Consider the following 62,955-nt stretch of genomic DNA (forward strand, 5'->3'; position numbering starts at 1 on the left):
GTAGGACCCAAACCAATGGGCTGAAGTTACAAGAAAGGGGATTCCGACACAACATCAGGATGAACATTCTGACAGTAAGAGCTGTTTGATAGTGGAATGGACTCCCTTGAAAGGTGGTGGGGTCTCATTCATTGGAGGTTTTAAAGCAGATGTTGGATGGCTATCTGCCATGGATGCTTGAGTTGATATTCCTGCATTGCATGGGGTTGTACTAGATGAGCATCAGGATCTCTTCCAACTCAGCAATCCTATGATTCTATATTTAACCTTGTCAGTTTACTGAACCCAGTTCTACGTGGTGAAATTTCTTTTGGAAACCTGGACCCAATTTCTGCAGAGCTCTCGGAAGGCAAACACATTTGGTTGAATCCAAAGGCTCTGTTCCACACGCAGAAGGAGAGCTTTGCTCACTGAAAGATCCCTTTTGCTCTTAGAAGACTTTTTCTGTGAACTGAAATGCCTTCTATCCACTGAACGGACAGATTCTGATTATAGCACTTAAAAGAAAACAGAGGTTGCAAACTAACTTTATTCCATTTTATTTTAAAAACTCATTGTTTCACATAATGTATAGTTACTATAAAATCAGTTTAATGCGAATAACTGCCCAATAAAAAAAAAAACCCCTACCAAGAATATATTTTTTCCAGGGATAACACAGGCATTGTTCACAAATGTATTTACCTAGGAAATGCATATTATATGGATAATCTTATTTCCAAGAATAAGACGGTATAATTTGAAACAAAACAAATAGCTTGGCTCAAAAACAATCCCCTTTAATAAAAGGCTTGCAAAGGGCTTTATCTTCTACAATATTATGAACAGAAACCTCATGTAAACAAAGTTATTTAAATAACTATTAAAGATGCATTGTACATTAAATACTGCAAGCAAACCGTATAGTATTCTGGTCATTACTGTATGTAGCAAAACTGACTATTAATGAAGTGCTATACATCAAAAGTAGAAAATCCAGACTGGGTATTTGAAGATCTCATCCTCAAAATGAGCGCTTATGCTTCATCACCAGCAATGTACTTTTGTTTACTGGTGTTAGAAAATGCCATCAAATATTCCAAGGTAAAGCTTAATTTCGTCATCATCAGAAAGCTGTTGCCTAGTAAAAAGAAAGCACCCAAGAAACATTTCGGTTTACTATACCAAACCTTGTAAGATCAGATTATTTTATCTGCTGCACAATATATAGTGCTATTAAACCAAACTGTTGTGTTAGAATACAATTATTTGCATAGAAAGCTCAGGAAAGTTACTTGCAATCTTATGACCTTTCTGAAATATCTATCTAGATACAATTATGCAGACCAAGCTCGGGCAGTACAGTACCTTCACAAATCATTTTCATTACCTGCGGTCAGCCTCTTCTGTCATTTTCTTCTTACTGATAAGAAAGTCCTCCTTTCCAGTAACTTGGCAAGAACCTGAGGTTGTAGTCAACCGTACAGGTTTCGGTTTTTGTGAGAGGTTATATTCTTCTCGAAAGCCCAACTGTAATGCAAAAATCACAAGAAGAAATGTGGATTTCAAAGCAAGTGGCCCTATCATTCCAAAAGTGTAATTTACACAAGGAATATCACCTACATTTATTGTCCTATTGTGGGCACTCTTCAGAATGCCAGGTTAAAGAATTTACAAGCACAGTTTTTAAGACTATATAAGATTAGGTTTAAGTAACAATGTGTTTGTGCTAGCAAACAAGTGATACCAAGCAACTATCATTAGTCTGTTGGAAGCATGATAAACTGATTTGGAATATTGCTCTGTACAAACATGGGTCAAAGCCAGGGTGGTCTGAGATGTTTTGCTACTCTAGAAAAAACATTTTGAGCAGACACACACAAAATATGCATGTCAACATACATACAATGAGCAGATAATTAGAAAGCAAGATGATCAGATATCTACTTTCACTTACAATATTTTTATTGCCATATTCAGCAAGTGGTTTCACACTTGATGGTGGAGTTAATGACGGAGAGGTGGATTTTGGCAGGCAGATATCAGGTTTCTCCTTAAATATGGAAAAACTAAAAAAGAAAAAGAACCCAAAGCAAAATTAAATGTTTGGAAATGAAACCAGAAAACGAGAGTTTATAGAGTTTAAAAGTGTGCCAAGACACTGGTAAAATGAGTCATGCCATTCTTTTAGGGCACTTTTATTTTTAGCATAGAAAATATGCATATTCTGGGCAGATGTAGAAAACATAGACATTCTTTTTATATTTACCCATATTTAGGACATTTCTGCAAAGAGCTTATTTACAAGAGCCCCAGATCACCGAGAAGATACAGCTTTCATGGACTACAACAGCATGTGCTGGTCCTCAGCTCAGCCGAAATAGATAAATGTAAGACCACTGTTGACTGGGCAACCTACATGGTAGGTTCCATGTGTTGCCCTGTAAAAGTACCTCTCATGTCTCTCTGGACACTTGCATGCTGAATCTTTCTCTAAAGCACAGAACTAGCTGTACAGAAATGTTCCACACCCACACGCCCTTTCCATAGCAATTATCCTCTACAACAGGGGTGGCTAACCTGTGGCCAACCCCTTCAGGTGTTGCTAGAAGCCCAGCCACCATGGCCATTGGTCAAGGATGGTGGGAGCTGTAGCCCAGCAACATCTGGAAGGCCACAGGTTAGCCACCCCAGATATAGAATGGTGTCCGTGCTCTAGGAATGTTTGGTTCTGAAAGGTGCTTTCCTCTCATATTCACATATTCTGGGCTTAGGTATCAAATCTCAATGACCAGCAGTCCCCTTAAGTGACTGTGGGAACTGGCACTCACTGGGCCTACTTGAGGTGTTTTAAATACTCTCACTCATATGCCAGGCTGCTGGCAAAGGGCTTGAACAGAAAGCCCTCCCAGATGGGAGCAATCAAGTTTCCTGAGCCCAGGCCTTGTAAGATCAGTCCAGAACATCAGGTGGAGTTGGCAAAAGATTGGCCTGAGGAGTATCTTTGGTTAGGCAGCTGTACAGAAGGGCGCAAATCGAGACAGAAGCAGAGTATCCAAAACCAGTACCAGTCCTACCCAGCACATCATTGCTCCACTAAGGGCAAGCCTCGCACTGTTAAGTGCCCTCCAGTAGAGTCCATTTCAAATGAAGGCATGCAGGCAAATGAGAAGCCTTGAGAAGCTGGCACACCAATGCAGAACAGGATTCAGATTCCTCTCTGAATCGCTGATTTTAATTGCAGTCTAAGGATCAAGAGCCCAGAAACATGTCTTTGTCCTCAGGGAGGTCAGCAAATTGTTCCCCTTTGGGCTGTGTTTGGAGTGAAGACTGCTGGTGTTCTCTTCATTGAAGACACTTCGGTTTAACAGCATAATATACTGCTATTTAAAAGCATTCCCATCATTGAACTCCGCACATTGCAGAGTCCATTTCCGTCTCTCCAGAATCAGGTAGATTTAAACAAGGCAGACCCGCCTGTTAGGATCTGGGCTTTTCCAAATCTTAAAAGGCTTTACCCTGTTAGGACTTTTTACTAGGAGCAAGAAGGAGTAAAAAAATGTATTGACCAGACCTATGTATTTGAGAAAATAGAAGAAACATACTATACAGACACAGCTACATTTCATAAGAAACTATTGCACAGCATCACTTTGCAAAGTTTTCCGAATCAATAAAAATGTGCTTCCTCATTATTCAGGGTTTTCCATTTTAGTGCCCTTAATCCAAAATTCTTGTAACAGTTTGCAGGCAATGATAAATATATTAGGATTGGCTCTGCCACTGCACCCGGATGGCGCCAACCTGCCTCCCTTAGCCAGGTAAGCAATGCCACTTGGCCCTGCCAGCTGCTACTGGATTGTGTGTATGCACTATTGGCACCGGCTTACACATACCTTTTTAAAAGTGCACCAGGAGATTTGCTTTGTGCGGTTTGGTTCCGGGTGTTCTGGAAGCATGTATTTATAGATCCCAGATGAGAAGATTCTAAAACATAAAAACAACCCAAAACAACTTTCAAGTGGAAAGCAAACATAAGTGAAGCACGATCTTAAGCTTTTACTACTCCAAACAAAAGCAAATTAATCAGATATGCAAAGCTGCTTCTCCAGTTATATTATGCAAACAAAATGGGACCAATTTCCCGTGGATTTTTATCTAAAAATTCAAGAGATGAAAAGAGGAAGCATTACCAGCAACTGGCAAAGCAACGCCAAACCCCATATACAGGAGTCCGACCACCACTCCACTGAAATAACACTCGTGGATATCTCAATGAGCGATCGACCACTGATGCTTCTTGCAGAGGCCAGCATCAAGTCCTGAAATGGACCTAAATCAAGAGGGGAGCTTGGATCCACTGGGTTCAGAGAAACCCTTGAGCCAGCCCTCCCCTTGCCATCAATCTGGAGCTAGCAAAACTAAATTTCTTTCCTATTGGAACAAATAGATGAGTGTCAAAAACTGTGCAGGGAAGAAATGTAAGTCTGCTCCCCATCATCTCCTACCCTGGCTGGCATAAGCCAACAGAGCTTTGGAAGTAGCATCAATTTACCACTCCCCCATCCATTTATTATAGTGTCATACAGACTAAGAACTACAGCTTAAGTTCTGGCATTCATCTTGAATATCACGAGCAAATTATGGTACCTTTCAAAAGCTATGTTCTGCACTTTTCTTTCTCTCCCCCCCAACAAAAGCCAGTTGGCACCCCTTTGTATCTTTTGTATAGTATGGGTGGGCTTGGATACTCCCCCCCCCCCGATGCCAATGATATGAATTCTACGCCTGCAGTGATAACGGTTATTTTATACATAACTGTATGTTACATGCAGCTGCTTTACCTGAAGTCTTAGTTTTCTCCATATCAGTACAAAATGTGCTGGCGTCCACAAGGCTACTGTCATCGTAATCGCCCCAAATCTCATCTAACTCAAAGTTTACACTGAAAGGTTCTGAAAACAAAGAGCTGCTTTTATCTGCATCAGTCAAGTTATTATTTATTGAAGATTCTTTGAAATTTTCATGTGAAGGCATTGTCCAACAGCTCTTTTCATTCCAACTTGCAGGTTGCTTGCTTACAAGGAAACCTATAATTGAGCATAATAAAAATACAGGTGAAAGAGTAAAATGATTTCTCACAAAGGGTTAAAAAAAAGCTAGAGAATTTGTTAAATTTATACAAGAAGGCATGTGTCAACACTATTTTAGGGAATAGGTACACAGCAATAGGAATGTTTTTTAGGTCTGAGCTGCTTAATCCCATACTCATTATAAAATATATTCAAACTGCATTTGGATTACACAGGCTGCAAAAATTATTGCCAACTACTGATCCCAAAAATTCAAAACCATAAGGATGATCAAGAGACTGACTTTGAAATCAAGAGAGTTCTAGCATAATCAAATATATCATTTAGTCTCAGAATTCTACAAAAGCAAGAATGAGCTAGGAACCAATTGACAACCAGGACAAAGATATCCCAATATTACCTAAATGTCACCCATCGAAAAGAAAAAGCTACAAGGAAATCTCAAGCTGTCAGAAAATGAAAAGCGAAACAAAACAGAGAAGTTTCAGCCAAAGGTAAGACATTTAAGTCACATTGATTGCAACTGAAATAATTTCTTCATTGGAAACCTCTGGTATTTTAAAACGCTTAACTTTCATTGGATTGAATCCTAGAATCCATTTACAACTTACCAGCCTCTTTGGAACCATCAGATTCCAGTGGTAAACTTTCCTGGAGAACAGGGTCATTCCTTTCTTCCAGCAATGGGGACCCTGAATGTTGTACATACCTTTATAAAAGCAGGCAAAATCACAGGAAAGGAGTAAATTAAATCTTATTTATATAGAAAATATACATTGTGATTGTTGATATCAAAATGAACAAGTAAACTGGGTGACAGACTATTTTTATGGCAGTACAGTACCTTGGCAATCTTGGAAGCAAAGATTTAGGAGTATAAGCAAATTGTTTAAGATCCACATTTTGAGATTTATTTGGCATCTGCATCTAAAATACAGGGAGAGATCATTACAATGGACATATATGATAGCATGGGTTTGGTTTATGTATGTACAAATAAACCTAGAAAATGAATACTTCTGACACCTTGTCAGGAATAGGAAAGTCATATATGAACAACATTATTTTTCCCCACTTTACGAGAGGTGTTTTTTATATGGTTGAGAAGGTGTATAATTTTTTTTAGGGGAGAAAACGAATTAAATGAACAAATTTAGTCAGCAGAAGCTTGGAACTATGCAAGCATGTCAACAAGCCCGGGCTGGCTGTAATCTATAGTTTGTTAACCATATTTCATTCCCTGTTATCAATTGTCCAAGTCATTCTCCTGCAAGGAAGGGGAGAGCAATTCCTCATTCCTATGTGTAACTCTGCAAAGGAGGATGAATGAATGGCAGTCCTACAATGGTAGAACTATTCAGCTTTGAAACCTGAAGAAAGGGGGTGGTAATCATCCTGAAGTTGCTAACATATGGTCGAAAAGTCTTCACTCTGTCCAAGTTTTAATTCTACTGAGTTCTAATAAAAGTATGTTAACACAGATATATTGTGTACCGTCTTTATTTGCAAATCTTGCATACCCAAATCAGGCAGCCAAACAATGTGTGACACTTGCATTCCAATCTTTAAGCTGTTCCATGATGAATAATTATTCCAGTCTTAGAGCCTGATCCTAAATCAATTTTGCATGGAAATATATCCCAATGATTATAAATTATCTGAGAAAACTTACTTGAAAATAGGTCTTACTGCATTTTACAATAAAAGTTACTTTCAAAGAAGTTTGCTGGGATAGTTCCCATTAACCCATTGTCTTTCATCATTTCTGGGCATACAGCTTTTCCTCTCTGCCAATTTCGTAGCAAATGTTTGACAGCAGTAACCATATTACTAATAAAAATGTTAACTGGAAATAGACAGACATTCTGTTAACAAAGTGAAAGCAAAAGTATTTCCGCATCTGTGCACCTTTAATCGTTTGGCTGGGGGAATGGCAGATTCTGTGTTTCTGTTCCTCAAATCAGTGAGATATGAAGAAAACTTTGAATCTTTCCTCATCTCATATTTCTGTGAAACTCCAATTTTACCTTGAAAAAAGATAAGTCTACATGTTTTGTGTCTACTTTCTATTTGCATTCAATTAAAATTTTTATCCCATACAACTTTAGGAAGACAACATGGTAAGTTACAAAAATTTAAAAATATTCTTTGGTAATTCTGTATCTGAGCAACCAAGACTGAACCTTTCTGTTTCTAAAGAGCAAAGTTGCATTCTTCTGCTGCATTTTCTGTATCAGGAAGCCATTCGTAAATCATGTTGTGCCCTTGTGTAATTTCACACCCAAGTTTCCTATAAATGTACATCCCATATTTTTTATTTGGCTAATAGTCTTTGATTACCAAGATCTATGTTACCTGTACAGATGGAAACACTAAATGGAAGTGAGGACAGGGCTGCACAGGTGGACTAAAGAGGCACTGATAGGAGTACCATATTGGTTCCACTGGAGTCTTCAGAGCCCCCCCCCCCCATAGCATCCTGGTGTGCAGCATTGCTCCACCCACTACTGTGTAATGCTAAGCCAGGGATCTTTGTTTATTTCTCCCATGTGCAAGTGGGGAGCCGGGTGCAAAACAGTCCAACTCAGCATGGCTACAATAAACCATTAATTACGGAAATGTGCCACTTGGACCTATATGTTCGTCAAGAAACCTATTTCTTTCCAGTTAAGTAAACCTGCATTATCCAATCTAAGGAATTATCACCGTTCTGCTATGGTCGTACATTAATGTATTTATTCTGTAGTCCAAAACATCTACAGAGGGCTAGTTTGGGGACAGGATGTATAGACAGTCTTGTGGCTAAATGTTGATTGCGGGTGGGGCTCACTGCTGGGATCTCGCTCTCCTCTATATACAGTGCCAACATTGAAGTCACAGCAAATTACAGAAGCCATGGGAAAGGAATGTGTCCCGAAGTGCTTCTTGAAGATACAAAGGAGCCCTCCTGCTCTTTATCCCAGTAGGCAGTTGACAGCTCTTGATTTTGTGACTGCTCTGCGGTGAATTTAATCCCAGCAGCAAAGGTGAAGTAATTTACCAAGTGATCTTTTGAGTGCTAGGCTGTAGCGGCTGGCTGTGTTTCAGACCTGCCTTCTCAATGTCATGCACTGCGGCAGTTTACCAAGAGGGGGAAGGCAAGGCAGTGGAAGCTCAGCACAGTGTTGCCTCAGTGGCGGGTTGCAGCAGTGGGAGCATCAGATTGGCTCTGCCGCTGCACTTGCACCACACCAGGTTCTCATTCTTGTCCTTCCCACTCTTGGGTAAATCGCAGTGATGAGCGGCATTTGGGGTCAGCAACACAGCCTCACCCCCACCACAGAATAGCTCATGCTGGGATAAGAAGAAGAGAAACGACTCTCCAGAAGTCCCTATAAATATCACTCTAATATATATTTATGTTATAAAAACCAAAGGCATATATTTTGTAAAGAAAATGTTATTCGTTTTATAAAAGCAGTATAAATTGCATATGATGTCATATCCATTGTACCCCTATCCCTTGTTTTGCAGTGACATTCGTTCTAGAAGAACTTGTGAGACAATCTCCACATCCTTTCCTGTGTGTGCAGCCCCACATGTGATATTAACTCCAGCAAACCCACGTTCTAGGCTCATAAAAGTATTCAGATGTGTGCAGAGCAGTGCACATTTCAATGCTCACATCAAAGGCTGGCTCCTCCCTTTCACAGGTAAAGGTCGCCAAAAAATGGGTGAAACTTACAGCAGTCATGTCCACATATTTCCTTATTTTTGCAGTGATGGTTGCATTTCCTATTCCCGTCCTTCATGCTGAGGTTCCCTTGGCTACGAGGGCCTCCTAAAGTAATAAATACCTATTTTAAAATATTGATTATGTTGTTCATTAGGTGACATACGGGCAGTGGGGTGGAACTTGTTTGATTTTGAAAGCATACATTATCCAAGTGATATTAGACATAATTTGAAAACGTGAACATGTAGAACAGTTGTTATGTACTTATCATGGACAATTGTCGGTTGTCCCATCAGTCAATTGCCTAAGAGGGTAGGCAATTCCAGAGGTAGTTAACCTATATTGCATGTTTGCTATCACTTAAAGTGAATTGTGAGTCTACCCTTAATATTTGCTCCTATACTATTTTAAAGTTTAATGTCATTGAAGAAAAGCTATAAAAGCCATAGAGCATGAATATTCTATTTATCGCAACTCAGTGGCAATAAATGTCCCACTGCAGTGATTGAGCCTTTCACTGGAAAAGCTGTTCCTAATCCCAACTGCCTGTAAATAAATGCCATTTAAAATTAACAGGATGTACTTTCAAACAAGTACATTCAGAAATGGGGTGCCATTAAGTATGTTACTTTAAGTCTATTTCATTTACTTATCAATTTAACCCCACCTCTTAAAACAAAGATGGGGCTCGGCTTATAATAATTAAAAGCAAAAGATTGTAAAATGCCATTTAAAATGTTTAAAGGTAAAGGTACCCCTGCCCGTACGGGCCAGTCGTGTCCGACTCTGGGGTTGTGCGCCCATCTCACTTAAGAGGCCAGGGGCCAGTGCTGTCCAAATACACTTCCGAGTCACGTGGCCAGCATGACGAAGCTGCATCTGGCGAGCCAGCGCAGGACACGGAAACGCCGTTTACCTTCCCGCTAGTAAGCGGTCCCTATTTATCTACTTGCACCCGGGGGTGCTTTCGAACTGCTAGGTTGGCAGGCGCTGGGACCGAGCAACGGGAGCGCACCCCGCCGCGGGGATTCGAATCGCCGACCATACGATCGGCAAGTCCTAGGCGCTGAGGTTTTACCCACAGCGCCACCCAAGGAGCGACAAACAGAACAACAAAAATCCAGCAATTATACACAAAAAGAAACTTTCCCAGATATACCCCCCAATGCCTGCTTAAAGTGTGGTCTTCACATTTCTTTTTTGATGCTTTTCTTCTTGTCAACTCATCCCAGAGCCTCCAAGCAGCAATCAAAAACGCACTGCACCCCGCCCCCCCCAATTGTTTCTAGTTTCCTGCAAACTTGGAGCAGGGCATCAGTCCCTGCAGATAAGGCCTTTGCCCCAACATCCCTGAATAAGACTTGGGAGCCAGCATTTTGGTGGAATGGTTTTATATATTGAAATATAACCTAAGATCTTCAAATCAACAGCCAACTAAACAGTGAAAGCAGGTGGGTTTATTCATCGTATAAAGGGGGAAGCACCCTCTTGCAAACCCAGGGTATGTCAACTGCCACACACAGTGGCTTCCTGTGTACCCCTCACCTCCATTTGCTAGGGCTGGCTCAAGACATTTTGGCACCCGAGGCAAACCACAAAATGGCCCCCACCTCCGCACCAGGGAAGGAGTAAGTGAAGACCCGTGTCAGAAACAAGGGGGATGGGGATAAAGATCTACATCAGGATCTGTTGTCCCTGTGGATCCTGCCTCCTGAGGTGGTTGCTTCACCTTGCCTCATGGGTGGGCTGGTCCTGGGTCAGAGCAGGCTTAAATTGCCAAGGTACAATTGCCAAGATAAGTGATTGGTCACTTATCCTTGGTGATCTCCTTGCCCCCCCCCCCCCGGGAATCTAGTGGAGTCTGCTTCAGGTAAGGGATGGGATGTGTGGGACCAATTTGTCCCTGTGGCAGGACAAATTCACACATTATGCAAGACTGCACTGGGATTTGCTAGCAAGTACATATGCAACTGTATCCAACCCTGCCTCTCAGATCTGTTATTTAGTACGGAACTATCACTTACCTTTACTGATTTCTGCTGTTGCTGATCCTTCTGAGGACGTCTGATTGGATGAACATTCACTTTTTAATGTTCCATGTACGCTCATTGTTTGATTTCCAAACCTCTTTGGTCCAAGATAAAATGCCTTAAATTTTTTCTGGATATCTAGTCCAACTGTTGCAGAAAATATACATGTATGTATGTGTGTGTGAATGATTTATTGAGTTTTCAAATATGTCTGTATTTATATAATTCTGCTCCCTTAATAAATTGAAAGATTAAAATACCAAAAGAATGCTATGACCCAAGTGCAAAGGAGACCGATGTCAGACCAACAGCTACTCTCCAGAGTCTTTCCTTCACCAGCTTATTTTTTATCTAAATATAATGGCCACTTACCTCCTTCCTGTGTGAGCGGCGATTGTGGCCTGACGTGGTGCTTCCTTCAACTCACTCCATGGCACTGTGCCATTTTTGGCGATTTAGGTCTTGGGCAGAATCCTATAGTCTTTCATCCAGTTAGGGTAGGGAGGGAAGTGGTGATTCATCCCACTCCATATCCTGATGCGGCGATTACAGGGTACCCCTTTAGAGGGGTCTGGAGGGAAGTCTCTGTCCAAAGAGTCAGTTGCGTAGGGCTAGCGGGCCATAGAGCTTCCCTTAGCATTTGGGGGGCCAGCTGCGTAAACCTGTGTTTTGCGATGGACCCACCTTCCCAAATACACTATGTCATGCCTCAGACCCCCAGCAGGGGGCTGAGAGGGATACATGCCCAGTGCCTATGCCAAAGCTCCCTACATCTGAAATCAATAAAGTTGTGGCCATTTCAGTTGTCGTGTCCATTTTCACTTTTTAAAATATGGCATGTTAGATGCTAAAATTGCAACAATTCTGATTTATGGTGTGAGCTGAACAGTCTTTTTCAAGCAGAAAATGCTGCAGACATCACTGAAACAGCTTGCACAAAGCGGTATTTAAGGCGGTGGAAACAAACTGAATCCAGTATTCTCATGACAGCTTTGGAGTTTTATCATATAGAGGTTAAAATCAGCACAACATTGGATCAGAAGCTGATTTTGAATATGCAAACATGACGTCTGCAATTTACCTTCCCACACCTTTATGTGTTTTAGCATTGAGCCATGGTTCCACCCCCTGAATGGAGCTACAGGTCAAATGAATGTGGTGTGCTTCCTACTTGTTACATCAGTCAGCGAGGCAGCAGATAGAAAAGGAGATCATAGTTATGCAATTTTAAGTCAAGGGAGCTAAGTCTGGATCCAATCCATTAAGTTTGCAATATATTATAGAAATAGAATGCAGTTTTACTTGAACAGAATTGGTTTTAAGACTTACATCACATAAATTAACTTACCATATTCAGAACTGATTAGATTTATGCTAAGCTCTTCAGACTTAACAGCTCTTCTCACTTCAACCTTTTTAGTCCAATTTCCAATTTTCAGCAAAGCGGAATCCCTGCAAAGTATCAATATACTATATTAAATATGCACAAATGGGCAATTTTTTAAAGTTTTAAAATGATTTGAGTATACTCACGTAATCTTTTGCTTAAAAACCACCTGATTATCATTATCTCCTATTATTAAGGTCACATAGTGAAAATCTGGGGCAGTTCTCTTTGTCTGTAGCTGTTCAAAGTTCTTTAATATGACCGTCACTAGAATTTCAGCTACGGCTTCGCTGTATTTTGTTAGCTTGAAAAAGATACATATTTTTAAAATAATACTAGCTTTTCACCTATTTCAATGTAGAAATACAGTTTTACTTTGTATATATTGGCTGGGTTCAAACATACTGCTAAAGTATGATTTAATGTTGTAAACGCCGGCATTTGGCTCTGACACACCCCATTCCCCTCTCCTCCAGGTTGGCCACAAGGAGATGCAAACTGTTTACTTCTGCTTTCAGATAACCAATATTTGTTTTGTGAAGTGCAAATCCAGTATTGTATTTAGTCTTAATTAGGGTTAAGGAAACAAGTCAACTGCAAAAGGTCGTTTCTGATCCTGAGTTTCTTCCCTAAACCATAGTTCAGACTACACCAAACCATGGTTAGTTAGAAACAGTGCCTTTTACACACAGAGCATGAAGGTTTGAGAAGGGCTTCTCTCTATATATGTGACAATGTGCTTAGAAGTCTCTACTTGATCAGGAATCCTGATAAGACAAGGTCCCCAGTTGCTTCTACATGCATTCTGTTGAACCCAGAAGTGGCCCCCTTCAGACGTTCACAATTAGCATGAAAAGTTCAAAGAGGAGCCTTGGCATGAAGATATTGGGTCCTGGGCTTCTTTCTGCATCCCTGATCCTACATATAACCCTCACATGTTCAGCCATATCCTGCAAGAGGGCATTATTTGACAGTTTATAGGCTGTGGGAGAAACTGAGAGTCCTACCCAGAAACTTATCTACCCTAAGCTGCCATTGTATTGAGCTATGTATTGTGCCTAATCCAATATTGATCTACCACCTAATTTTTTGCTTCTTAATTCTCCCTGTAGTTTTCTTTCTATGTGTATACTGCAAACATGAGGAAATCTGCACAAGCAGAAAATGGAACAAATGAGAGATTACAAGAAACAGGGACCACGGTGCAGACAAAATCTTACAGAAAAATCAACATGTCTTAGGTTTACTTTTCCAATTTATAATTATAAGATCTTCTCTATAGGCTCCTTATTCCTCCTCCTCTCCAAGTTAGCACATTTCATTCCTACAAAATCACTGTAAACCAGGAATTCTTAGCTTGAGGACCTTCTTTGTAATTATTGAGGGCACTACACATGCCATGAGAGTTAAATAACTGAACCGATCTTTGTGAAATTTAGGAACAGAGTTTTATTTAACCTTCTCTATACAACTGTTTTGGAGGTGAAGGGCAGAACAAAAATGCAATTAGGCCATTCTATTTACCTGCTCTACAGTAAGTTCATATTTTGGAAGGTGTGCTACCGATTCTTTAATTTGATTTCCAAAAGGAGGGTGCCTATTCAAAATCTGGAAATTTAATTTCAGAAAGAGTTCGTATTAATTCAGTATGCATTGATTTTGAAACATCCTAATACAAAATAGCATCGATTTGAGAAAGATTGTCCCCCTGATATTATCATTGCTAACCATTTCCCCATAATGCATCAAAATAGTAAAAACATTATTTTGGGATATTTTAATTAAATTGTTCGCTGACAAATGTTAGATAATTGATTGATTGATTGATTGATTGTCTGCCTTTCTCCCAAGTTGGGATAGAAGGCAGCTTATATATACTAAATAACACTATATATAGTATATTTTATAGTATTAAACACTATAAAAAGTAATACAAACAAACCAGGGAAAAGTAGTTAAAATCCAATAAAGCACATTTATAACAGCCATTAAAATACTGATAGCTCAGACAGCAACCTAGTAATAATATCTGCTGCACATAATTTTCAATGGCCTGTTTAAATAGGAAGATCTTAGCATGCCGGAGGACCGATAACAAAAAGAGAGCCAATCTAACTTCTCTAGAGAGGGAATTCCACAACAAGACAGTAGCCACAGAAAAGGCTGTTTGTTGTGTAACCACTAATTGTGCCTCTGAAGTTGATAGGACCAAGAGAAGGTGCTGACCCGAAGAGCTTAGCACCTGGGCTGGTTTGTAAAGAAAAATATGAACTTTCAGTTAAGCTGGGCCCAAGTTATCTGGGGCTTTTATAGGTCATGAATTGTGCCTGGAAAGGGACCAGGAGCCAGTGAAGTTGTTCTAACAAAAGAGTGACATGCTCTCCGTTAGCAGCTGTAGTCAACAGTCTGGCTGCAGCCGTCCAGACCAGCTGAAACTCTCAAACGTTTTTCAAATGCAGCCCAATGTACAGTACATTACAGTAGTCCAATCAGGATGCAACCCAGGGATCAGTCATCATGGCTAGGAATTAATGCAGCTGACACATGAGCTATAATTGTGCAAACATATACTTGGACACCATTGAAACCTGGGCAAAATCCAGGAGTATACTTAAACTACGAGTCTCCAAGAGAAGTGTAACCCCACCCAACACAGGTTGAATCGTTATTTCTTTATCTGCCTTCTGACTGATCAAGAGTGCCTCTGTCGTGTCTGATTAAGTCTCAGATTGTTCACCTTCATTCAGTCTGTTACTGACATCAGGTGCTGATTTAGAAGAGGCAGGTTCCTTGGATTTTGATGGAAAAGATAGAAGGATAAAATACCCTAACAGCCTGTTTTTTCACTAGCCTCCAGTAACTGCAATCTATACGTGCTTACAAAAAAATAATAATAATCAGCCAGTCTTTTATTCAAGTGAATATTTGGTGTATTTGGTACCACAAACAATGACAGTACAGTGGAAGCAAGAAAATATATGACAATGACTTGTCTCGCTCATTCTGCTCGAAGCTCATTTTCCAACCTACATCCAAGCAATCACTGACTGTCTGTGGTGTCATTATTGCTTTCCCCTTCTGCCAATTAAACATACTTAAACAAAATTGTAAAATAGGCAGATGATAAAATAAATACCAATTCAAGTTCCCTTGCATTTATATCTTCTATTTTTTCAAAGGATACCAGACCAGCGCTCATCATTGCACTTGACAGTGTCATACCTGTTGAAAATCGCAGTCTTAATTGGTTTTTGTTTTACTAATAGCATTTTCTTACAAATACTGTAGTAAATAATAAATTATCATTATCTTCACCAAAGGCAAGCAAATATAAAATGGCATTTAAAATACATTTGAAGAGGGTTACACCAAATAGATCTCAAAACATTGGCACAATTCTCCTTCAAGTTTCATTTTCTGAACAGACTTATGCAAGAAGTAAAAATTAAAGACAAAAACCTTATAGCAATGGCCATCAATTATAGGTGGATTATGAGAAACAGAGATGGATTGCTGAATTTCTGTCACAATTTGCCATGTTGCTGGCATGCACCTGTCATAGTTCAAAGTTCTGGCTATAGGAGGTAAAGATCAAACTTCTGCCTATTTAGAACAAGGGCTGACTTGACTGATTTACACTGAAATCCTGTGCATATTTACCATAAGTCCAACTGGGCTCAATGGAGCTTACGCCCACGGATTGGATGCCTAATCTACTACATGTGCCTTTTCCACTTTCTGCGTGTGTTAATTCTTGCCAGTATCAAATTGCGCTCAGGCCAAAAGCAAAGGCTGGGATCCAAAGAGATGCTGTGAGCACGCTCAAGTGCATATGTTCATACATTGAAGCATCTCTGGTTTTCTTTTCCAATTGCTGCTTTTTGTGTACAAATAGAGACTGCTGCAGCATCTCCCCATGTCTGGGAGTCAGCTGTTTTAAAAAGAGGTCTCATTTCTTAGGTGTGTCAGAAGCCTCAGTAAGGCACCATCATTTAAAGCAGTATCACTTTAAACAGTTATGGCTTCTCCCAGCTATGGAATTCTGGGAACTGTCATTTGTTAAGGGTTCTAAGAAGTTGTTAGCAGACTTCTATTCCCTTCACAGAGCTCCAGTTCTTAGAGTGGTTTAACAGTGAATCTCTCTTCCCATGGACCTCAGGCTACTGTAGATGACCCTCAGGGTCCCTTCCAACTCTATACAATTCCATTATTCTTTTGAGGAATCCATGGCTGTTTAAAGTGATAATGATACTGCTTTAGTTATACAGTGTGGTTGGGACTTAAGATGCAGAAATTCCCCATATGACCCTTTGAACTCTGAAGCAAATATTGGGCATGGGGTGTTATATATCGTAACTGAGTTCACTATACATTGTACTTTCTTGTTGACTGTAGTACCTACCAATTTTTTCAAGTTGTTTAGATACATACAGTGAGTTTTCCCAAAGTCTACACCTGAAGCACTTGGCTAAAATCAGAGAGCTTAATAATGCAATAAAGTTGTTTTGACGGGAGGCCAGAAATTCAGACAACCCTGCACAAGACAACAAACATACAGGTGAGGGGAGGGGAATCTTGCAAGACAGACTGTTTTTAAATAATCCAAAAGTAAAAATGATCTTTTATCATACATTTTGTAAGCCTTATGCCGTTTCTGAAAATCTTCCCTATATCTTGTGTCAATGTGAAATCTTGTATGGGAATGCATCCTAGCTGCGCCTGAATAAGACTGCAAAAGAAATAGTGAATCATTCAAATTATCAAAACAGATTTTAAACATTTCAGTCATGTCAGCTACTGAAGGGGGGGGGGAATCAAGGTCAGGAAGAAGAGTTTGGATTTGATATCCCGCCTTTCACTCCCTTTAAGGAGTCTCAAAGCGGCTAACATTCTCCTTTCCCTTCCTCCCCCACAACAAACATTCTGTGAGGTGAGTGGGGCTGAGAGACTTCAAAGAAGTGTGACTGGCCCAAGGTCACCCAGCAGTTGCATGTGGAGGAGCGGAGACTCGAACCCAGTTCCCCAGATTACGAGACTACCGCTCTTAACCACTACACCACACAGGATAAAATCTAGAGTATATAGAAAGCTAAGAAGTGATTTTACAGGATATGAACAACTTGAAGATTTAACATACAGAATAAGAGAGCAAGAAGAACATACGCTTAAAGAAAACTGAAAAACATTTATTGAGTATATGGAAAATAACTGTATACAGCTGAAAACGCTGGCAGCATTAAGGTAAATTCAAAGGAGTAAATAATTTTTGATGGATGTAAAAGGGGAAAACTGATTGAAATGGTTATAGTAAAATATGCAGGTATGTACAATATGTAAAATGAACCATGGATAGTGAAAAGGGGAAGCGATTAGATATTTTAAAGTTTGCGAAATGTTTATTTGAAATTGTAAAATTGAAAATTTAATGAAAATTATTATATATAAAAAAGAAGTGATTCTTCAGGAATAATTGACCTAGAATTTTATCATTGTCTTAAGTAGCAGCGAGTGGCTGCTCTATTTCTCTTTTACAATAGGAGAGCCTAAATGCTTACCAATTCACTTTCATTTCTCTCGTTTTTATCTTTCCTTCCATTGGATATCTGTATATGAAACACAACATATCACTTTTCAGTCCATAAGACTGGGACCTTACTCCCATATTAATGGTCCAATGACAAACAATGGCTTCAAATGTGACACACTGTCTAGCCTGTAGGAACTATCAGCAATGTACATCTAGAATGATCACATGCAATGATATATACATGTTTGTTTTAGTTCAGGGGTGTCAAACTCAAATTCATCGGGGGCCGCATCAGCAGTTTGGTCACCCTCAAAGGGCCGGTTGTATCGGCCTAAAATATTTGAGCAGGCTGAGACCCCCAAAGTTGATGGGCTTTGACATTTAAATGGGATGTGTGTGGCATGTGATAAATTATGTGAGGTTCGAGCTGGTCTTTGACCCGTAATAAATGATGATGATGATGATGATGATGATGATGATGATGTGAGGTGGGGCCTACCTGCCCCCCTCAATATTTTATTCAGCCTGACACCCCTGTTATGAAAGATTACTAAAGTCTGCCCCTGTGGTGATGTATCATAACATTGTGCAGGCCCAGTCTGAGGGCACCTTTACTGGACTGCGTCTTGTGGCTGGGGCTTATCTACGCCTTCTCTTCCTTCTCCGCCTGGTGCTGCCTCCTCCCTGTGCCAGGTGCTGGCGGGGGGGGGGGGGGGGAGATGTGCCGGTTGCAACCCAGTTTCTGACGGGGGCCAATGCTGCTTGTTCTTCCCTCTACTTTTCAACACTGCAATATATCGCTACCGTATCACAACATCACTATCACAATGTTGAAAAGTTGGTATCGTCTGCTTTTAGGGGCTGATGGGCTTACTCAGTACGGACAGGGGCACTCCTAGGAATTTATTGGATTTCAAATCCCTGGATTTCAAATCCCATTGAGGGGGGGCAGGGGCGGACTTTGGTAATATGGCACCCACCCTGAGTGAGGACAAACTTTGGTGCCCCCCCCCCCATAGAATAAATAGGCATCGTTATCATTATTTTGTCCTCCCTTGGCTCGGGGCGGGTAAGGCGCCCGCACGGCCCCAAATCTGGTGCTGGTGGAGGAAGCACATTTCCACAACGGGCCGAGCTGCCCCTGTGGATCCTGCTGCCTGAGGCAGCCGCCTCCCTTGCCCTCCGTGGCAAGCCGAGGCTGAGGGGGACGTTCGCTTGCCCAGGCGCCGGGCTTCCGTCCACTTGCTCCGGTGCGCTCGCTGCAGCCCTGCTGCCAGCTGCCAGCAGCCGTCGGGGAAGGCGGCCGGGCTCCGGGGCTCGGTGGGGCCCGCCGGCAGAGGGCGGCGCTGCGCCTCGCCTGGGCGTGGAAGCCCTGCTGGCACGTTGTCTCCCACGCCGCGCGTTCGCGTCGCGCTCCCGCCTCCATCTCGGCTCGCTCCCTCCCGTTCTCCGCCTCCGCGCCTCGCCTGCCAGACTCGCATCCCTGCCCGGCGGCGGCACAGCGGAGGCCGAGCATGGCACCAGCAGCGGCTTCCGGGGCGCGCGGAGGAGCAGCCTCTCTGCTCACCTCCACCTTCGTGCTGAAAGGCGACGCGGCGCACAACCAGGCGATGGTGCACTGGATGGGCGAGAACAGCAGTGAGAATGGCGGCTACACGGGCCACATGACAACGTCTGGCGGGCCGGATTCGGCCCGCGGGCCTTGTGTTTGACACCTGTGTTTTAGTTAGTGACCTATACAAGGGCTGAAGAATTAAGAGATCCACAAAGCCAAATGCAGCCCACCAGCCATAAATGGTTCTATAATGCTCCTGGTATTGCTGCTTGCCTGGAGCAAACAATGGGATGATCAAGCACCTGACAGGCCACTTTGCCGGGACTGCATTTGACTTATTGTGTCACTAATTGTAGAAGCCAGTTTTAGGTACACGTAAATGAAGTTCTGCTGAAATCAGAATAACTTAAGACACAGTTCATACACTAGACCTAAGAAGAACCTACACATGGGCAGAAAAGTTGATTAGATGTAGCAACTGTCGGTTTGGACAAGTGCTAACTAAAAGCAGTCACACAGCCTGGGTCCAGTTCTTTCAGTGTGTCTCCCCCCCCCCCCCTACACACACACACCAGTTGACGCTCCAGCATGCACTAAGGTTCTTCTTGCACCATGAGGGGGAAACAAAGAATTGCGAAATTTCAGTAATTTCCTTGTTTTGTCATTTCTTTGAAGAATGAGTGAGGGGTAGCAGCAAAGGAAGGGTGTTGGCATGGTGCTCTCAAGCGGATTGTAATACCTATCAGAACAAGTAGTTGCTACACCCAGCCAAATGTTGACCACGTGTAGTTTCTTCTTACATCTTCTTTGGCAACTGGAATTAGTAGTATTTGAAATTGTGATTTTAAACCTATGTAACTGTGTGCAGGACAGCAACAGTGGTCTATAATCAAAATTAAACTTTATTTTTTGAACATATCACCTTGTACCTTATGCTTATCCTGTTCTTGTCTTTATTCAAAGTATTCAGTATTTTTTTCTCATTTGTTCTTAACTTGATGTCTGAAAATTCATTGCAGCTGGAGATCAATGTGACCTGCAATAGTTTCTTTCATTTATTCAAAATTCTCCCATCTTGGCCTTTTCTAAATATTTAAATTATATTTTAAGCACAGCAGTATTACTTTTGATACCTCACAAGGCCTTTCAGGACTGCTAGCACAATCAAACCAGAAAAGTATGATTGGGGTTGCCCTGAAAACTAGGATTGCAAACCAGGATTAAATTATTGTGTTCAATGTTCAATTGTACAGCTAAATGCAAACCACAGTGTGTAAACCGTATATTGTTCATGTGTATGAAACCTGGGATGGATCTACACACAGGGGGAAAAACAACTATAAATAAGTCAGAAATCAAATCATTATAGCAAAGGGAAAAAACCCTTATGGAAAATCACATACAATAATTTCCTGCTCTCTTGCACCAGCTGGTGTTGCATGTTTATAACACATTCAAATCGCTGTTTCTTTGCTAATGTAGCTGAGTCGCTGGTTAGGAAATCAGCCCTTTACAATATATTTCTAGCATATACAGTACAGACTACAAGGAGTGATCAGTGGCTAGGCCAGAACCACATCAGTGTAAACAAGCAAAGAAAAATAAATTAAGTCAGAATGAGATAGATGGGGGGGGGGGGATTGTACCCACTCCAAAACTAATGTAAAATGATTATTTTAAGAAGTTTAATTGGGAAGTGTTGCAATATCTGATTTACGAAGTTTGGCAAATGGCAGGAGGAACTTTTTATAAAATATAATGTGGTAATATTAATGGACTAATTAATTAATTAATTAGTAAGATTTCTTAACCACCTTTCACCACATTTCACCATAAGGCCCCAGGCTGGGTTATAGCTATTTAATCTACCATTACAAAAACAGATAAAAGAAATTCTAAAACAGGTACAGTGGTACCTCAGGTTACAGATGCTTCAGGTTATGGACGCTTAGGGTTACAGACGCTGCTAACCCAGAAATAGTACCTTGGGTTAAGAACTTTGCTTCAGGATGAGAACAGAAATTGCGCAGTGGCGGCAGTGGGAGGCCCCATTAGCTAAAGTGGTACCTCAGGTTAAGAACAGTTTCAGGTTAAGAATGGACCTCCGGTACAAATTAAGTTCTTAACCCGAGGCACCACTGTAACGCTATTCCTAATGGAACACAACAGGGTTGGATTCAGGCTTAGTCATGGGATTTAAGTCTTCATGACTATATAAAGTATAAATTTAAAATGGGATTATATGGAACAGCTGGGATCCAAAAGTGCCCTTCTGCTAGTAGAAAGTCTCGCCTGATTTCAGAACGGTCACTTAGCGTACCTCCTCAGTGAGCGGTGGTTGCAGCCCGACGCAGCGCTTCCCTTGCTGCTTGGATGCAATGCGCTACTTTGAGCGCAGTACATCCCCCTCAGCCACCGTGGAGGCTCACGGGTTCCCGCCAAATCCACTGATTCAAAAGAGCCAATCCGTGGCAGCCTTAGGGGGGCATGGCTCAACAAACAGACCTGTGGGAGTCAGGCTTCACTCAGGTCCGCTCAGCAACTATAAGTCCCAGCCATCCCTGCCCTCCTCATCTAGTATGCCTGGTACAATGTGATGCTACACTACAAGATGCCTTCCACCAGCTTGCGCAAGAGCTAACGAAACAGCAACAAACCCTTTCCTCCTTCTGCTCACAATATTCATATTTCATTTGTGTAACAAAATTACCAGTTCTTGTAAAGTCTCGTTTCCATGAATCGTAAAACACTTTTTCATGGTGTCAAATGCAATATAATACCAAGCCATTAGTCGTCCAGTTTCTGTAGGAAAAGAAATATAAAGCACTTAGCACTCTGGTGAGTCAGGTGTAGTGTTCCATCCATTTTTCTCCCTGCATATCATAACCCTGAGCAGACTTACCAGTTTTTAATTACTCACCTTTAGAGAGCGGAGACAACACATCATTAAGCAGATTTAACAACAGTACTGTGGCTTGCTCCGATAACAGAATTTCAAGTATTAATATTAAAGGGAAAAATTGTTCCCATTTACAACTATGAAATCACTGAACTGACATAAGAGCTTTCCATGCTCTCAAATTAGCATAAAGTGGCAGAGGGACACTTCTCCCAACAATGTACTCTAGCAGTATCAACAGTTCTGTCTGGTCTGGCCTAATGACCATGTCTATCTTGGGAACCAATATGGGCATTATTGCAGCTTTCACATTCTTTGCTGCCTAATGACTAATTCTGTGGCTGAACTCCACAATCCTCAGAAGAACTTTGAGCACTAGTGGGACAATTTAATCCTGAATGTGTTTTAAACCACAGCCTTTGGGCATGTATTTACTGGCACCAGTTCTTAACCTCTTAATGCACCTGATTTGAAGCCATTTTCTATTTTCTCTAGTACACGCTTGCAACATAGATGTGTCAGCAAGAGGCTGCTCTTATCATGGAAATCGTAAGGAATGACAGGAAAGGAACCCCTAAAATGTCTAGGGCCCTAGCCATAACAGAGGCAGTGTCCTATCCAGAAAACTTTCTAAACAGTAAAAAAAAGAAGCTTCTCACTTTTGTAAGTTTTAAGTATTACCTGTTGGCTTGAAATAGAGTTTATCATCCATCTTGATCAAATCAAATGCAGATAAATCATTCAAGTTCTTCAAACATAATTCTGTTCAAGTAGGAGAAATAATTGTTAGTACATGTAGGGGAAAAAGTTTGGTACGTACCCAAGGCCACGTTCCAGCTAAAATTAAGCACTTTTGGGTCTCATGGAATTTGATATGAAATTTAAACAAGCTTAAGTCTTCTATTGATATCAATACAAGTTTAAAATTGGCAAGTAGTAGTTGCTGGACTGTGCTCTCAATAACTAACATATTTTAATCAAACCCTTGGTGAGTTAGGGACTTCCCCTGCATGTGAAGACAGGCTCCTGCAGATTGAGCAGACAAGAACAATACTGGGTCCAACAGTCAAGAAGGCCATTACTGCACATGTTGTAGAAAGAGGTGAGGGGCAGATGGGGCTCTTCAACCTGAGAAGGTAGCCCATCTAGGAGAAGGAAAACTCTGGTCCTAAACCTCCTCTGCCTTGAGGCATATATTTGGGAGAAGAAAGGGCTAAGGAGTAAACTCTACATAAATCCAGAGTAGACTCCCTAAGATGATTGGATGGCATCTTGTATGCCTCCTTCTGCCATCTCCTGTAGACAAGCTGGTGCCAGATGTATTCCTTTGGAACACATCAGTGAGGCCAATATGTGGGTCTTGTCTTCTGGGCAGCCCAGGACCTCCATACACACTGCCCAGGGTTGAGTCCCAGAGAGGTCACTTTGGTGCTGCAGCACACAATAGAAGTGGGAGGCAGCAATTACAAGTTACTGGTTTCTGCAGCCACAGCAGGTACTGTGATTCTCCAGTGGTTTAGCTTCACCTTCAGATGTGCATTCCATTGTTTCTCAAGACAGATGGATGCCAACAATAACAAATCAAACAAGGCCCAGCTTAAACTTTTTAAAAAATGGTAAAGACCTTGCATGGTAACCTGCTGCCTATCTCAGCCATTTTTAAAATGGCTGTACTTTCATTTTACATCTTACTTTGTTGTGAGGAAAGCCGTAGATCTGAAATGGAATCTAGATGGATATGTCAGTCAGGTGAAAAGATTATTTAACAACTTACGCGAGTATTACCTGAACTTTGAACAAAGCTGCTACTGATAAATGGTATAAAGAAGAAAGGATGTACAGGCTTAATAGATCACATAGGAACTTATGTAAAATGCATGGTCTTTTCAAGCATGGTGGAAAGTGTCTAACCTTGCAGTTTTGCTTCAATTCCACTTCTGTCCAATCCAGTTGGAAAACCTTCATCAATGGAAACATTTGCATTTGATTATGGCTTTAAGAACTCTCAGCTGTTATATGCACTAGAAATCTAAAAACAATATATTTATATAATGAACATATATGGGGACCTACCAGCCATGAGAAATAAAGGGGTTTTTGAGATTTAAGATGCATCCAAGGCCATAGCCTGGCTGACTGCTCTTCAATTCTAATGGGGTGTCTGGTGGGCCCTGATGTGCCTAGTGGGTTATTCATGTTTCTAAGGTGCAGAACTATTGTGCTGTTTGTTGTATAAGTTCTTCTGTCTTCTTCTGTCTCCTGTAGTAGTAGGCTGATTCTTGCTTGACCAAAAGTGGGGTGCTACTCAACCAGGACTTCTATAAGCTCCATTCAAAGGTATTGGTGCTTATACAGATTCAGTATTTAGTGAATTATATATTCAATCCCCAAATCTGGTTTAATGCTTTCTTAAATTTGTTGCTGTTATTGTTTATTTCATTTATGAATCACTTCCTATGAGGCATCTCTAAGTGATTTACAATGCAAAAAACACATATATAAAAGAATCACATATATAAAAGAGCTAGAACAAACTGTATACATAAACCCAATTTTTTTTTTTGTCATAAAATATTACACAGATATATAATCAATCTCAAATCTAACATATATACTAATTGGGATAACAATATTCAATTAGCACCCAGAATTGGAGTTAAGAGGGCTGAATGGGGTTGTATATTCATTGTATTGTACATTTAAAACACATCCCTCTCCCCCACAAAAGAATTCTGTAGTTTGTAAGGGTGCTGGGAATAGTATCTCTGGGAGGGGTAAACTACAGTTCCCAGAATTCTTTGGGGGTGTTGTTCTCCTGTCACAGCTCTGAAACGGTCCTTTTTGTGTTGATGAACTATACCATACACTGATTATTTATGAGCACACAGAATAAGAAGCTGGAATAAGAATGAAAGCAAAGGCTTAGAAAAATCCTTATTTTTTTGTTTTCCTAGCTTAAATATCTGCCAATGCAGAATGTATTATTGCCTCCCAATGATATTTCTTCAGTGTCTTACTACATAAATAAATCAGAAGAAAACAATTGGATAAATCTTCATCCTGCAATTCTGTTGGCTATAACAAATACTGTATGCACCTTTGTTTTAAAAAGTAGCTTATTATTGTGATTATTTTCCCATTTACTAATAAAATGGCTTCACCTGTATCTTGAAAGAATCAAAGTCAGTGTGAAAACAGATGTAGAGAAAGGTGCTAAATGTCCTAACTGCTATCATTTAAGGGCATTTCAACAAAGCAACTATTCCGTTTACCACTTCTTTCCTTTCTTTCACAGCTCTGAAAAGCAGATGTTCCATGTACAGAGAGATCCTACTGTGCTGAACACCCTAGAATGCCTTATGCTGTGGTGTTGACAGCAAGTAGGATCAGTGCAGAAGCAGAAACTCTGCCTTCAGGGGGGAAATAGATCTCTTTTCACTTGATAGGAAATGTTTTTCTGAATTTTAATGTTCTTTTTTGATCCTCTATAAAAACAAGTCTATTTAACAGAAAACTAGAAATGCCACACACTACTTCACAAAAGTGATTTGTCACACGGTGGTTAATAAATGTGAATTGTATTTCTTTTAAAAGCAGACTTGCGACTTCATACTGACAAGTGGAGGTGAAATGCCAGCACCACCTTTTTGTGTGCTCATTATGTTTCTATCAGCTACTGGGCCGTGTTCAAAGTCTTTTTACAAAGCCCTGAACAACTTGAGACTAGGTTGCCTGAGACCAGTTGCCCCTGTATTGATTATAAGATCACTTTGATCATTTGGGGAAATTTTACTCATGGAACCGCAGCCTACAGAATATTGCAAGGCATTTTCCACCATTGACTCTACACTGTGGAATGTCTTTCCCTCTGCTACACTGAAATGTTATCCATCCATTGCTTCAGAAATATTGTAAATACATATTTTTGCTCAGGATTTCCCTCACGTCTAATACCACACCCACTTATTAGTGAATTTCTGTTTTTATTTGTTTTTAATGTTGTATATGTTGGTTTTCGGTAAAAAGGAAAAGAATAAAATATATGGTGTAATAAAAGGAAAATTCACTGAATACCTAGATCAAGGCTCGGGACAAGTACTCTTTGGTTAGAGAGCCCCAGCAGAAATTTGAAATCACAAAACATGAAGCAAAGTAAAGCATGGAAATATAGGCTGTTAGAATTCCCTTCTAAGTTGTTTTCAAAGTTCCCCACTTCCCCTAGCATAGAAAGAGACCACGTTTTTAGGATGTCAAAAATGGTTTACTTACAAACTCTTCAAAGGTCATATTCATGTGCTATTCCATACAGCAGCAAAAAAAAGACAGGTAGTATAACTTATGTTCCAAAATGGTAAATGTTTCTAAATCATTTGCACAGAAACACAAATATGGCTTGCTTAAGTCACACAACATCCAGCTTAGACCTCCTCACTGGTAGGGTTCACATGGCAGAATGGAGAACAAAGAGTTTACTAACCCTTCCTCCCAAGGTGAGGGGGAGTGACGTAGCTAAGCCTGGCAGAATAGCTTACTCTATGGTCTTAATGCCTTCATGCATTAATTAGAGTTAAGCATGTTGGTTGTATGAAGCTGATTTATCCCACAGTATATCTATGCTCTACTCCACTACTTCAGCCTTGTTGCTAGATCCCCCTGGTGTTCATCCACTATGCCTGTATCTGTCCTTTTTGGCTTTCTCAGAAATATTCTGATCTACTGGCTTCTGCAGTTTCTTCCAAACAGAAGCCAATACTGTACTCATGGATGTGGCATCCAGTAGCTACAGGTTACGTAGATGACCTCTTGCAGCTAACCATTTTGCTTCCATTGTACATTAGCCTACCGGGAGAGTCTCTCTTTTCTAGGGAAGGGAAGGGAAGGGAAGGGAAGGGAAGGGAAGGGAAGGGAAGGGATAAAGTAAAAAATAAAATAAAGCTAGCTGAAGAGACAAATATTAACACAGAAAATTTAAAGTCTTGACATTCATCAGAAAGCGCTAAGAGAACTTCAGGCTCTGTTATTATAAGATATGCACAGAACTTGAAAAGGGGGCATATTAGGAAGACAAATGCAATGACGCTGGTATATGTGATTATGACAAAATGAGGTAGAAAGGATTTGAGCACAACTCATGAAAAGGCTTCAAAAGTTTTCATTGCCAAAATCTCTACTGAAAATGAGAACTCATATAAGACAAAAGAAGATGCCACTAATCTTTCCTGTAATTTCTCAATATACCTAATTTATTTCCCAAGATGTGACTATTTTATTGCAACAGACCTTATTATGCCAAATCGTAGCATGTTTTAATTGAACACTGAAGTCCAGAAAACGTTAAGAGTAACCAACCATAGTGAGCTGGATTCTTCAAAGCTCTGATGTAAAGGAAAGTTGATCGTATCCATTCCAAAGCTATGTTCACATCCGTGATGGTGTGGAGCACAATTTCAGCATTTAAGTGTTCAATGAGTTGTGTGTGCAGACTAAGAAAACCAGAAAGCAAATGCATACAAATGAAACATACTAAAAGTCTTCCAGTGGCAAGCAGTACATTGCATTCTTAAAATAGATTAGGCAACTAGAGGTTTGGGGGCAAAATCCATCACCTCCATCTTCCCATCTGGCTACTAGAATAGCCCTCAATTCCAGGAATCACCACACTCCTCTATTATGTTGAGGCTCTATAAATTCTTTTACTCTTATGCACCTCTGCTTCTCACTTCCATGTGAGTATGGGAGATGGCAGCTGAAGATGTATAAGCGAAGAAGTCCACAAAACACACAAACACTGCTGCTTTACACGCTGGGTAAAAGCAATTAAAGAAGGTATCCACTTGAGCCTTATTTAACATGGGAGCGAGTCAGTGGGCACAGCAAATGTTGCTGGCCCATCAGCTCCTGCTCAGTACAAATTATAATCCTTATTAAGAATTAGTTGCTAACCAGCCCAATAGATCTTTTATTGCTTCTAAGGTAGAGCTTTCCAAACTTTTCAGCTTGGTGACACACTTTTTAGACAGGCATCATTTCACAATACAGTAATTCAGTTTTACTAGAAAAACCAGAGGTTAAACTTAACTCCTTTCCAGCCCCAGGAGGAGTGCGGGGAGCGTTCGCCCAACACATCTACACACTGCAGCCAACACATGAATGTGTTACAACATATAGTTTCAAAAGCTCTTTTCTAAGAGGTTGTGTCCAATTGGTGCCTCTTCACTGATGGAAGGTTCTTCATAGGCATCTAGTTGACCACTCTGAGAACAGGATGCTGGACTAAATGACTAGATGCAGGATCAGGCCAGTGTTCTTTCATTTTAGCGGAGTCCACCAGCTCCAGAACAGAGAACCAAGGCAACCTTCAGCGATTCCCCACTCATCCTCTACAGTCCACCACCACCCAACCTTCCACAGCAGATTTAGGGTAGGGGTGTGTGAATCACCAACGATCATTAATTCAACAATGCAAGTTTCCACATCAATGAGCCATCCATTAGCTGAGGGACACCAATCAGATAGCACTCATTTCACTGAAAATTAATCCTAGGAACTCTCAATAGTAAAACAATATAATAAGAAAGTTTTAAGAAAGCCTCAATTAAATTTTCGTTCTCTTATTAGGTTAAATGTTCATTGCTGTGTACAAGAATATCAACACACATGCACCCTTAAGGGATAGTCTGATCCCCTGTCTGATACTATACGTGCCTCCAACAGCTGGGATTTCCCATCCAAATGGACTTGCAAAGTACAGCTCCAGCAAAGAGCTCTGTGTGTGGAAACCTGTTTCCACACACAAATTGCCTATGTTGAGTCAAAGTGAATAATACAATGTCATTTTTACTGTGAATTCTAATTTGGGAAGCTTCTGATTTGCCAAAATTTAAGTGCAACAGAAATTACACAAAAAAAACTGAAATTATTCTAGGAGTGCAAACCTAAGCAAATTACACATGCTGTTCAGCTTTTCTCCCAGCATTTTAATTTTTAATTAAAAGCAGGCACAAGGGGCCCAGAATCTAGACTCTTTCTCCAAATCTGAATCTCCCTATCCTATCATCTCTAAAGCTGCTCTTTGCCCTTCTAGAGAGAAAAGGGTGCTTGTGTTTATTTTCTTTTTCTAGTTCACTAATTTCAAATTAAACACTGCAGTACTGCACACAATTATATAAATGGGACCTAGAAGCATATAACCATATGAAGGATTGCAACACAAAATTGCTTCCGTTCTACACAGATTATTATAGAAGAATCAAGGAAAACGCTGGTGTGGATTTTTGTTTGTCTTGTTGATTACTATTTCCCCACATGCTGGGAATATAAAGATTTTCTAGCTTCCCCATAGGCCTATCCTCATGATCCATCAGATAAATTTCTTCAAGATAAACAAATGTGTTTTAGACTGTAATTCCAACAACATACAGAAAAATGGCTCAAGTTACCTGCTTTCTATTGTATCTGCACCATTTAACATCTGAACATACTTGTCTCTAGTACTTATCCTTGTCATGATAACTGCTGTGGCTGTTGTATCAAACTGGGGAGGAAATATATATATATAGAAGAATGCTTTAAACCGAGTAGGCAGTAATGAAACATTTTTATGGCAGTGAAAAATATAGGACTATCAACTAACGTGAAGTTCAACCACTGAAATATTTAGACGGATCAAAATTCTGGGCATGAGGATATCCCTATCTGCCTGGTTCTTTTGTACAGTGGGACCACCACTTATGCGTAATTTACTTATGCAATCATAACCTTAGGTGTATGGCCAATAGATAGATAGATAGATAGATAGATAGATAGATAGATAGATACAGTCATACCTTGGTTCTCAAACAAAATCCGTTCTGGAAGTCAGTTCGACTTCTGAAAACATTCAAAAACCAAGGTGCAGCTTCCGATTGGCTGCAGGAGCTTCCTGCACCCATTCAGAAGTCACATCAGATGTTCGGGTTCCAAAGAACATTCGCAAACCGGAGCACTCATTTCCAGGTTTGTGGCATTCTGGAGCCAAAATGTTCAAGTCGTAATAATAACAACAACAACAACAACAACAACAACAACAACAACAACAACAATGTATTATTTATACCCCGCCCATCTGGCTGGGTTTCCCCAACCACTCTGAGCGGCTTCCAACAAAATATTAAAATACAATGGTCTGTTAAACATTAAAAGCTTCCCTAAACAGGGCTGCCTTCAGATGTCGCCTAAAAGTCTGGTAGTTGTTTTTCTCTTTGACATCTGGTGGGAGGGCGTTCCCTGTAACTTGGCTTCTCGCAGTGAGGGAACCACCAGAAGGCCCTCGGCGCTGGACCTCAGACATTCACAAACGAAGGTACAACTGTAGATGATAGATAGATGATAGATAGATAGATAGATAGATAGATGATAGACAGACAGATAGATGAGGAAATCCATTGTGGAAATTGCTTTCAAAGCCCTCTGCCTTGCTTACTAGCCTCTGGGAAGTAAGCACAAGGGCCTGTCGCAGGGCTCTCGCACGACCTTCCCAGAGCCCGGTATGCAAGGCAGAGGGCTAGTCCTACTCCAGACAGGTAGGGGTGGTCAACAAATTATCAACAAAAGCCTTGAAAATGAAAGAGATCCTGGCCTCTTTCCAACTAATTTTGTCTGTCTTGCTCATTGCATTTCAGGTTTTTGGGAGGGTGGGAGCAGGACTGCAGAACCCTGTTTACGCAGAGGACTACCTAGGGTCCCTTGCACAAGGAACTGTATTGGTACTCCCCCCCCCCCCAAGAAATCACTTTACAACAGGGGTGTCAAACTCAAATTCATCGGGGGCCGCATCAGCAGTTTGGTCACCCTCAAAGGGCCGGTTGTATCGGCCTAAAATATTTGAGCAGGCTGAGACCCCCAAAGTTGATGGGCTTTGACATTTAAATGGGATGTGTGTGGCATGTGATAAATTATGTGAGGTTCGAGCTGGTCTTTGACCCGTAATAAATGATGATGATGATGATGATGATGATGATGATGATGTGAGGTGGGGCCTACCTGCCCCCCTCAATATTTTATTCAGCCTGACACCCCTGTTATGAAAGATTACTAAAGTCTGCCCCTGTGGTGATGTATCATAACATTGTGCAGGCCCAGTCTGAGGGCACCTTTACTGGACTGCGTCTTGTGGCTGGGGCTTATCTACGCCTTCTCTTCCTTCTCCGCCTGGTGCTGCCTCCTCCCTGTGCCAGGTGCTGGCGGGGGGGGGGGGGGGAGATGTGCCGGTTGCAACCCAGTTTCTGACGGGGGCCAATGCTGCTTGTTCTTCCCTCTACTTTTCAACACTGCAATATATCGCTACCGTATCACAACATCACTATCACAATGTTGAAAAGTTGGTATCGTCTGCTTTTAGGGGCTGATGGGCTTACTCAGTACGGACAGGGGCACTCCTAGGAATTTATTGGATTTCAAATCCCTGGATTTCAAATCCCATTGAGGGGGGGCAGGGGCGGACTTTGGTAATATGGCACCCACCCTGAGTGAGGACAAACTTTGGTGCCCCCCCCCCCATAGAATAAATAGGCATCGTTATCATTATTTTGTCCTCCCTTGGCTCGGGGCGGGTAAGGCGCCCGCACGGCCCCAAATCTGGTGCTGGTGGAGGAAGCACATTTCCACAACGGGCCGAGCTGCCCCTGTGGATCCTGCTGCCTGAGGCAGCCGCCTCCCTTGCCCTCCGTGGCAAGCCGAGGCTGAGGGGGACGTTCGCTTGCCCAGGCGCCGGGCTTCCGTCCACTTGCTCCGGTGCGCTCGCTGCAGCCCTGCTGCCAGCTGCCAGCAGCCGTCGGGGAAGGCGGCCGGGCTCCGGGGCTCGGTGGGGCCCGCCGGCAGAGGGCGGCGCTGCGCCTCGCCTGGGCGTGGAAGCCCTGCTGGCACGTTGTCTCCCACGCCGCGCGTTCGCGTCGCGCTCCCGCCTCCATCTCGGCTCGCTCCCTCCCGTTCTCCGCCTCCGCGCCTCGCCTGCCAGACTCGCATCCCTGCCCGGCGGCGGCACAGCGGAGGCCGAGCATGGCACCAGCAGCGGCTTCCGGGGCGCGCGGAGGAGCAGCCTCTCTGCTCACCTCCACCTTCGTGCTGAAAGGCGACGCGGCGCACAACCAGGCGATGGTGCACTGGATGGGCGAGAACAGCAGTGAGAATGGCGGCTACACGGGCCACATGACAACGTCTGGCGGGCCGGATTCGGCCCGCGGGCCTTGTGTTTGACACCTGTGCTTTACAACATACACCTTTGAGCTGCAGTGCAAGGAGGACAGGAAGCTTCTGATCTCGCCACGACAGCAGCTGTGCAGCACCACACAAATATATGTCGTATTCTCCATAGTCTAATAGGTGATTTTTGTGCTGGCCTGTGCCACTAGCGGGGACTGGTTTCACCAACTCCTAGGTGTGCCTCTGTATTTCTTAAATTTGTTTCCCATAGATGTGGATCCAGTATATCAAAAGAAAGCAAGAATGGTTCATAAAACTTATACCGTGTTTAGATGTTGCAAATGTGAAATATCCTGTGAATTGTTGGTTTTTGTAGGAGAGTGTTTAGGTTTGATTTTGTTTGTAGATGTGGGATGGTTGTTTTTTTTAAAAAAGATATTTGGTCGATATTTCTTAAATAAATAACTTGGAAGCTAATTCAGCTTGCAAACTGAAGCCAGTAGCATCAACTTTACATTTCTTAGTAAACAAGGCTATATTAATTATTCAGCAATAAACTCTACTGTGCAAACTTCACAAGCAACTATAACTACAAAATTTTCATTTATCATTTTTGTAACATTGCCTCTGTAAGTGCATGGCAACTTTTGCTACAATTATAATAAAAAATGGCTTTAAATAACAGATTCAACTTACTTGAGGTCTTCCTGCTCGCCCAATCATTTGCAAAATGTCCGTTTCACTGTATTCCTGAAACATTCCTCCAACATAATGCATTGTTGATTTTATAACTACCAGGTGAGCTGGTAAATTTACACCCATAGCAAGTGTACTTGTAGTAACTGCAAACATTTAAATGTTTTTCAAAGAATTTGGATGTTTCATAAAGCAACAGACATGAAGTACAATTCTGTAGTGTTCTGACTATTCCCAGTATACGATCCATTCATATCTCTCTCTCTCATTACACATGAACATCCAAAAACTGGTTGTTGTCACATGCTTCCTTTGAATCCCCACCCATATCGTTCCCAAAGTTCTGTGATGTCTGTGGTGCAACCACACTAGAAATACTGTGTATGTTTCTGGTCACTGCATCTCAAAAAGGGGCAACTAAAATTATCAGAGGGTTGAAATAGCTTCAGGAAGAGGAAAGGTTACAGAAGTTAAAGGTTCTTGGTTTAGAAAAGGGGTAAGTAAAGAGCGCATCAGAGAGGTGCATAAAATTATGCATGGTGTAGTAAAAGTAGTACAGATTTTTCTTAATAATAATAATAATAATAATAATAATAATTTATTTCTACCCCGCTCATCTGGCTGGGTTTCCCCAGCCACTCTGGGCAGCTTCCAAGAAAAGATTGAAAATACATTAAAACATCAGTCATTTGAAACTTCCCTAAATATTACAATTCAGGGTCACCCAAGCACAGAGTAGTGGCAGCTTAGGATGGGCAAAATGAAGGAGTTTTTAAAATTTGTTTCTGCAAGATGAGGAGATGGCCACCAACGCACATTTAAAAATGCAGATTCACCAGACTCCATGGAACTGTTCACTTTTATCAACTATTTCTCAAACTAGTATTATCTCATTATTGTTGAAATGGTCGCAAATTGGGTTTTTGCAACCCCATCCCTCTTACTGCAATATGGTTTCTACACTGTTTGTTCTCATATGCTTTGTACTCACAAAGAACTGGCAAGACTCCCATATTGAAAGTTGCTTCAATGATTTTTCTATCAGATGCCTCTATTCCAGCATGATGATAAGCTACTCCATAGGTCAAGAGATCTATAAATGAAAATTAGACCCAGAACATTACCAGAACATCTTGGGACAAATACATTAACTTTTCTGCAATTAGTATACACTGCATACCCCTCAGTCTGGCTTCTTTTACTGAATTTGCAGACTTTTGTAATCTGAAACAGAGAGAGAGTGTGTGTATCAGAATTAAAAATAAATAAAACACCATGCAAAAACCATCGATAGCAATTGAACATATTTCTTGCTTGAGTAATGATCTATACCATTATTTAAACCCTTTGAACTGAATTTTGTGAAATATCAAAACATAAAAATTATCCCTAGGAAAGTTCAAGTATCAAATGGGGGGGCAGGGAAACACTGGATTGTGGACTCAGAATTTTCTATGGCCAGAGTAACAATAACCAGCATAGCTCTGTTTATAAAACTGTCTTATGCTACTGGACTTCATCATACATGAAGAACAAACTATCCCATTCAGATATTCAGGACAGTGAAGGAGTATGATTTTTCCTCTTGTTTTTACTGCCTCATATCTCTTCTCATGCAGCGACATCTTCTTCTTTGCTTTGGGCAAGATAAAGCAACCAACCAATTTAATAATAATAAATGTCAGATCTTGTATCATTGCAATGCCAGGTCTATCACCCAGGTTTGTTTTTTTAGGTGCTGCCTAAAATACTTTATAAAACAAATATTCACACGTCTTCTGTGCCCAGATTTCGTTCCTGGATTTGGAATTGTGCTAGAAGCACAGACACATCTAGATGTACACGTGTGTCATAAACTGGGATGTCTAGAAATCTGTACTGCCCTACCTGTAGGCTGTATTTGCTTTCACACTGAAATCCAGACAGATTTCCAGTCTCAGGCTGCATAAACATTCGATGCACAAAAGTTAGGTGAAATGGGGTAAGGGAGCAAAAATGGGGTAAGGGAGCAAAAATGGTGGTTTTACAGAACACAGTTTTCTGATCAGAATAACAGCCTTCAGTTTATTGATGTGGACTTTTACAGGGCATCTATAGGACAATTTTGTGGCGACTGGGCAAAAACTGTACTTGGTATCTACATCCCTGTCATGGGTATGCCAAGAGATTCATATGGACACTGCCCTATGCAGATCATAGATGAACAATCTATTCCAGATATTCAAGGGAAAACTGCCTAGAGGAAACATCAATGGTAAGCGCATGCTTTACTGTACACATATGTACTCATATTCTCCAAACAGCCACTTGAAACACATGATAAATGAAAAGTATCCTTAGCAAAGTCACTTTTAGTGACAAATGGCATATTGGGGTAGGTTTTGTTATCTCGTCACCATAAGAGCCTATAAGCTACAAGCCTTGGGGCTACTGATTTTATAAACATATCATTATAAATTGGATAGATTTCCACAACTTTGCTACATATGTGATTGAATGCAAAGAGATAGATATTAAAAGCAAGCTTGTCTTATAAAAAGGTACCTTTGTTTCTGTTCAAGACTCATAATAAATTTTGCATCTTTTGCTAGGACAGAAGCCGCCTGCTGTACTCCTTTCCTTGTGGCACAGAACTGTAAATAAGAAAACCCATGAAAACCCATTGTTTGTACTAATAATGCTAGAATATACACGAGAACATTACAATCACAAGGGAAAGGCACAATATATACCACAAGGGTTGGCTTTTGTTCAGAATACGTTTGAATAACACTAGCTACTTTGTAGTTAAGTGTTAAGTCAAATTTGAATTCCGTTTGGTTGCTACTGGAGGGGAATCCAAGCACGATTTTGCGAAGCTTCACTGGTCGGTGTCTTTCATCTATTTTCAGACATACAGCAGGCCCCTTGCCATCTGAAAGCCATTCTGCAATCTTTAAAGAGAAAAGAGAGCATGTTAGGCTTGAAGCTGGAAAAGAATGCCTTGGGCTGAAATCCTGAACGTACTTGCTCAAGCAGAGCTGTTTAAGTCATGGAAGTTCTACTGACACAAATACTGTGTTGGTTATTCAATGTGCTCTTCTCTGTTATGAATATAATTGCCATAGAATTTTACTGTACTTTGGACCACATAATACTGACAAAGGGTTCCTGTGGATAGGGCAGACATTTCCCTCTGTGAGAGAGGGCTTCTTATACGTTATGATCAAAGGCGGGATGCTATGTACTCAGCATTGTCTAGTACTGCATTGTGCCGGGGGGGGGGTATATTTCATGAACATATCCCAGACTGATGGGAATTGTAGTCCAAAACAAGCAAAGTGTCACAGCTTCCCCATCCCTACTTTAACTGGAAATGCCAGGGATTGAAACTAAGACCAGCAGAATGCAAGGTATGTATTCTAGCATTTAGGTGTGAGCAATCAATAGATTCTGAGGGGGGAAAGCTCAACAACTTTCAGAGTGTCCTGGTTTTTACTTTTTGAAATATGGCAATCCTAGCTTATTCATGTTTGTTGTGGGTCGGTGGACAAATGACGGTGCTTATCTCATTTTGTACTGTGTGTGTATGTGTGTAGCTGAATGGGGGGAAACACCTCAGCATTTTGAATTCTAGAAATAAAATGCTATTAACTTTGCTTACATCATCTGCATTTGGGATTGTGGCAGAAACTGCCACAAACCTCATGAGAAGTACTGCGTCAGGATTCTCGAAGCCACGTGAAAGAGAAGACTGAATAGTTTTCATCCGACTGACAACAACTTCAAGAGTAGCACCACGGCTCTCATCTTTCACAATATGTACCTATTGAGTTAAACACAATTATATATGAAGTACAATGTCCTGCTTTCAATCACTTGCATTTTTAAAAACCTTGTTATTACTTTACCTCATCAATGAGGATCAATCTCACTAGTTGAACTAAAGAGTTATCTCGCCACTTTCTAGTCATGCTATCCCATTTTTCCTAGTAGAAAAACAAACAAAATAATAATAATTATTATTCATATTAATGGTGCAGTCCTCCACTATCATTCCTCCGTTAACTTTTAATGAGATTTTCTGAGAGTAGTATTTGGTGATGTATATTGCTATTCTTATGAAAAGAATGCTATTATCAATCTATTCAATGCTGAAGTAAAAGACTACTCTGGTAGGTCCTTGTTCCAAGCTAAGGACATTTTTATGTTAGAAATGGTGTAGATCAAACCCCCAAGCAGTAAATCTTTCACCGTAATCCAATAAAGTATGCAATTTAATTCTCCTTCCTAAGTTTTTAAAATGAATTATTGTTTAAATGATACTATCAGAGCACATGGAATTTGGCATAGGAATAAAGGTTTCTCACACAATGCCGCACAAAACAAACATAATACATTTTGATAAACTATAAATTAATCAAACTGCTTGATAAAACTAAAATATTTTTTTCAAGGGATTTTGAAGTTTTCCAGTCATTTCCTAGCATCAGAAACTGATGGAAAATGTTTACACACAAACAACAGCATGCATACGAAATTTTTTTTTATGTCTAGCTAAGTATCTTTATTAAAAAAAAATTCAAATGCAATTAATTGGACTGTGGAACCTACTGGTGTAGTCAAAATAATGTGTGCATGTTGTATTTCAAACAAGTCATCCATTGCCGTATCTCCTGTTAGTTCCTTACAGACGAGTCCAATGGGTCCAAATTTTTCTTTCCAGTCATCAAAACGCTGACTGCAGAGAGCTTTTATTGGAGCCACTAAAAACAATACAGAGTAGTTGGAGAATAGAAGACATGAATAAACAGGTCGCCAAACACATTGCCTACACTGATAAGATTTCTGAGTGAAACTAACTCTCCCCATCCTTCCCCCTCTTTTCCGACAAGTCAAGATCTTTATTCATTCCTGTACCTATTTGAGCTGGTCCTAGAACTAGATGAATCCACCCCCCATAGATTTTGAAAATTGCAATTTTACTTATGTAAGCAACAGCATATGGGTGAGTCATATTAATTTTATTATAAATCCAACACTTCTAAATAGCTTTCAACCTTAACTGTGTCAAGTATAGGTAGATAAAGCTCCAGGGGGCAACAAAAGCATTTATAATGTTATAGTTTCCGGGTGCCAGAGTTTGTGGATGTAAGTCTCCCATAATTCAAGATTTGACTAAACTATGCCAAACATGGAAAGCTCTCTGGGTTAACCTTATGCTACCGAGGCAAGTCAGCTTGGCAGAGCTAGTTTAATGTGGGCCATTGGAGGAACAAAGGCTGGTGATTGGCTGTCATTGACCCATCAAGGAAGCCATTAAGAAGGCATTGAGGTACTAGACAATGGGGGGGGGCCTCCAAGAGACAAGAAGGGTTTAGGATTTCAGGTTTGGATGACATAGGCTGGAGGGAAATAGTTTAACTGGGTTAGCAGTGACAAGGAGGAAGGAGTGGGGCAGAATGCGATATGGGCTGAAAGTGGCCGACTGTAACAAAGAGAGGGAGCATGGAGGATCTCTCTGTCTTTAGATCCCAGCCCGCGGTGCCCACGGGAGAGGTAAGGGATCCTCTGTATCAGTTTAATGCTGGGATTTTCCACCATCTGACTCAGGTTGTATATATCTGTAAATAAACCACATATATTAAAGACACCACAGTCTCTGCTGTACCTCAATGCCCAAAAGGAAACAAAGACCCTGGGTAAACACCTGGAACTTTTCTAGAATCTCTCACCGCTCGTGGAGATTGGGGTGGGGTATAACAATATTATTACAAACTGTTAGAATCAGTATGTTTCATTCCTTTGGATAGAGAGAAGGGTGTGATTTAAATGCAATAAATAAATAAATGAAATGGGCTTGTCTTTACTTTCTGAAGGCAGAACTACATGTTATACTGGGGAACCTGTGTTTCATAAACAGATGCAGGGCTTAAGGGTACTGGGGTAGTGTTTTGAACCTGGGCATCCAACAAAGCCTGGTACTTTACCTCCAGCATTACTGACCTCACTCTGCTGCAAACCTGGCTGAATACAATACAAGGCTGCCACCTAGACTATGGAAATTGTCAGCTATAAGGCAACTCTGATCTCAGAGTTTGGCACAGCAACTTGTCACTATGAGTAGTAGCAGCGGATTCCTACTGCATTTCCTTGCTTTTGCTCTGTCTTCCCTAGGACAGAACTGCTGGCCCAGTCCTAATTACACCTCTGCCATCATAGATTCCTGCCTTCTTAGAAACTTGGGCTGTGACCTGCCTCCAACTATGCCTGCAACGCCTTTGCCTGTTAGGACCATATCCTTGTCTTGACATCAGATGAACATTTAGGAATTCCAGTTTGGAAGGATGGCTAAAATAACAACTTCAACAACTGTCATGTAGATTAAAAAATAAACCATGTTTAGCAATGTGACAAACTTTGTTTGGACATGTGTCCATATTCATCAACAAAACGATCATGCGTAAATATCAAAATAATGCTATCATTTTTTCTTGATAATTAATAATTATTAACTTAAGCATATGGCATACTTACCATATACAACTTTAATATTTAACCAAGGCATTTGCACTTTGATTAATAACCTGATAATTGCAAGCTCAAATATCACAGTTTTTCCAGAACCGGTGGGCGCACAGATCACAAAATTTCTATCTGTGTAAAGGAGCTAAAAAAGAACAACTAATAGTAAGTAGAGCACAAAATCAGGTGCATATATTTTGACAAGTAGGTTTGGAATAATTTGCACACAATCAACTATTTATTAATGTATTGATGCACACACACTCAAATCATGAATGATATAGTCATTAGGGCATGTCATTTTATGGGGTAAAACTTAATTTTTGAAAATTTATTCAATGAGGGGTGTTTAAAATAGGTTTGGGGGTATAAGGAATTCTAATGTGCTATTATTTTTGTATTGGACAACATTTCGTGTGGTATGTCGATGTCAAAACATATAAACTGCTTTCAGAAAACAAAACAAATTTCAAATTTACCTTCTGAAAATATCAGGTAGTGCTAGATAAATAAATAATATTGCAAGTACTTGGCAATCATTTTTAATTATTTCTATACAAGTTTACACATATTTTACTTGCCTAGCAAAACTATATTACATTAATTTAACCAAGATGTCTTTTGAATTCCCAGGTCATGTTACAACTTTGGAATTTGAAAGTTGAAGAATTCAACATGCTGTAACAGCTAAGTTCAGTTTTTTTAAAGACTACCTTTTTATGCATCAAATACTTTTTACTTTACACAAGGACAAAAAAGATAAAGTGAAAGCAATAGTTTTTCCTTGCGATCTGCCGCTGAGCAATTATGAAGAATATATGGCACAGCTAGGGCCATTATGTAGCAAAGCTTGCTGTAGAGTTGCTAACACAAAACCCATTTTCAAGTCTCAGGAGGGAGCCATGCACATAGAAGATGATAGGCCTTGACAGTGGTCTATCATTAAAAATACACAGTAAGATTTGTCCTTCAGCATCAATTTCAGAACAAATCATCCTTTAATGATCTGTTTTTTCCATAAATTATATGTAGCTTAAGCAGCCACTTGTGCAAAGTTCTAATGTTATAAAGAATAAACCTATTGTCTATTTACTACTTTGTTACCAGAATAAGGCCAAAAGCTTTAAAAGGTTTGCTCTACTGTATGTCAGGGATGGGAAACCTGTATGTCAGGGATGGGAAACTACAATTCCCATCAGCCCCAGGGGCCACGGGTGATGTGGGTTGTAGTCCAACAACATATGGAAGGCAATGGATTCCCCATACCTGCTTTATAGTAACCCCATTCTAGTTAATGCTTTAGTTATCGCCTAAATTAAGAACACTGCAGAGATTTTGAAACTCCAGTTCTACATATTTTAGTTAAGTAATGTGGTCACAGCATACTCAACAAATGCCATCATTTATAATGTTCTTTTGGCACTTTGTTTTATCTTGCAGTGCAATCATACACATATTTATTCAGAAATTAACTTCCACTGTGTTTGGTGATGCTTTCTCCCAATTTAAGTGTGCACAGGATTGCAATTGTGCAATCTAACCCTATGCATATCTATCCAGACTATGTCCCACTGGGTTAAATGTGACTTACTCCCAGATAAAACTGCACAGGATTGCAGCCATGAGGGTTTATGTTATAATATTTATTTATTTGTTATTATATCAAGCCAAAGAATCCGGCAACTGAGCAAATATTCTCTTTTTTCCCTAGGATCCAAGGCAAGCAGCAAGAACAAGGCGTCCGTTGAGCCCTTAGGAAGTGGTGAGCAGTGGAGGCTGGTCCATTAGGGCCCCACAAATCTCAGCCTGCCTTTAGTAGGTCCCTACCTGCCTATTTTCCAACTTAAAATTGGTCTGGGGGTAGCATTGCCTGTGGCAGCTTCTGTCTCGGTCTCAGGGTTGCCCTCCTCAGCAGGGAGGAGAATGAGTCAAAACTAGAATTAGTTGGCTGAACTTGTCATTAGCTCTGCCTATTATTGGCCTTCCTGCCTTCTGCCATATGTGTGTCCCAGTGGGCACCAGTCACCACTGGTTGTGGGGAACGTCTGGATTGCTGAGCTACTTAGGCGTACCAGACCTCAGAGGTTAGTCTGCCAAGTTATTTTTCATAAGCCACACCAGGTGTAGAAAAGTTCAAGGTATGGCTGCCGCAAAGGACAAATGGGGAAGGGACATTCTAGGTGAACACCGAACTGTTTCTTTGCCTGCAAGCAAAGGAAGATTTATCCACTGTAGTTGAAGCCATGGCTATAATGTTCCATTGCAGTCACAAACAGAAGTTGGAGTCATATGGTGTGTCAGGTGATTTTATAGGCGGATAACTTTCCCCAAGTTACGGTACTTTTGGATCCAGTCCTCTGGTTGGAACCAGATCCCTGCCCTGCCCTAGTAGTCTGCCATACTTGATGGCAAGCTCCATTAATCTTGGCGGGTCACAGGAACTACTTTTATGAAATCAGCAGTGGGTATTTCCTTATGCATGGCCGTAAGTGTAAAAATAATTATGAAACCTGCATAGTTAAAACTAATCCATACTTACATCATCCAGAGCCTTGGATTGAATGTAATTAAAATAAGGGAATTCTTTGAAAATATTTCTAAACTGGGCAGCTTAAAGTCATATTAAGGAGTCAAACAATTTAGTTAGGAATGGATACATCTTTCACAATGAAGTACTTTATACAGACTTAAATAAAACTTCCCACTTTTAAACATTTGTTTGGAAAATGATTAAATGGAGGAATAGCAGTTCTACATAGAAAATTTCTAACAAGGTTGGAGCTGGGGAGAAATGTAAAAAAAAAATCAAAGAAAAAACGATATGGGGTGGAATGAAATAAAAATTAAAACATATGCAAAATATTGATTTACTAATCAACCCTAAGCATCATTCATTATTGGGAAAATCCAAATAATGGTTGTGCTATGATGGTTGTGCTACTGGAGCCTGCTATGGTAGCATTATGCAGCTGGCCCACTAAACTGCATACTCATACTCTAGTTGCTTAAGAAAATGTGAATATGTTAATTGTTCATTCAATGGACCATGGCCATTACTACAATCATAAGTTTCCTCAATTATATTTCTTTTTTTACCTTTACCTTTACAGAGTCCCCCAGCCACATGATTACTTTCTAGATTCTTAAAGCATATTTAAAAACATTATAGTTTACATAATATACAGCCAAGAAGTTACTTTTACATAATTGTAGTGCATAAAAGGATACGGATTTCAGTCACAGGTCTCAAAATTAAGTCTTCTTCTGTAGTTCCTAGTGAATAAAACTTTATTTTTATCATCATCCATTAACAATATTAATAAAAAACGCAAATAAAAATGCTGATGATAGAATATAATTTCATTAGTCTGGTTTCCTCCAAATATTTTTGACTACAATTCCCCCACCCCCACCCCCAAAAGCAAGCCCAGCATCAGCCCCAGCCAGGTTGGCAAAGGTTGCATAACACTGATCCTGCAGGTAGAGACACCAATTGAGGTGTCTGAAGCCAGGGTAGAAGGCTGCAATCTTCCAAAGCTTTATCTAGGAAAGCAAATAGCCAGTATCTTTTTGAGGACTGCAGACAAAAATTCTCGACTGCCCTTCTTTACAACAGTGTTTCTGTATATCTTTCAATACAGCAAATGTATCCACAAAATAATGACTTAGAGCAGTGGTTCCCAATTGATGGTCCGCACATACCCATCAACTGTCCCAAGACTTCCCATTTGGGGAGGGGGGACATGCTCTCATGCAAGAGCATGGCACCCAAAAATGCATGAGATCACAGCTGGACATTGTCTTGTGCGAGATTGCAGTGCTCAAAAACACATGTTGTGGTGCCCAAAAACACATGGGGAGTGCCCATTTGTGTGCCTAGTCCTGGGACTCTGATCACTTGCCATGCTAAGTTCTGTGCCCATCTGTCTCTTCAAAAGGAAGGTGCAGGGGCATGTTGCTTGCTGGACCCATGTCCTAGCTTGCAAGAGCCATGTATGTGTACCTCCTTTACATCTGCTAAATCCTGTAACCTGTGCCTTGCCTTTAAAGACTTTGGCACAAACTGCACTGAGAGTTCAAGTCTCTTGTCTAGCAATGAGGGCCGGGGCAATAAGGTTTGGCACATCAGAGATGGGGAATCTATGGCCCTCTAGACATGTTTGGATTCCAGATCCCATCAGCCCTAGCCAACATGGTCAGTCATAGAATCATAGATCTTACCGTTGGAAGGAACCCCAAGATTCATCTAGTCCAACCCCCTGCAATGCAGGAATTTCAGCTAAAGTATCCATGACAGATGGCCATCAGAGATGATGGGAACTGTAGTTCAACTTCATCTGGAGGACACCATGTTGACTACCACTGCTCTTTGGAAGTGCAGACTTATATCTTGCCCTCATTTACCTTCAAATTACCTATAGGCCCTTCTTTCCAATGTGGGAAGAAAGAAGAAGGATTGCTTGTGACATGTTGAAGAAATTTTTCACTGTAGTATATGCAGATGAAATTTGATGTGGAGGAGCAGAAGAGGAAGATGTGAAAGAACAATGCATAGCTTTCTTTTCATCAGTTCCCATGGCTGACCTCAGAAATAGCAGAGCACTAAGCTCTTTGAGACATGCATTTAATCCACCACATTATAATTACTTCTGTCTTATCTGGCTTAGGTGTTCCTTTCTGTGATTCACATCTCTTTTTTTCTAATTTGCTTCTGACCTTCTATATGAATATGACTATGTTCCTTACTTTATATTACTCAAGCATATTGTTGTGTATTTCTTGACTCCATCTACAGTTTTGTTCATGCAATAACTATGAATAATGTATATTCATGAAGCCAGTGTTGTAAATACCTTTGTAGCGAAAAATTACAGAGAAAATGTGTAATTTACCTTCCATCCTAAAAGTCTTTGAAACAGAAGGAAATGACTGTGCTTTTTCAATTCCATTTCCATAAGCAGAAAAAATATCATTTACACTAAGCAGATTAAAATCTGAATCTTGAGTTAACTGCGTATTATTTTTCCATAGGTCTCCTTTCCTCATTTCTTTGTTGTTGGTAATTTTACAATACGTGTCCATTTCTCCCTTGGCATTGGTACTCTCAGTGTTGCCTGGATTTACATATTTATAATTGGTTGGTTTAAATAAGCTGTAATAAATTCAAAGGGATATTTTCATATAATATACACATTTACAACCTACTTACATAGCAATTACATACTACAGCTTACATTGCTTTGTTTCCAATACCTGCTGAAAACCAAACCTGTTATTAGTTACTTGAAACAGGCTCGCACAATTTTTGACCCACCAAGCTTCCCCACACCCATTCTTGCAGTCTCTGGCAGGCAACCGAAACAAGGAGTTAATTCAGCCTTGGGCTGGTCATTTATACAGGGCTGGCGGGCCATGTTTCCTTTAGTGCCTATCAAGCTGTGCAGCATGGACCAAGATCTCCAGGATAAATTCACTGTTGATTTGGAAGTGAAATAGCTGAGTACAGATAAAAGAAACAATGACATTGAAAGAGGAAAGACTTGCGGTGGCTTTGGACTTTACACTTCTAACATAACATCCAAAGTGGGACATTTTGCATCTCTGCCACAGTGAGATGTATCAGCCATACAGGAAAGATATGTGTCTTTCCATTTTATACGTTGCTCTGAAAATGTTGTACATCTGTTTTTCCTGCTTGAGCATAACATCAAAACCACTTACATTTGATGCCAAGAACATGCAGTGGCTTTGCCTGCATATTTCAATGTATGTCACATACTGTGAGTGGTATACAGTATGCCAGGATACCTAGCAAAGCACCTTCACTCATACTGACCTAGACGACCCATATGTTCACTTGATGAGGCCCCAGATGACCATGACATCATGGAAACAGGCCTTGCCCACAGTGGCACCATCCTTCTGGAACCCAGTCCCCATTCAGGAAGCATCAAATGTGGTATGTTTTTAAAACCCATTTATTTATTCAGGATTTCTCTGGTTGTTGAAAACATTTTTTTTTCCAGATTGTGCTGATCGGTATTGTGATTTAGCATTTTACTATGTATCTGAGAAATAGGGAACACCAGGCCCAGGTGACAAAGACCTTCAGCCTTCACAACTATCCCCAGGTCCCATCCATCCATGGCCCTATTTTGAACCCTGTGTCTTTGCCTTGCTGGAATGTGTACTTGAGCTCTGATGATGCTCTTGCTCGTCTGGATGGAGGGTCAAGAGAAGCATGCGAGTGTGTGCAGATACTAGCCAACTGCACAAAAGTAAGATGTGCATTCGTACGTCTGCCTACCTTTGCCTCTGGCCACACCCACCGCTGGCATGTGGCCCTTAGAAGATTGCCTAGAAAGGAAAGCATCCCTCAGGCTAAAAAAAAGCTCCTCTGATGTATCTCTTAGATTTTTGCTGTGATTTTATGACTTTACCTCTTCTTGCAAACTGCATAGAGTTGTTTTATGTTAAGCGGCATTTTAATTGTATGTATAAATAAATATAAAAATAAACATCTGGACAGGAATAATTCAAGAAGAATGGAAAAATAGCCAGGGTGCAACAATCTTTCCCTTTCAAAGAGCTGCTTACTTGTAGTTCATTGCTTGTTAGTTCTCACTTTCAATATTTGTGGTAATAGTCATTAATTAAAGAAAACCCACTGGATTCTACACATCCAAAAAGAGGAGCAACATATCTGAAATGGGCTGAGAATCAGCATTCATTGTCACCTAGATAGCTTTCAAGTAGACTCAAAATATCTTAGAGTTAACTGAACTTTCAGGACGCATTTCTGAAAAGTACAGTTCTAGTCTGCTGCAACAAACTGGCAAAGAGTGAAGTCCAGTCCTATTAAAGCAATGATTATCCTGAGATTGATTCTTAAAGGAGTTGGATTACATGCATGCCCTGTGACAGCTTAAAGTATAAAAATAAACTAGTATATCTGTGAGCTGCCAAGGACCATGTCTTTGTATGGAATTTTAAGAGTGTGTTTGGTAGTACATCAGCTGCCTCTTAACTAAAGTAATAAACTAAATCCTGTGTTTAAATCCTTGTAAAAAAGGGTTGTGCCTAGAGCAAATCTAATTACTGTATTAAAACACTGCCGAAAGGAACTATCCCAGTTTTCTCACATTCAAAAGAATATTAACACAATTGCCTGGAGCCCTATTAAGTACTTTCATTTCAAAGATCAAAAACTGAGTCTTTGACAAATGTATCTAAAATAATATGGTTCTGATATTTGATGAATTATTATAATTGGCTTTAAAAAGCCTACCTTTTCCTGAATGTTGAGCAGGCACTTTCATCACCATCTTCTTCTGGAAAATTAATTAATAGTTTATTTTTTTAAAGGTTTTCTACAAGACAGTTAACAAGCTCTGTTTTCATATTAATCAAGGTCATAGGGGAACAATGGGACTAATTCCAGACTATTGGCCTGAAAACAACTTGCCTGCCTCCACTAACTGAACTCCTATAGGCTTTGCCTGTTAGAATTCATAGCAAAGTAATCATGTAGACCATTTAGGATTTTATCCCTTAGTAATGCTCTTAAAAGAGGGCAAGTCATTTGCTCTGTGCAAGCTACTTGCAAAAGGAAAAGAAATGTAGAATACGATGGCTACCAAGAAGTTGATTCAACAAAACATGCATAAAAGAAAATAAATTTCATGTCATTATTCTCAATGTTTTGTTGTGCTTTCTCAGCTTGACAATCCTTAAAATCCCTCATTTATTATGGTTATGCACAGGGCCGGAGATTTGGCCTATACTTATATTGGTGGTTTTTAAAATAAAAAATTCTGATCTGTTCTAGAGTCACCCTGTGTTTTCTCTCTGTTTGTCATCAGCTCCAGAGCTACTCGGTATAAAATTGAATTGTGTTCCCTCATTCACTATAATGGAGAAGCTTTTCCTCCTTTTGACCAAAGTGTATCGCATGTAGAGATACAGAATCCCCTTCAAAGTGGATTAAACTTGCCAAATTGCGTCCAAATATGTCCAGGAGATTTTTGTGAGGGGAAGTAAAAGTGATTCACTTTAATCCATAATTCCTTTGGGTGGAGGCTATCTGCTCCTTACCTTAAAGTAATTTAAGAGGTGACTGAGCGAAATGCATTCTTGCTTCTATATTGTTTTAAAAATGGCACCTTCACGTTGACCTAAGCGCTCTGTGGTAATTCTTGTTTTCTCCAATAAGCCATGGGCCTATTGCCTACAATACTGCTTGTAGGGTTGCAAAGAGCTCTGAACTTTTTTGTTGTAGGAGAAAAACAGATTAAAAAAAATACTTAAATGAAATTTTAATTTCTTTTCTTCTTCTTTTTAATCCTCCATTGCTGCGCCTAACCAAAAGCAACCCCATAGTACTTCAGTGTTCTGTAGATAGCATTTTGGATAGCTTCTTTTCTGGAGCAAATGACAACCTGAGAGGGAAGTATTTTCATCCTATGTTGAATAGCAACGTGGGGTTAGTAAGCCATTATGATGCACCCAGCACTATGGCTGTTATTTTTTTTAAAGAAAAAATGTGTGAAATACAGTCATGCATTTTCACATATAGTCTACTTCGCCCATGATTCAACATACTTCAGTAAAAGTAGGCATTGCCCCCCCCCCATTAAAGTGAGTAATTGAATATTACCGTATATTTCTGTGTATAAGACAATGGTTTTTTGCTTTAAAAAAAAAGTTCAAAAATTGGGGTGGGGGGGGCGTGATCTTATACATGGATGTTGAATGCATAGAGGTCCAGGCTCTGGCTCTTGAAATATGCCATCCTAATTTTGGTAACCTTAACTATTTTAAGTGGGACGCGGGTGGTGCTGTGGGTAAAACCTCAGTGCCTAGGACTTGCCGATCGCATGGTCGGCGGTTCGAATCCCCGCGGCGGGGTGCGCTCCCGTCGTTCGGTCCCAGCGCCTGCCAACCTAGCAGTTCGAAAGCACCCCCGGGTGCAAGTAGATAAATAGGGACCGCTTACCAGCGGGAAGGTAAGCGGCGTTCCGTGTGCTGCACTGGCTCTCCAGATGCAGCTTGTCACGCTGGCCACGTGACCCTGAAGTGTCTGCGGACAGCGCTGGCTCCCGGCCTATAGAGTGAGATGAGCGCACAACCCTAGAGTCTGGCAAGATTGGCCCGTACGGGCAGGGGTACCTTTACCTTTACCTATTTTAAAATATTGATTTTGTGTTCAAAAAAATAGAAGTCGTCTGATACATGGGGGTGTCTTATACACGGAAAAATACAGCAGTTTTTAAATTCCATACTTCCTCTTATTATTAACTAATCGCAAAACATTCTACCTTTTTGGCTATTCCCTCCCAGTTCCATTTGTAGCTGCTGAGTAGGTGGAATTTCAAACGCAGACGGAACAGGTGCAAGATACCAGTCTTTTGGCTCTTCATTTTCTAGATATCTGTTTCCAACATATTAACATGAAGCGAAAAAACATTAAGTGTTTCCAACCAAATTAATGACAAACTGCAGGAGAACATATTGACTGTTGTGTCACTTCTAAATTATCCCTTTTAACATTACACTTGGGGCGGGGGGGACGTGTTATATTTTAAATATAAGACTTCTGTTAACCCTCCTCAGTTTAATGAGAATTTGGTATGCTTTGGGACACAACCAAAGCAGATAGCCAATGTTTCCTCTCCTCCGACAGAAGTCAGTAAAACGGGGAGAGAGAGACAATTATTTTTAGATTCTCGTTCCCCACTGAACCCCAAAATCTGCTCTGGATAGGGCTGCCATTTCAAAGGCAGAATTGACGTGCGGTGGGAATTTTGGGGTGTCCTGCTTTTTACTTTTTGAAATATGGCAACCCTAGCTCTGGAGGCTAGAGCCGATTTGGGTGGGGTTGTAGGGAACAGAAGAAATAAGCAAAGCTGCACCCCTTTTCCCTATTTTGCTCCTGGATGCCTTCAGTCAGCAAAGGGAAAACATCTGATATCACCTTAGGGCTCCTAATAAGCTGAGATGTCCTGCTGCTATGTTATCTTGCACAACTAACTTACGTTATCATAATCATTTGCTACAGAAACTTTTTTGAAAAAAACATAGCAACAAACCAAAACAAAACAAATGCAAGATAATTAAATAAATTGTTATTGTAAAATATTCTAGGGGCCTACCTGCCACTATTCTTTGGAATATAGAGATAGGTAGCTCCTTGAATATTTTACAATAACAATTTATTTAATTATCTTGCATTTGTTTTGTTTTGTTATTCTTTGAAATATAGAAGACTGAGAGAATTAGGAAAGGAGAAGCTTATTTATTATGGTTTGTTGAAAATAAAAACCTTTAGTAAAGGCGAAAGATTGATACAATCTGAAGAGAGACCAGAGTTAATAGAAAAAATATGAACTGCAGCAATATAAGAACAAGACAAAAATCAAGGAGTTAGGAAACCACTATGATCAAATTTATAAATTTGGAAATAACGGGAATTATTTTTATATTAATTGGAATTTGTATAATTTTAAAATGTGTTTTTTGGGGGGGGGGTATTGGGTTGTTGTTTTTATTTTGATTATATATTTTGTGGTCTTATATTTTGATTTTGTTCTGTGAACCGCCCTGAGACCTCTGGGTATAGGGTGGTATATGAGTAATAATAATAATAATAATAATAATAATAATATTGGCAAAACTGTGACAATATTGGGTAAATATTTGAAAATTAATAAAAAATATTATTATTTTAAAAACAAAAAACCTTTATCTCATTTTACAGAAAACATATTAGAGCCAGAAAACATTCCCTCGACTTCTACCACTGCCAAATCACAGGAACAACTTGTGGGAGACTGCTGCAAGAAACTTACATTTGCTTTGTACCTGGTCCTTCAAAAAACAAATTATCCAAAGAAAAGGCAGGTTCTGTCATTGTATTAAGACGAGAAGTGAATTCTCAGAAAAGCTGCAAAAGACATTGACAACTATAATTATTTCTAAATAATGACAAAGGAATACCAGCTTTTTCATGATCTAGGTGTCTCCCCTGCCAGGTAAGTATACCAGCTTTTTCAATCTGATAAGGATATTGTTATTTTTATAACATTGTATTCATTATTATTATATTATATTCTTTAGAACTCCCACCCGAGGAAGCCTTAAATTCAAAGATCCCCCGTGTCATTTTTTCACCTCAGAGCAAAATCAGAACAGAGTGGCAGGCAGCCATTTTGAAATTCCATATATTTTGCCAACTGACTAGGTAGACACCTTTGCACAAGTGTGTCTGTGTGTGTGTGTGTGTGTGTGTGTGTGTACATGCATACATTATACACACACACACATATATATCTCTTGCTTGGCAAAACAGCCCTTTCCTTGGCTGAAGAAGACAATGTCCTTGTGGGACATGCAACTCCCATCCATCCAAAGTGGATTTACGAGCTCTAAAGGAAGGACTGCTTAAAGCAGCACCCCATGAATTAAAATGGCCGTTTTGTACCATGGCCTATGTCTGTAGGCTGTGTCCGGCTCCGTATATTTGGCCAAGCGGAGCGCCTAGGCTACAACCTTCCCTTCTCACCCCAAGCGGGGAATGTTAAAATCAAATGTTCCCTCAGGTTGTTTCCTTAAGTCTCTACTAGCAGCCTGAAATAGTGAAAGCTGAGGAGAACAGGCCAGCCACTCCAAATCACAGTTTGTCCTCCAACAACATGGACACCACCGGCTGTCTTATTACTAGAGGGAAGAGGGAACAAAGATTATCTCTTTTCAAGGAGCTTTTATCAGCAGTCAAAGGCAAAGAAAAGAGGGAATGCCGTCATAAAAGAAGAGGGAAATTAAGTTCCTTAGCCAAGGCTGTTCTTTCCCTTATTAGATAAACAAAGGGAAAGGAGGCAAAATATGTAGGGTTGCCGTATCTCCAAACGTGGAATAAAAAATTTCACTCTTAAGTTGTTGAGTGGTATTTTTTTCTTTTTTAAGGGAATCAAAGTTGTTGAGCTTTTTTTCTCTTTAGTAAAATCTACAAGAATTTTTGAGTTTTGGAGCTTGGGAGGGGCATTTTCGATTTAAACCCCATTTCGCCCCTGAAAAATAATGCAGGGTGCAATTTCTGGAGGCGAATTGACACTATTTCGAGCACTTTGTCAATTAACCGTTTAGCAGGAGAGCTAGGAGTATTTTACTAGCTGGAAGAATACCATTTGTCTGGTGCGGCAGGATTTGAAGAGCAAATGTGGGTCATATGAAAAGGCACTTCTAACGTGCCCAGGATAGTGGAATACAGAATTATACACTTGGTGATTGAAACAGACTTGGCCCCAAATGTGCTCCTTCACGCTCGCTCCCTTAGAGTTGCTTTTAACTGTGTGTCCCCGTTTCAATCTTTTTAAGCATGTGTGATATCAACGCCTCTCAACAACAGCTTTGTCCCACCCCCACCCCGAAAAATATGGCAACCAGTGTCCCACGCAGAGTTTAAGTCAGAAATGTACTCCATTCTTCTTGATATATATGGTGTTCCATTGAGCTAGAAGCAAAGTACCTTCAAATCAGTCTGCAGTTGTTTCACATAGCAGCAGGCTATTTTGAATTTATTGTTATATCTACCTAGTTTTGCGTGGCGTGTTGGATACTCCATGAAGATGCATAGCTGTCAACCCAACTGTGTGTGCATGCACTTAGATTTATTAAGCCAAATATCTTACAGTTACCACTCGCACCTGGACAGAAAAGCTGCTGAGCTTTTTTTAAAGCAAAATCGCAAAAAAGCCATTTTGGGGTTGTTATTTTTTTTTGGGGGGGGGGGAGTCAGCAAAAACTATTTTACTGATTTCTGCCCAGACACTGCTGTCTACTGCAGTATTCCATATTGACTGCAGTATTCCATATCCATGTCTGGGAAATATGGGACATATGGCAACCCTAGAAAGTGTTCCTGATGACGAGGAGTTGTTCAGGATGCCAGAGTACAAAAAAAACCCTGAACTATTTTGAAATCTGTTACATTTTTATATTTTATGAACTCTACAGCTAATAAAACTTTATAAACTTACTCTTTTATAAAACAAAACACAAAAGCAAAATAAAGTTATGATGTATATAAATTCTCTGGACACAATCCTGTCAGAGTTAAGCACCTTTAAGCCATTGATCTCATGGTGAGAGTGAAGCATGAGTTTAAAAAGTCTCGGCTGAAATCCATGGGATGTAAAAGTGCTTAACTTTGACTGGATCGTGTCCACTGTAGTTTCAGACAGCAGTTGCCTTTTTTCTTTTTCTTTTTCTGCCTTCAGAAAGGGTGCTCTCCAATTCTTTTGGCCTCAGGCAAGTTTCCATCTTCGTCTGCAACATCTGCTTTTAGCTGACCAGACTTTAAAGATTAAAACGACCATACAAACTGTTCAGGTTTTTTTAGAGCTCTTTTTTTTCCTCCCTCAGAGTCTCTTCCCAAGATGTCATCTCCCTCAACACACGGAAATCACATAAAATATATAGCAAAGCAGCCTCTCAACAGCTCTGAGACAGTTTAATTTTTGATTTCCCCCAAGCCTAACATCTGATCAGCCATATGTTTTGAGTCTTTTTGACTCACAGAGATCACATAACAAGCCATAAACCTGTATGTTCAGGAGCAATGTTACCAGAAAAATCACGAACACCAGACAGTCATGGGTCAATGGTCCATGCAACAATAGGAGGAGACATGTCCCATCCGAGTACAAATTTGTTAAAAGCCTGAGAAGTTCTGAAGAAGTTTCCCACTGAGTAAAGAAACACAGGCTATTTTCAACACCAAAAAAAACGGATTGAGTTATAATAACAACAAAATAAATGAGAAAGAGGACCAATAACAGGATCATTTCCTTCTCGTGCAGATAATTACTAGGTAGCAGTTATTGTTATGGTGTCATATGAACAAATGATGACATTGTCTATTTTCAGAACAAGAGCTGATAACAAACATCTTGGAAAAAACATGTACTCTCTCCCACCCTTGAAATTCTCTGCCTCTATTCCCCTCATCTGTGGGAGACCCTTGTCTTGGGTTGCCATATTTCAAAAAGTAAAAACCAAAACACCCCAAAAGTTGTTCAGCTTTTTTTTAGAAAGACCCCAAAATGTTGTTGACCTTTTTTTAAACAAAAACGCCAAAAAGCATGATTTTTCGATTCACTTGTCTAAGATCCAGGACAAAGCGCCACCTTTCAGAAGTTTCCCCCAGACGTCAATTCTGCCTTTGAAATCCGGGCAATTTCTGGGAAAATCAGCCCTAAGCTAAGTGTTACACATAACTGTTTCGAAATAGTTGGGTGTTTTTCCTCCCTGCATGTTTATAATGGGCGATTGTTGGTATGCTGAGATTTTTCTTAGGGAACGTATGGCAGCCCTACTTAAAAGTTTAAAGAGTTATTTCGTGTAGCCAATATGTCCAAATTGCAATATGACCTCGGGTATAAGCAAACTCCCCCCACCCTATCAAAAATTGCTGGCAAGGGAGAAGGGAGTAACTATTTGCACTCTGTGGCTATGGGAGAACACCTGCAAACTAGGAGAATCCCTTGCCTGTTTTTTTCCTTCTCCAGTGCAGTGTTGCTACCTGAATAGCTTTTCTCCAGTTTGTCTTCTTCTGAACGCTCAGGCCCTGTTTTGTTTTGGGATTTTTTAATGACCCATTTGTTGGTGAGAACTTCAGTACATAACACCATTCTTCCAAGTTTCTTTTAAAATAAAAAACAGCAACTCAAGTCAAGGAGAAAAAAATTAAAAATTTAGTTCCCTGCATTTTCCCCCAGCTCCTACAAGAAATAAAATGCAAGCAATACAGTTCATTTGCTTGGGTGAAACAGGGAGTGATCTTCTCCCTGTTTCCATTTTTAAAAAAAGATGTTTACTGACCTTATTACCCGGCCTTTGATCGCTGTGTCCTGCAAACACTTATGCACTTGAATAAGCTTACGCATGCAAATAGTTCTCCTGAAGTTAGTCAAGTGCATAAGCGTTTGCCAAATTGGGCCCTAAGAGAACTAAATACAGGTCCCTCTGGACCCCACCAATACTGTTTGTATGTCAGCCAGAGGGAATCTCCCAGGAGTGATGCAACATTCTCCTCTCCAGAGGCTGAGCATACATTTTATGCAGCACTGCACTAACTCATGCCCGCTTAGGAAATCCAAGTTTGGAAGCCAGTATTCTAAATGGCTTTGAGTTCATTTTATTTCTCATTTTTGGGATCCCTCCCCCCATTAGGGCTGCCATAAGACTGGATTTTCCTGGACATTACTGGGATTTCAAAGGTGGAATTGACGTCCAGGGGGATTTCTGAAAGGCGCTGCTCTGCCCTAGATCTAAGACGAGCCCATCAAAATATTGCACTTTTTTGTAAATAAATAAATAAATAAAAAGCTTAACAATTGGGGGGTTTCCAAAAAATATGACAACCTACGCATTTCTGCATTCTCTGTCAAAATTGGCCCCTCCAAGCTAACAGCTAAAACGTACCTTTCTGACTGTAAAACGTCTTTCTCTCAAGTAATACATTAAGATATGATAATACTAATAAAATGATGAACAGCAGAGAAGTTGACGGAGTGAGCTCCCGTTGTTCAGTCCCAGCTCCTGCCAACCTAGCAGTTCAAAAGCACCCCAGAAAGTGCAAGTAGATAAATAGGTACCGCTCTGGCGGGAAGGTAAATGGCATTTCTGTGCGCTGCTCTGGTGTCAGTGTTCTGTTGCGCCAGAAGCAGCTTAGTCATGCTGGCTACAGGACCCAGAAAAACTGTCTGCAGACAAACGCCAGCTCCCTTGGCCTATAAAGTGAGATGAGTGCTGCAATCCCAGAGTCGTTCGTGACTGTACTTAACTGTCAGGGGTCCTTTACCTTTACCTTTATATTTGCAATGCCTAACAAAGAAAGCTTGTGAGAAAATCCAAATTAAACGGGGAGGACATTCAGGCTGTCACTTGGATGACGACATTGTGTGGATGCAAAAAGCATGCATACATGGGATACTTAGGATCTGTTTTAAACTGCTGTGTATATCTAAAAAAACCCAACCAACTACTAGTGTTCATGGAGTATCACCAACCTGTGTGGATGTTCTTTGTATTCTTGGAAAGAATTCTAGTTCTCAACTTGATTAACCCCAAGACAGATTTGTCATTTGATGCTTTCCTAATGCCCTGAAATCTAAGCCATCCCCCAGTTATTAATTGGTAGCTACCATTTTTTCATTGTAACTCAACTCATGGCATGTTGATTTTTCTGGGACTTACCTCCTATTGGTATTGGATTTGGTACAGAATATCTATGGTGAAAAAATGAGATCCACAATTGTACTCCTTAGAGTGCAGGTGTGGGTGAAGATGGTTCAAACCCAGAAGTGGTTTTTAGTGCAATTTAGAAAAGAAAAACAGTTCATTCCGAGTCAGGTCACTTGGAATTTTAAATATAATAAAAGAAAATGTTCTGTATCTCTTAGAATGGCAATGGCGCCCACTTGAGAGGTGCCAGAACTGAGTTCTGTTGAGTTCCAGCTGGGGAAAAAGCCTTGGTCTCCAGAGACAATGCAGTGAACCTTTGGGGGTGAAGTGATGTATGATCAAGTTGAGATTCCTGCACTGCAAGAGGGTTGGACTAGATGACCCTTGGGATCCCTTGCAAGTCTAAAATTCTAGGATTCTATATATTTTGCCCTGGCATCTAGTTTTCTATCTGCATGGATATCTTTGGAAGAGCATACAGTCTTGTGAGCCCCATAGTTTTGTGAGAATGTATATGTATTTTTAAAATGCCTGTAACTATATGTGCACATTTCAAGTGGGCAATTTATCCAAAAGAAAGGAAGTGCTCCATTTTACAATTCATGCTTGGGGATATTCTAAATTAAAAGAAAATAGCTGACTGAAACTTCGGGAGATCACACCATCAAGGATCTACTTGTGTTCAAATCCCTGCAGCGATTTCGGCAAAATACAGCGAAGATACTTGGCTAAACACTCTCAATGTAGCCTCAAAGTAGCACAACTGCCTTGGTGACAGCAAAGGACCAAAGAAAAACAACATGATGCAAAAGGAAAGAGAAACTCTGTCATATTAAATTTCTGATAAAAACAGAAGAGGTTATGAACACAGCAGAAGAATGAGGTACGTCGACGCTACCAAAAGGAAATGGAGCTGGAAACGAAACACTTTTATAACAAGATGACTGCTGACAACACTACAGAAAGTAGGTGACAGCATTTCAAAGTCAAGACATGCTACATACTTGCTGATGTGTTTACAACACAGATGAAAGGATAGTCTCGAGATTTCACGAGAAATATCAGATGACACCTTTGACGTTGATAAAGTTATTAAAACATTTCCTTGGATAAAACCCATCAAGGTAAACTTTATAATTTGCATACTCAATCTAGAGCAGTGGCTTATGGTCTTTTACCTTTCTGCTATAATTCTTATAACATTATGTATGGAGTTCTTTACTCTCTTTTTTATTATTCTCAAATATCAACAAGGATGTGAGTACAGTAGTTTTCTGTTAGCAGGTTCTCTTCAAGAGGTGTAAGGACGAAAGCCTCCTCCACTAGCTGAACAAGGCCTAAATTAAAGAACAAATGATGATATTGTCTATTTTCAGAACAAGACCTGATAACCAGCATCTTGGGGGGAAATATTATGTACTCTCTCCCACTCTTGAAATTTTCCACCTCTATTTCCTTGTCTAGGGTTGCCATATTTCAAAAAGTGAAAATCAGTACAACCAAAAAGCGTTTTTAAGGAAACCCCCAAAACTGTTGAGTTTTCCCCAAAGTTGTTTACAAAACCGTCAAAAGCGATTTTTCAATTGACTTGTCTAAGATCCAGGACCAAGCGACACCTTTCAGAAATTCCCACCCGAATTTGTTGTGTTGTGTTGACTCTATTTCCAAACTAATTGTGTGCTCTGTGAAGGCAAGGCTGGAAAATAGTACTTAAACTGAAACAAAATACCACCTCCCATTTCCCTAACAAATCAGAAAGAATCGGAGCTCATCGTCACTAATGGATGCTGAAGGTAAAGGTAAAGGGACTCCTGACCATTAGGTTGCGGCGCTCATCTCGCTTTATACAGCTTCTGGGTCATGTGGCCAGCATGACTAAGTCACTTCTGGTGAACCAGAGCAGCGCACAGAAACGCTGTTTACCTTCCCGCTGGAGCGGTACCTATTTATCTACTTGCACTTTGACATGCTTTCGAACTGCTAGGTTGGCAGGAGCAGGGACCGAGCAACGGGAGCTCACCCCGTCCTGGGGATTCGAACCGCCAGCCTTCTGATCAGCAAGTCCTAGGCTCTGTGGTTTAACCCAGAAGTGGCTTAGTCATGCTGGCTACATGACCCAGAAAAACTGTCTGCGGACAATCGTCAGCTCCTTTGGCCAGTATAGCTAGATGAGCGCCAAAACCCCACTTGTTCTTCACCTTTTTTCCTTTACTCAAATAGTACTGGGCTGAGTGAGGCTCCAGTCCAAAGAACTCCATGAGTAGTGCTATGTATCTAAGGGGCCTTTGAGCTTCTAATTCCTGCAAAGTAGCCCCAAAGCCACATGTCAAAGGGATGAACAGAAGGAGTCTGGGGTCTTCTCAAGCTCTGGGGCGTTCCTTACAGTTCTTTGGATCTCAGCCTGAGCTTCCAAAGGAAATAGGAGAAAGCTTCCATTCCCTATATGATTCTATGCATGTTCACTGCATATATAATTGTTGGTTGGTTGTTTAGTCGTTTAGTCATGACCGACTCTTCATGACCCCATGGACCAGAGCACGCCAGGCACTCCTGTCTTCCACTGCCTCCTACAGTTTAGTCAAACTCATGCTGGTAGCTTCGAGAACATTGTCCAACCATCTCATCCTCTGTCGTCCCCTTCTCCTTGTGCCCTCCATCTTTCCCAACATCAGGGTCTTTTTCAGGGAGTCTTCTCTTCTCATGAGGTGGCTAAAATATTGGAGCCTCAGCTTCATGATCTGTCCTTCCAGTCAGCACTCAGTGCTGATTTCCTTAGGAATGGGTAGCTTTGATCTTCTTGCAGTCAATGGGACTCTCAAGAGTCTCCTCCAGCACCGTAATTCAAAAGCATCAATTCTTTGGCGATCAGCCTTCTTTATGGTCCAGCTCTCACTTCCATACATCACTACTGGAAAAACCATAGCTTTAACTATACGGACCTTTGTTGGCAAGGTGATATCTCTGCTTTTTAAGATGCTGTCTAGATATATAATTGTACTTTTGAGAAAACATGCGTATCTTTTGCCTGCAATCCTATAAGCATTTATTCTGGAACTGAGACTCTCTGAACTAAATGGGATTTGATTCAGGCCAGGGCAAACCTACACAGGGTCAGGATGCTCCTTCCAAATAGAATAGTTATAGAGGTCAAAGGATTGCTGTGAGCACTACACCTCACATCAACGTTCTCACAACTGTCCTGACATCCTGCATTGCTGTGGATAGTGGATGCACGAAGGCAGAGACAGAGGGATTTCTGCAGCACGATTTTGCTTTTTAAATAGAATTCATAAGAAGGAAATTAACATCACATAAATATCTTGTCATAAGTATTCGGCAAAGGTTATACTGTTTGCCTGTACCCTATCAAAATCCATTATGTTACCTGAGCAATGCCGGAAGATATGCAAGAGCAAATGCTGAAGATTAAAATTACCCAAGAGTAACTTGTCACTATCATCATTTCAGTGAAGTATATCACTTAATCCTTTCCCTTTCTTTCTCCTTTGCCATACTTAAACAGATGTAACGGTTGCCAAAGTAGTACTCCCTGCTCACCTTGCAGGAAAACTGTAGAACTACTTAGGATGCACAATGATTTTAAAATGCAAATGCTTTAAGTGTGCTGCTTATACGGAAAATAAATGCTGCCTATGAAAACTGCATGTTCCAGATGTTTACGTGTCTGGGTATATATATTATTCAAATACTAGTTGTGAGAACTTTGTGAACACATACATGATTCATGTCACTTTTGATTACGGCTCCACTTGAAACATAAGGTCACCAGCAAAACAAAAGATAAAGTATATGCAAGTGCGACATGCAACAAAATGTTGCAGCGTGGACTGTGCAGTCCAAGATTCCAGCCATTCTGTTCCAGTTTGTTAGTGTTCCATCATGGCCATGCACATTCAGAACAACTACTACCAGACTTTTGGAAGACATCTGAAGGCAGCCCTGTTTAGAGAAGCTTTTAATGTTTGATGTATTACAGTATTTTAATATTTTTTTGGAAGCCGCCCAGAGTGGCTGGGGAAGCCCAGCCAGATGGGCGGGGTATAAATAATAAATTATTATTATTATTATTATTTGGGCAGCTTGGGGTTCCCATGGGGCTCTTACTCCTCCCAGGTTTTTTTGTATTTCTGCAAACCTAGGGTTCACCCCTAGCTTGCCGAGACCATTTTGCTCCATGACAAACATAGCCTGAACATCAGAAATGGAGGAAATGGACCTCATCACCCTAGCTTAATAAAGTTTGTATCGTTTACATGGAATAGAAAAGATGGGAAGGCAACTAATTCTCCTACACATGACATCCTAAGATCTGAACAAACTCTATAGACCTGTGCCCCAAATTTTGGGTAGTGAGAGATTCTTGGCTTAAGTATTGCTAAATTGTACTTTTCAAGAGTATTGCTTTAGATGTAAGGCCTCAAACCACTGTTTGCACCACTGCAGCTAAACACTGAGTCAAAGGAAAGTAAATAATGTTCATATGACTACTGCCCATCAAAATTTCAAGCACTGTCTAAAATTCACACCCAGGAAAATGATGCCTCAATCATAATGTTGAGCTTATTATTTACTATCCATACATGTTGTGTTTGTTATATGCCACTGTGATCTCAAAAACATTTTTCTCCCTTCATAATCTGCTACTTACTGTTACCTTTTGAGAATATAAGCTTCTTTGTCCTTCCCTGTCCCCACCCCAACATCTTTCGCCCTTATTTCCTTTTTTCTATTATTCTCCGAATTCCTACGGTCTAAATTCCACCCTCTCTTCTTTTATCTATAGGGTAACCTTCAACCTATATTCTAAGGTGCAGAGGCTTCTGTGGTGGAAGGATTTAAGACAGGCATGTCTCCTTGGGCAACATAAGTAGAGACAGCAGGAGAATCAAGGAAAACACGCCGTTAGAATAATTCCCTTCAGAGAAATCAGGATGCCAAACCGTTCCTTCCAGCTACCGCTCTCATAGAGAGAATATTTATTCATTGGTAGATGAGCTTCAGCAGGCACTCAACACTGGAATTTGAATTTCTAGCTTCTACTGATGCCTCTGATTTTCCTGGGGAATAGAAAGGGAGGGGGAAAATCAGTAGAGTGAGTGCTAAGAGTTTGATCCAAAAGTTCGGGTCTGTTAACACAAAGCATTTGATATTTCAGCTGATCCCAGGCTGTACGCCTTTCCTGAACTCCTTGCTGTCCTCTGAACAATTTTACAGATTCCTTAGGTACATCTGCACTGGCGCAAACTGGGCAGTTTTGCATTACCTATACACTGTTGCACATCCAGCCAATTCTGTTTGTACCACTCGTTGGTTGTCTGTCACATAAACACCACAGTACAGTTGAGTCATGCGATCCACACTATAGTCTAGTCACTTCTGCAACTGTTGTTGTAAATATGATGAGATGATATAATAAACCTAGGCTCCATTCCTGTTATGACTTAAACAGTCTCTTTGAGCTGTGTTACATTGAATTATAACCCTTCTTATCTCAAGGACTTTAGGATGGACTACTGGCTGTCAATATCTTCCAAGCCCAGTGCTTATGCTGACATTTAAAACCCGGAATGGTGGGACACCCAAATAGAGAATACCTTTTCCCATGCCATCCTGCACATTTTTTAAGATCAGCAATGGGCAAGGTTAGCAGTGCAGCAGCCCGAGGTAGGGCTTTTTCAGTGGAAGCTCCAAAGCTCTGGAATGATCTCTACACTTAAGGTGAATCTCACCTGGACATTATACTCTTATGGGAAGATGCTGAAGAAACACACTTATGCTAGATTTCTGGAGTTAAGAAGCTAAACTTTATTCGAAGTCAGTTTTGTATTTTACTCATTGCTATTTTATGTTATGCCATTTGTAGTTTGTACTGATGTTTTCATTGGTTGCAGAAACATGTATCAGTGTGCTTTAATATGTTGCCCAGTGAATGTACAGGGAAGAACAGTATGTAAATATCCAAATAATATAAAAGCTTTAATTGTGTACTGCACAAGAAGCTGCAGCTGGTGATATTCCAGGCCCGCCACCAATTCTAGTCTAAATAAAGACTAACTATAAAACTCAAAACTGTTTGTTTGAGAGAAGAAAGCTTGATTTACTTCCAGCTGAACAGGCTCTCAGGGTGAATATTCCTCAAGAGGCTAGGAAGACAAGATTTCACAAGCTGCAGTTGCTTTGAAATTTCAGTTACATTTTGCATATTTTATTAAAATGTCATTTTAATATATTTCTCTTGCAGTATTATTTATTGCAGGGATAAATATAAGCATATGTTTTCCAGTATGAAAACAGTATGATTTATGTATAGAGATGATATGTGCTGCATAATTGTAGGGAAATATTTGTATATTTGAAATTTGCCCTAGAATACTTGCTTTAATTGGATCAGGCAATATTCTTCATATTTTAGGAGGGAGGGGTCAGGGTAACAAATCTAAAACTTTTCATTTCTCAACATACCAAATCTTCTCCACAACAGACCTTCATCATAACCACAGCTATAGTTACCTTAAAGGATATGCACAGCAATTAAAGACAGGGAATGAAGAGGATAGAGATATTAAATGAGTAAACAGCACTTTAACTCCGCAGTTGTATGAAAGAATAATACTTTCCTTCAGTTCTCTACCCACGCTCTTAAGGGACAACATAGACTTTAAGTATATACCTAACTTACCCGTTTCCCCCCCTTTCTAAATGAGACCCCTTCTGAACAAGTATCAGTTAATACTTTAGAGGGCATTTTGCCCCCAGTACCATCCAACTTTAAAACAATTGCTGGCGTATAGGACTTCAAGAGAATAAAAGGGGGCAGAAGGAGGGACCAGGAGCTTTCTCCGATTCTGCAACCACGGAATCATTAGCACTTTTGAAACAGGAGAAAACTAGGTATTATATAAAACAGCTTCAGGGTGCGGCTTCAGAACACTAAGAGACAGTCCACAGGCAATTTTCTCAAAGAAAAGAACCCTTTCCATTCGGCTGTCCTCCTTTTTAATATTTTAAGCCAGATGCCTTGAGTGCTGTATGTATTCCTTTTTCCATTCAGTACAGAATTCCTGCCTTTGATGGGCTGCTTTCGTTTCAAGGCCCTAATGCTGCTGTCTGCTGTGGGCACCAGAACGG

At 40.5% G+C, this 62,955-nt stretch overlaps 1 protein-coding gene across 5 annotated transcripts; it reads right to left on the bottom strand.

Moving 5' to 3' along the window:
* Positions 1-523: 523 nt before the first annotated feature.
* On the bottom strand, positions 524-51,996 carry HFM1 (helicase for meiosis 1). 5 transcript variants are annotated; one of them, XM_083444808.1, is made up of 39 exons: positions 51,744-51,996; positions 50,412-50,506; positions 48,882-48,994; positions 46,853-46,895; positions 44,457-44,716; positions 42,793-42,837; positions 42,104-42,174; positions 39,577-39,709; positions 37,654-37,805; positions 36,951-37,028; positions 36,704-36,865; positions 35,793-35,993; positions 35,605-35,693; positions 34,241-34,284; positions 34,052-34,153; positions 33,061-33,206; positions 29,625-29,719; positions 27,535-27,668; positions 24,097-24,144; positions 22,867-22,947; positions 21,997-22,088; positions 20,216-20,322; positions 17,760-17,807; positions 16,836-16,933; positions 16,607-16,738; positions 15,341-15,426; positions 13,729-13,812; positions 12,351-12,508; positions 12,166-12,269; positions 10,812-10,964; positions 8,797-8,892; positions 6,981-7,099; positions 5,917-5,999; positions 5,684-5,781; positions 4,824-5,069; positions 3,876-3,966; positions 1,937-2,048; positions 1,370-1,509; positions 524-1,120 (listed from the first exon to the last, which is right to left on the bottom strand). In XM_083444808.1, exons 2-39 carry the CDS (start codon positions 50,471-50,473, stop codon positions 1,057-1,059), a joined length of 4,170 nt encoding a protein of 1,389 aa, XP_083300934.1. In that variant the 5' UTR covers positions 50,474-50,506; positions 51,744-51,996; the 3' UTR covers positions 524-1,056. The 5 variants fall into 5 exon arrangements, with proteins under 5 accessions (XP_083300934.1, XP_083300932.1, XP_083300933.1 ...); XM_083444806.1 differs by lacking the exon at positions 51,744-51,996 and adding an exon at positions 51,125-51,463; XM_083444807.1 differs by lacking the exon at positions 51,744-51,996 and adding an exon at positions 51,044-51,463.
* Between the last annotated feature and the right edge of the window lie 10,959 nt (positions 51,997-62,955).

This window comes from Podarcis tiliguerta (assembly GCF_965153285.1).
Source record: "Podarcis tiliguerta genome assembly, chromosome: 6".
Classification (NCBI taxonomy): domain Eukaryota; kingdom Metazoa; phylum Chordata; class Lepidosauria; order Squamata; family Lacertidae; genus Podarcis; species Podarcis tiliguerta.

Bases quoted from the DNA above. Each gene is read 5' to 3' on its own strand.
- HFM1 (XM_083444808.1), bottom strand. From the start codon at position 50,473: ATGACAGAACCTGCCTTTTCTTTGGATAATTTGTTTTTTGAAGGACCA. The intron at 42,175-42,792 runs GTATCCTTTTAT...TATGACTTTAAG, and splicing joins GAGACCTGTGACTGAAATCC to CTGCCCAGTTTAGAAATATT. The intron at 3,967-4,823 runs GTAAAGCAGCTG...TTTATGTTTTAG, and splicing joins GGAGAAAACTAAGACTTCAG to AATCTTCTCATCTGGGATCT.